The 65,840-nt window shown below is 42.3% G+C and overlaps 1 protein-coding gene across 1 annotated transcript; it reads left to right on the top strand.

Annotated features, from left to right (window-relative positions):
• The first annotated feature begins 5,718 nt into the window (after positions 1-5,718).
• barhl2 (BarH-like homeobox 2) lies at positions 5,719-14,446 on the top strand. Its single transcript, XM_073062651.1, has 3 exons — positions 5,719-6,893; positions 8,425-8,650; positions 10,043-14,446. Exons 1-3 carry the CDS (start codon positions 6,386-6,388, stop codon positions 10,332-10,334), a joined length of 1,026 nt encoding a protein of 341 aa, XP_072918752.1. The 5' UTR covers positions 5,719-6,385; the 3' UTR covers positions 10,335-14,446.
• The last annotated feature ends 51,394 nt before the right edge of the window (positions 14,447-65,840 follow it).

Raw genomic sequence — 65,840 nt, 5'->3', positions numbered from 1 at the left:
GTTTGAGTAACGCAAGTCTGACACCTCAGAACAAGCTCAGGAGAGAATCAATATGCTGCGAACCTCTAATTTACTAACACTTCATCGACCATTGGCTCGGACTAATAACATGATACCTAAACTGATAGCATTCAATTTGTTCCAGCAACTGTACTAAACCTAAGAAAGCGATCGATTGAAGCTCAAAAGAGCCGATTCTATTAAGTGAATGTTAATTAACATGTTAGATTAGTTTCCCAGGCTTGACTGACACGTTGTGTGATTTCTTTGATTTTTTACCAAGCTGCGGGCCAATGCAGGAAAACACGTTTAATAGAAAATAAATTGGGTATAGATTACCTCTATTGATTGGCTTGCCGCGGAATACGTGGAAGATAATTGTGAATTTATTTCACAAAAGTGGACTTGACATTGCGTTAACTGATGCCTCATTACCTGCCTTGTTTGGCATGTGTGTCAGATTAGTTTTTATGTAAAATTATTAGAGAGGATGTTTGAAAGGACGCGCCTTCCCTTGGTCGCTTTGGAAGGCGCCTGAATATTTAAAAGAAAATATGACGGGATTGCCTGACTAAAAGTTTTCAGATTGTTTGCCAGTTTTTGGCGGCTGGTTCTCGCCGGCGTCCATCGTTGCAACAACTGGCGTGTTTCAGCCCCGTTCGGCCAACTGGTAAACGAGGGCCGTGAGTACATTCCAGTCGCTAGTTCCAGTCCCCTCCCCAAAAAAAAATCACAGTGGGGTCAGTTCGAAGAATGCAAAATTCACAAAGCCTCCAATTAATAGTATGAGATTACTTGCATTTGCCAAAGATGACACAGATATATTCTTGATCACTGCTGTCACATTGAAACTGTATATAGGTCGGTGAACTGTGACTGTGCATCTGCTCTTCCCCGGAGCTCGGATCTGTTACAGAATTAGCCCAATAAATTTGTGAACGTTTATTTTAGCGGGTTTACCGCAATTAATAATACTGAGATTTGTTAAAATTCTGTGTGTTTACCGAAGGCTGTTTGAATTAATATTCAACAATTAATTTGGCGAAAACTAGACTTTGCACAAACCTGGCCATGGAAGAAAAACTTTGAAATGGGATTTTCACAAACAAATACAACAGATCTTATAAACCCACTCGGCTTTTGGACATTGCGGATACATTACATCCATTATTTTACTTGAAATATACAGTTCAAAAAATAAAGGTTACAGATCCCTCTTTTTTTTTATTAAGAAGGCGATTATCGCAGAGATTAGATGAGCAAAATAATCTGTTTAGTTTGAATCAGGATCTTTACCAGCCCTCGGAGTTGGGGTGTTTATTGTGAACATGGCATCGGTTAGCGCCACCTAGCAGTCACAGAAGAAATCGCTATCCATCACGATAATTAGGAATAAGCAGGGTATTATTTTGTTTTTTAACGCTCACGATATACATCTCTCTCTAGGAAATAAAAGCACCTTTACCTGTAGACACGGTCGGTTTTTTTTTGCTGTAAAACAATAACAGATAATAACAGTTGTTATTAGTCTGCCTCTACTAGGTTGAAGATACAGGTGCCACGTTAGAAATACAGGCGCTTTGCGCGCCAGGATGTTGTCTTCCAGCTGCTGAAGACAATATATAGAATGCCTCACGAGCCAATGGTTTACCGCTCTAAATAAATATATTAGAGGACACCAGGTTAAAATTACTCCGCGCAGTTTACTTTAACTTAAGAACAATAATACACATGTATGTTTTATTAAACATCAAGGTGATTTTCCCTAACGTAAGAAAATGCAATTGCCTAGAATGTCGGAAATAATAAACAGTACTCAGTATGGACTTCTGATTGAATGGTGTCTGAGTCACATATGCTATTGATAAACACAGAAACAGTCTGACCTCACTAATACGCCACCGTTGGATAATATTGTTTAATAAATAATTAAGCTGTCTCAAACTTTTTTAAGAAGCTTGTGCGACTCCCGCAGAAAGAGTGGCGCATACGCTCCATTTTGTGGTATGCGTTCTGTATATTACATATTTGAATATTGTTCTAATAATTGAACATAGAAACGCTTAGTTATTAGCGAACTATCAGATTTCCACTACTGTTTTCATTTTAAAGAGATATTAAATGCGAACATGTGGTATGCCTTAAATAACATTTAAACTAATATAGATAACAAAGTCATAAATATTTCAGTTTGTTTCTGCAATCAAATTAATTTCTTCACTTTTCCATTCTCTAAGTAAAACAACTATATATATAATTTTGAACTGTTATTTCTGACAAAAGCTATTCGAGTTTTGATATTTGTTACATGGAGAATGTCTTATATTGGACTCTGAAAGGAGCCATCGTGCTGATATAGAGCTTCTATCCTGTAAGTAATAGTGTGTAAGGAAAAGAGACATATGCGTCAATACACCGCCATTGATGATCTCCCCAACCATTTTAGAAGACATAACGTGAATAGTTTGGTAATGTATCAACCAATTTGCGTACAGTAAGCTCCCCCAAACGTCATTTTGGTATTCAGAAGATAAATTTGTCTTGTAGAGCTGCTGAGAACAATTCGGAGTAGGTCCCTTACTCACGGTCGTGGAGCCCTTTTCGTTCTTATCCGAAGGAGCATAAGGGGGATCTCAACTTAACCTCTCTTCCAAAAGACAGCACCTCCGCCAGCGCACCCCCTCCCCTCCCCCAATCGGCTCTACACTGGCACCTCAGCCCGGCTTTTCGTGCAAGTCTCTGGAATGGGACTTAAACTTTCTAATTCAGAAGCGAGTGTGCAATCTACCGAGTTTCGGCTGAAATTAACAGCATTTACTTCCTACTACAATTTTAATAATCCAGACTGCTGCAGGCTTGTCTTCAGAGCATTTTTACAAGAAGTTTAAGTATTCACGGGCGTTAGAGAACCCAAGCGCTGATTGCTTCCCACAAAAGCCCCATTTGATAAATGGCGTTCCTATCGAACGCTTATCAATTTTTGATGCAAGTTCACACTTTCCGCTTACTTTCTCTGATGTTAGACAATATAAAGTTTAACAGTTTACCAGTTCGGTGTATCCCGTGAATTCCCGATAATTTTGAATGAGATCATACGACAGAGTTAACACTTTATGCGAAAAACATCCAATACCCAATTGCTAATTTGTATACCCTTGAACTAAGAATCTCAATATTGCATTAACTGCATTAATACTGAATACAGCTAGTGTAGTGAGCGGCAAATGAGAAGTTTGCGGGCATGTACTGGTTCACCCAATGAATTTCGCCTAGTTGTTTTTTTTAGTCTTCAGAATGTGTGCTCACACTCAATTCAGCTAGGAACAAACTCAATCCTACGGGCGCTGTTCAGTTTCCCGAGCACTTAGATGCAAAAAAAATATATAAACACCTCTATTAATTATTGATGTAGAATGTTTAAACAATGATTCCCCTTTCATGCCTATGAATATTCCAGCCGTAAAACTCTTCGATTTAGCCGTATCCGCCTTGCTTTTGCAATTAATTCATACTAGAAATGCAGATGTTCATTGCACCATACAAAATCATCAGTCGTGGAATAGTGCTACCTCTGAAACCAGATCGTTTATTTACAATACTGCACAAGTGTTAGCAAACAGAATGGTCATAATGCATGTATGCACTATATATATATATCTTGTTTCAAATATCATCATTTTGAATAAGGCCTATTCAGGTATGTAACACGATAGCCAACAGGATCGACCTGACCTGGGGATCGGCCTAGCACGGTCTTCTTTTTTTCAAACAGTGCTAGTGTGGCGGATATACTGAAGCAGGAGCGCCGGCGGCCGCACAACGCAGGACCAAGTGTCGGACTGCAACAGATCCCTCTCATTATGCAAGTGCCCACAGAAAGAAGAAATGAAAGACTGACTGAGGTACGCTACAATTTAAGAAAAAAAGCTATATATAAAAATTCACCTCCTATGAGTCCGTCGTTTAAATATTTTGTACTGTTAATTGAATTTTCCTCAATTTAACCAACGCGTCTATATTTCGGATAAATGAATGCCTGAACCATAGTTCAAGTAAAATCCATAAGAGTAATGTTTGTGCAACTGGAAACATCGTAACTGTTTAGAATTACATAGAAACTCTTAACTCTCTTGTGGTAGTTTATAATGAGTTGCCACACATTATCTCTATCTCTCCCATATATATGCATATATTAAATATGGATTATCACCGCGGCTTGTCTATGAAGTATGGGAATATTTTCCCGCGATTTTTTTAACATTGCCAAGATTCGGCAAACAGATAAAGACAATTAAAAAAAATGAATGTTACCTTGGTCGGGAAATCCTTAAAATGAAAAACTGAAGTAAAATCCAAGTCCTGAAAGTTTGGATCATTCATTAGCACCTTATAATTACTCTGCTAATTAAGCCGACACTGTACTTAATCATGAGTAATATGCCGTCATGTCACTGGCTCTTCCCATTATTCTGACATTCAACAAGAGTCGGGTTTCAGGCCGCACTGAAATTAACACAAGTTGATACACTCTATAACACCGGTAACATAATTTGAAGTCCCACGGCGAATCCGCAAATATATATATATATACTGTTTATTACATTCACGCAAACAATACCGGAGGACCTCTTGACGGAACCGCGCTATTGTGTTTCATAAACAATTAACTTCATCGGAGATCATTAAAGACCATATGAAATCAAATATAATATTATAGGTATTATACAACACGCATAGATCATTATTGGGGGAAATTACACACGAAATTAAAGCAAATGCACCATGTTGTAGAATTATTTTGGTACATTTGGTACTTAAATATTCTACAAACAAGGTATTATGTTTTAGACATAACATTTGGATAAATGGGGAAAGGGTCAGAGCGAAGAGAATGATGTAAAATCTTCAGGGATTTCAAGTTGAAGAATAATTACTAGAGACGATTGTTTCACTTACTGTGATTTCATGCAATGTGTGCACAAGATTGCTACATTCTCCGCTGATCATTCAGTGCTTAGGTCAGGGGGCAATACAAAACAAAAATAATATTTGTTTAGGAAAGCGAGTTGTTTCTCGGGCACTCAGACTTTAAACAATATTTACTTTACATTGGCGTTAAACTGGTTGAATTGGTTCTGATTGGGGTAAATGAACGTAGATTAAAGCGATGATTTGCCGAGGTGGTGGAATATGCAAAATACTCGATAATTTTGTCAGGATACGTTGTGCTACATATAAAGTTTGTTAAGATGGCCGATTCACATTCTATATTTGAAATTAGGCTGTTTAATATATCAAGGAGACGGCGAGAAAGAATAGTTTCAATTGTGAACCTGAACCCATTGTTCATCTGGTTACATTTGTGATATTTTTCCTCATTATTTGAGATGTACTAGGCCATGGTAATAATGGATGATTAGACCACTGAATCGCAGTATTTAAAATATATATATATGTACAACACATTTTAAATGAAAGGTTTATTTTGGCGAGTCTAGCTTTGAATGCACCAGACGCTGGAGGTTGGCTAAAAGAGCATCTCGGCTCGATCGCCTGTTCTAAATGGACAAGATAAAATACGGCCCGTCTGATTGGCTTGTTGCTTGTAACGTCAGCCTGTTGGGCATTAGCAGACCAATGGTTGGGAAGAGTAATAAAATATGCGCTGTATTATAATAAGAAAAAAAATATGACACTCTGCAATGGCAGTGACGTCAGGTTAGGAAGTGATTGCCGTCCAGCGCTACCGATTTCTTGCAAAAGAGAGTGGTGTCTGGGAGTTATTCCTGCTTCATCCGTTCCACACCTCAACTTTGAACAAAGTTGAATAACAAGACCAAGCATCGTGGATTACCCCAGTTTTTAAAAAAAATTCCTGATGTATTAATTTTAAAAGTGTGGGTTTTCTAAGGAATAATATTTATAGCCTTAGCGTTGTGCAGCAAAGTTTATAGCACGTGTGAGTTTACAATTTCATTTTTGAAAGAAATCTCTGATTCTCCAGAAGGCAGCAAAAAAGGCAAGGGTTAGTCCACTCTTTCTCTCCCTCTCTCTCTCTCTCTCTCTTTCTCTCTCTCTCTCTCTCTCTCTCCCTAACTCTATCTTTCCCCCCCTTTCTCTCTCTCACACACACACATACACACACACGCACATACACACACACACACGCGCACACACACACATACACACACACACACACACACACACACACACACACACACACACACATACACGCACATACACACACATACACGCACAGACACATACATACATACACACATATACACAAATTACCGACGCTCCTGTTTTTGAACAGTCTAATCGTAAACTAAATTAAAGTACTGGCTGTGATGAAGATGCGTTCTTAAAATTGTAACGAACCGCGATGGAAGGACCAAACGGGTCTCACTTTGGGATAGACACTATTTTGGCCAACAGTTCCGGCAGCCCGGTGCTGATCAACGGTGATTATCGTCACAGCGACAGCAGGACTTCAGATTTTCGAAATCAGGCCACCCCGTCTCCCAGCTCGGAGGTAGACACGGCGGGCACGGCTCCCCTTTCACCCATCTCCATGGAGCACCAGGAACAGCATCTCGGGCCGGAGAAGCTTCACCAACATCAGCAGCAAAGTTTGCAGCCGCCGCAACCGCAGCAGCAACTCGCCGCCGGCGGCTCTGGTCCCAGGACTTCCACCTCTTCGTTTTTAATCAAAGACATCTTGGGCGATAGCAAACCGCTAGCAGCCTGTGCCCCTTACAGCACCAGCGTCTCCTCGCCCCATACTCCGAAACCAGAGGCAGAGTCCTTTCGGCAGAAGGTAGATTCCGAAGAGACGAAGAACAAACTCGACAAACGAGATGACACAGCAAGTGATAACATCAAATGTAACGGTGAGTCCGCCTTGCTTATCATTTCTTTAGGTGTATTTATATTACACATAAATGCCGCTTGCGTTTTTTTTGGTTATGTGTAACTCACAGCTTTTCAAGCGCTACAGACATATGTAACCTTACAGGCTGACAGCTTTAGGCGGCGTGGGGGGTTTGTCAGAGATTTCAGGGCACTGAACACACATACAGGCACACACAAACAATTCTTCGTTTGAACAACGCTGGGATGCTTTAAGAGGTTACCTTTGTGGCTAATTTGTTTCGTTCAGGGGTCCTTTAAACACTCGGTTTTGACTAGTGGCGTGTCACTGTCATCTTTGTTTATTCCGCCCCGTTCTTGCCGATAAACTGATATGAGTAAATAAACTCTGCTTAATATCCCACGTCTTTTCAAAACATTTCCGAATGGGCGCTTATGTAATTTGGGTGCCTGCAGTGGCCGGCTGCATTAAATCCATTGCTCCTGTTGAGGGAAATGTTACGGTGGGTTGCGGAGAAAGCTAGGCCTTAATACTTTATTTAAGCTGCACGCCGATTTTCATCTATTTTCGCTTTTTTTTGTCGGATGTAGGAATTATATAACGAGGAAATAAATTTCACCTCAATTAATCACTCATTGTCCTATTTAAACGGTACTAAATTACACGAAATCGCCAAGGTAATCTATGTTGGAATGCCAAAAAAAAAAGCTGATGATATTGTTGGCAATATAATTGTCCACTCTCTCTGCGGTAAGTAGCTGCCTGTCATTTTATAATAATTAGTATTTGAAACAGAAATGCGCGATCAATAGAATGATTTTCTTCACGTACATAATCTGCTTTAATATAAGATGATCGCTTGCCAAATATTTCTCATGATACATTATCACTACCAGCCATCTTTGTTGTTGTAAATTAAAAATACTGATCATTTTTATATAATTCATTCAGTGATTACTATTAGCATAATAGGGGGAAAAACAGATGTAGAGTCTGGTCTGGCGATTTTTATGCCCACACCTCCCCAGTGGGTCAATTAGAGAGATTATTGTTGTTCCTGCAGGGAAGATCATGCGGCGCTGCAAAAACTGGGACAAATAGAGATGGATTGACATATCGATCTTGATCTTTCAGCATTTCAGCAAAAACTCAAAGTTGACAAATAGTATCCGGAATTCTGAACACACTGACGCCTGGGCGTATATATCTACTGAAAGATCTGTAATGCACCAAATCACTTTCAAGATGATCTCCCGTTACTATTAAAGGTCCTTGCTTTGGCGAGCATTTGCGTTGATTTTGCCTTTTTTTTTATAGGGCACTGGACTTTTGAATAATTAATAGTTATAAATTCAGCATAAAATATGTTCCATGAATTGGAGCTGCATTAAAGAAACTGAAATGGTTATTTTATACATGCAAATGATATGCTAAATTGTTCAGGAAATTGAACTTTTTTCGCATAGGGTTACAGGATGTTTCACTAACAAATATTTGTGTGGTGCCCCTGGGCATTTGGATTCATACGTTGCCGTTGTATGTCATGTTAGGAACAAAAGAAGAAGGCGACCGTGAAATAACGAGTAGCCGGGAAAGTCCTCCCGTGCGGGCGAAGAAACCTCGGAAAGCAAGGACGGCCTTCTCGGACCACCAGCTCAACCAACTTGAGCGCAGTTTCGAGCGCCAGAAATACCTGAGCGTCCAGGACCGCATGGACTTGGCAGCGGCGCTCAACCTGACAGACACCCAGGTCAAAACCTGGTATCAGAACAGGAGGTACGTAGGGGCTGCCGGCCCAATGCACCACACCGCCGGCGTCTCTGGCCACGGGAACTGGGCGCCACGTAATCTGCATAAATTCAGTCAAAATAGCCGCTGTGTGGCCGTATAATAAATTTATTTAACAAATAGCACACACCCTCCAATTCCGCTGTAATAACATTTCAAAATTATGGCTAAGCCGCCGCTTTCGAAACCGGAGAACTGGTAACTCCGGAGCGGCAGGGCATTAGTTGGCTGTAATGCCAAAAAAACCCACACTAAAACCGTGACCCCCGAAGGAGAATTTATTTTCTTCAGAGAGCGGGAGGGATATATTCCCATATGACAGGCCCAAGAATCCAACTTGCTCCGAATTACCACCAAATTTTGGAAGCCCAATTAGACGTAGCCATCAATAAAGTCAAAATGTACTCCTTGGAGTGGAATATTTGTTACCCTGTTTTAAAATGTTTAAATATAGTTCCTTAAAACAAACTGTGGGCTTCATTTAGCTGCCGTGTAAAAACCCAACTGCAACGCCTGATTACTGTAATATGTCGTTAAACAATAGACTAATTTGAAATATTTTCCAATTGAACTTTAATCTTTGGGCGGCCGAACAAGACAAAGACGCCTTTCCCCCGCCGGAGGTAGATATTGTTTCAGTTACAACAAAACAACAACTTCATATGTTTTTTTGGCGACCCTTGGCCGCTAAAACAGATGCGAAACGTTGCGATCACAGCAGCGATAACTAAGTGCGGTTGGAAATGGCCTTCCAAGTACCATCCATACTACAGTTTTTCTGTCTGATTACATACAGTTTTCAACCATGCTAAATCTGTCAGCAAACATTAACGTCAACCGTTTCCAAATCTAAACGCGGTTTAATGCTTTACACCTTATAACCCTTTAACATGTTATTTCAGTTAGTCCCCCCCCCCCCGGTAATTATTCGGATGAAGCACGCAAACAAGCTGGGAACATTTAACTGAAGCTATCTTCCAGGCATGCATTTTTGCCATGCAATCCCCCTCACCCTTACTGATTTGCTATTAGCACTCATTATCCTAACCTGGTTTGCAATAGAATGCAGAACCGCTCAAAATACATATAATATTTAGAATAGTTTATGTACTGAGAATTTTTTTTCATTGATAAGCACTTATTAGGACTATTTGCTTTAATGGTTATATAAAATATTTAAATTTTAATTATATAATTGATATATGTCCTTCAATTCAGTCGAAGAAGTACAGCTTAAAATCCAAAATAAATTCCGTTGCTGAATGTTCCGGATTTCACGTTGTCTCTTGTAACACCGTTCCCTTCAGTTCACTTAGGGGTTGTTTGCTATGTGATTATGAAGCCTTAATTTTTCCCCTCTCTTTTCCTTCTCTAATTCAGGACGAAGTGGAAAAGACAGACTGCTGTAGGGCTGGAGCTGCTGGCCGAGGCCGGAAATTATTCCGCTTTGCAGAGAATGTTCCCGTCTCCCTATTTCTACCATCCAAGTTTGCTAACTAACATGGACACAACGGCGGCGGCGGCTATGTACATGTACCGGACTCCACCGCCTCATCCCGGACTGCAGCGGCCGCTGGTCCCGCGAGTTCTCATCCACGGGCTCGGCCCGGCAGGACAACCAGCACTCAACCCCCTGCCCAACCCTATCTCCGGTACACCACACCCCCGGTGAGAAATAGAGAGGGGGGCGAAAGGAGAGGAGGTGGAAAAAAGGAAACCACACACACACACACGCACACGCACACAGATCGTGAAAAGCCGAAAAATGGACATAAACGGACTCTGCTGTAAAGTAAGAGAAGAAAGGGTCGAGGGTAACGGACTTGGAACTTTGCACTGATTTCTCGTGACCTTTTTATCTGAACGTGGCATGCACCAGAATAGTGACAAGTGTACATTTTGAGGACGGCGTAATTTACGCGTATTTATTATATGTCGTCAGAGAAATCCGGGTTGAAACTATATAAACATTACTAAAGTACAAACAGATTTTTTTCTTCATTTTCATTCAGTCTTTTCAATCAAATAAATACTTAGATCAAGTAAACTACTGTTTGATTTAGTAGTTTGGTTTCTGTTTATCTTAAAGATGATTGTGAAACAAAATAATTTAAATGGAGCAATTCTTTGATAGTGCAGTATAACCTGTAATCATTCTTTATGGGAATAGTGTTGCGACTGGAAGGGCATAATTGGGCTGGGTAGTGAGATGTGATTAAACGGAGCGAGCCAAATGGAAGGAAGCCAGCGAGGTGCCGTGCCTAAATGAAAGTGGACTCTGCGGTAAGCTGGTTATGAATCACCCACTCGCCGAACTAAAGCGGGAGTTGACATTTTGACAAACAAATAAAAAGTTCCAACAGTAGACAGGTTTCTTCGCGGCATAGATGAGTTCTACGAAGTTTTTCTTTTCATTTTGAGAGGGAATAGTGACGTACCGAAATTAAATCTCGGCGCTTCTTTAAATGTTTAACCTAATTATAATTGGTCCAGAAATTTAAAATGTATGGATCTGTCCATCTATCCAACTATCTGTCTATCTATCTATCCAACCATTTATCTACCTATCTATCAAATCCCCCCATCTCTCTCTCTATCTATCTTTCTATCTATCTATCTAGAAGTTTACAATAGTAGCTAGTGAATATTGTATGGTTTGCTCACATTTTGTTTTGAATTGTTAACAGCGCATCATAATGGATGGTTTTGTCAGGCTGACTAGCCTGCCTGGGAAACGGGAATTTGTCCCAGCCTGGCAGCTGTTGTGGGGAAGCATAACGCTTGAAAGCACCGGCTTCGCCAGACAGCAGGCGTAAGGCTGCTCAGCGTGAGCGATTGGAGCAAAAAAAAAACCGCAGGGCCAACATCTTCAATGCGAGAGCTCGCAGCCAAAGCGCAGCCATAATCTCACCTACAACCCCTCCTTACCTAGTGTGATCTGAAGAGGGCTATGCGGTAATGACAACCAAACGCTTCTATTACCTTCTACTAAGCTCATCAAAACAAATTCTGATCTTGCTCTAATGCACGGTGTCAAATCTCTGACCGCTTTACACTAAATTACAAGGACGAAACAGTTGGGCAATGCAACTATTAACGCAGCCAGCCAAACTTTTTCAAATAATAGCTGGCGCGCGTCTAGCGCGATAATAGTAATTGATTTTAAAATGTTGTTGATTATATATTACAGCTAACAATGATAAGCATTAGAAGAAGGGAAATCGTGTATTGTAAGTGCGACTTATCAAAAAAAAATAGCGCCATCCTCCTGGAATTTACTTAATAATACACTGCTGATATATAATTTATCAAAGCGCATGGGCGCTTTCTGAGTAGACTCGCAAACAACAATCTCATCGGGTGGACTTCTAACAGTTTTAAAACCAGCGCGCTGTCCAAGCTCACAAAGCAATAGCATCCTCAAGCTGGGATGTCTGTAATTATAAAGAAATAATGAAGTTACATAAGCATTAATACACGTTTGGAATAAAAAGGAAAATGATCATTACCCCTAGAGGTTTCTGGTCGCATGGTGCTTCCATGTGAATAGATTCCAGAATGCGGGAGCCCCGGGGCACATTTGTTTTGGCTTCCGTAATTGGGGAATCATTTACTGATCTCTCTACTAATAAACTCGCGTTAAAAACAAATTGACCTCAGCGACTGTCTAATGAAAGGGAATAAGTGGCACGGAGACGCCCATCTCATTTGCCCCTCACTCACTCTACCCTTGCAGTCCCCTCGCCTCTGCTGGGGGCTGTTTGTTCAATCCCCAATCATTTATTTTCTGTAATTAGAATTGACGTACGCGGATTTTTTTTTCATTAGTTTGAGGTTTATTTTGTGGGCTGCAATCACTTCAGACGAATTGTTACAATTTGTTGAACCACCCCCGCGACATAAATAACAGGACGAAAGTTTTGTCAAATTGAGCTAAACATAATATAGGATTTGTAGGTATAGAGAACGCGAGAGCTCAGTGTAACAGCTCCGAACGAAATTTTCCTATTAGCCAAACGTAGAACCGGAGTTCCAAATTTTCCAGTTCAAAAACTTATATTAACTTCAACTTTCACTAGTTGTTTTACTCAATATTGATGACTGAAATAACGTATGCACAAACCTTTCTTGTACCATGTAAAGTGTACTGACTGCCTAGTCCCGGAACTTCTGGGGTTTAATCAAACTCAGCAGCATGAAAACAAGAAGTAGGAAGCTAAACGTTGCTGTTTAGCAATTTATGGAAGTTGGTAAATTTGTTTAAAAGTCATGGATTTAATTTCGCTAACAGTTTGAGAATGATAATTACGTCATCCCGACCAGGCCACGTCGAGTTCCAAATTTTGTACGTTCACGTCAGAGACAAACTTATTACACAGCAGCTTAAAATAAATACAAATTAACCTATCTTTTAATACTGCAAAATTTACATTTATAGTTGCTTTTACATTTCAGGTGGCGATTGTTTTACAAATTTTATCACCAACAAGAAACTTCAGTTTTTCTTCAGACTGTTAAATATTGTAATTCCGAATGATTATCAGTGTGAACTCGTTCTTTCGGGATTGACTTTGCGTGCAGAATATTTTAACTTAGGGGTAACGAATACTTTCCCACAATTTGGCGTTCTGATATAAGCATAGTTTAGATTTTCTAACCACCTACCGCAAAGTTAACAGAAGTTACTTGCAAACACAGATATATGGTTATGGCTACATTTTGGTAGGCCTCCCGTTAGGTCTTTGTTGAATGTGTTCTAATCCTGTTGTTAGACAGCCTCAGAATAACGCTCTGCCTGACCGACACGATTTTTAGTTTACACTGTGTAACCCTCTCTGAGGAGAGAGAAAACCGCCAAAGGAAAAAAGCACGCTCTGAATTTCCCACCACCCTCACATAAAACAATTTTAACGTCATAACGTCAACTGTAAGGTTGAATATTAATTAATAATAGTTTGGTTTAGATTTTGATGTTTGTGACGTGCAATGTAAATTGTTCTATTCCAGTTCCATATTCAGAATTCCCTCCAGGTGTTCATCCTGAAAATACTGAAACGCTATGGAAATGTTCAATCAGCAAAAGTAGATTCCGAGCGGTTTAATTTTTAATAACAACGCTTTACTCGATAGTTTGTGTAAACTAACAAGGTTTAAACTGGTGTTTATATTTTTGTTTTCAGATTAGCGGTGCGAGGATACCGCGCTATTTTGTCAGCAAGTTAAAAACAAGATTAAAGTTTCTACAGAAAATACGTAAAGTTCTTATTGTCTATAGCTTCTGCAGTGTGTGTGTAAGAATCAATGTAAAGATATACAGAAATATAATGTTCGCACACCAGAGTTTCGAAACATTACATAATATAGTGTTTTAAGGTTGCTAAATGGAAACAAACGGGAATACACTATAGAACACGGCAATTCAAATTAAAACACTTGTATTGTCTAAGGTTAAGAGCTATAATTTAGACCCGGTTGCAACTTTTAATTGTACGTTTTTCTTCAAAATCTTCATTTCTTGTCTGTTAATCTCACTTCTAACAGCTGTAAAACAAAGTTATTACTACTTTTTTAAACACATGAATGTTATTTCAAACGCCCGCCTTTCCAGACTGTTTTACCTTCAAACTGTTACACGGAAGCCACGCCTAAAACTGCAAAGCGATCCCAATCCTCACAATTAATCTAAAAGAAATATTTTAAGATATTCAAAATGTACAGCCATCTGAAGCATGAGAATTAAGTTCTGATGTTTGCATTTTAATAAAATGTAAAGAAGTTGCGATTTTTTTTGCTTCAAAGCGAATTTTTGATTTGATAATTTAAGTATTCTGACAAAGTCTTACTTTAGACTGGTTATCCCTAAGGAAGACGTATAATGGGGTTAAAAAACATATATGCCCTCTTTCTGTGTTCTGATACTGCCTTGTATTCAGAGGCCGCTCTGATATTGGTTATTGAAAGCACTCTAATACTCGAATCAACATTTATTGGATTTATTTAAATTGATTCGAATATATTCATGTGTATTAGAAGCTGTAACAGCCTTTAAAACAACGTTTTAAGTTTAATGTATATTGAATTTTCACTCTGTTATCACCACTTTCGTTTTTGTCTTCTTCAACGATTAATCATAGCGCGCCATGTTCTACTAAACCCGATTTACGTTTGTAAAACTGCTCTTATTTTGCCCTCTTTTCACTCTTGGGACAGCCACCAGTAAAGCCACAAACTAAAGATCCGATCATTTAAACCGAGGTGCGTCGAAATTTCTTCTCTCAGATGGCAGTGAATCGCTGAACTGCTCGTCCCTCAGGGCGCTGGAAGATAAATTTAAAGTGAAGATAGACAAATATTTGGGAAGGCCGAGGAATTGAGGGTGATGTGGAACTGGCGTGGTAAAGAACTTGAGGCCAGCGTAGATCAGGATTGATCACATTCTGTGACGGGCAGGCTTGAAGGGGCTGCTGGCCTTCCGTTTTTGTTGTGTTCTTTTGAGTCTGGAGCTAGTGGCTGGTTTGACTGAAATTCGCACAATGATGAAATTTAATCTTATTTAGCATAAAACTTGGTTACAATAATACTTATGTTTTAGTTCATTTGCCTGCCGCGGCACTCTGAATTCAACTATACAGAAGTGGAGATGCTGATCATAATTCTGTATCGTAGCAATAGGCAGATTGTTTTTTTTTTCTCATTCATTTTGGAGTTCCCTCTCTGGCCAACCTTTCGTTATGGAATTAGGACGTCCGCGTATTATTGTACTAAACCTGCTTGTTGAGCGGAAGCGCACGAAAGGAATGTTCTATGGTGGTCCATGTACTGTACTTGTGCTATTCTGCGTATAGGCAAGCATGTAGATACAACTTCTAGTGTAGACGTAAAACATTTAAAATGTTTCTGCGTGACCCAGTCTTTGGAAATAAATACACTTTCTTTTAATGTGTTATTTAAAAAAATATATACACGTGACCTAACTTATAACAGGCAAGTATTTGGGGCCGAACGTTGTGACAGCGCATATCCCTGGACAATTCTGGAATACAGACTTGGAAATACAACTCGATAAAGAGCGTGCAGTCACTGCCCCAGTCGAATTGTTACAGGCTATCCTGAAAGGGCGGCGTATTTCTGGTTCTACTTGGTTACCCCGTTCGGCTTTCTCTGCTCGTGTGCAGAAATGAAGTACACCCGGTGTCGTACACACGGCAGTGATGAAGCTTGAGATATTACTCCTCGGGTTTATCCATTTGACATCACGCATGTTTGCTGGAAGTTACCGAGAGGAATCCGCGGTGTTACTTATTCTGAGAACGCAGGAAGGGTGGGTTTAGTACTGGGCGGTCCACGGGAGAGACAGGGGAGGAACTGAGCGGAGTCCAGGTGAACAATGAGTACGAGGTAGGAGGAGTCATGCGAATAATGGGAACCCGGAAGGGGCGGTGGGGGGGGGGGGGAGGGGCGTGGAAAGGATTGGGGGAGAGATTAAGGAGATAAGGGGGAACGGATAATGGACGGTGGGAGAGGCGAGAAGGAGTGAAGAGAGTCGAAATGTGGTGGGAAGATGGAAAACGGAGGGGAAAGGTGCTGAGATGAAGTTAGGAACAACACAAGGGGAAGGGGAGACACGAGGAGTGAAGGGAGGCGCTGGAAAACACAGCGTAGAGGAGAGGGGCACGGGGAGGGGCGTAGGGGGTATAGAAGGTTACGTAGGGAGTGTAGAAGGCGGCGGATGGGGCTTAAAGTTGAGAAGAAGAGACGGAGGGTGTGGCTCGGACGGGGAGAGAGTGTACGGATGGGAAGGGATAGAGTGGGGGGGGGAAGGAGGTCGGCTGATACGGGAGGAGCGTGGGGGTGGTGGAAGTGGGAGGTGTGAATGGAAAGGGGAAAGTGAATGAGGAATGGTGGCGGGACAATGATGAAAGGAGGGAGGTGGGAACTGGAGGCTTGAAAGTGAGATGGAGGAGTGGCACAGTAGTGTAGTGTCTAGCACGACGCTTTACAGCACCAGCGATCAACGATCGGAGTTCAATGCCCGTCACTGCCCGAAGGGAGTTTGTACGTTCTCCCTGTAACTGTGTGAGTTTCCTCCGGGTGCTCCGGTTTCCTCCCACATTTCAGAACATCAGGGTATGGTTAGTTAGTTGTTGGCATGCTATGTTGGCACCGGAAACCTTGTACACGCTCGGACGGTGTTAGTCGTTGGCACAAATGACACATTTCTCTGTGTGTTTCCATGATTTGATATCCTCGTGACCAATAAAGCTATCCTCCAAAAAGGGACAGTTAGCATGAATGAGAAGGGAAGATGAAGGGGAAGTGGAGGTGTTGGGGAGAGTGCCGGGAAGGAGAAAGGAGGCAGAGCAAGAATGAGGAAGGCAGACAAGGGTGGGGGGGGGGGGGGATGGAGGGAAGGGTAAATAGGGGTGAACATGAGAATGGGAGAGGGAAGGACAGGAAAGGAGATCAGGAGGGGAAGCAAAAGCAGAGTTATGAAAGGGAAGTGATGTTTGCTAAATCATTGCTGTGAAGTTGTAACTAACATGATATAAAAGGACAATGCACATTGATCAACTTTTTGGGCCCCACACATTGATGGAATTACAAAAATGGTTCACTAGTAGCTCTACTTCATTAGGAGTTTGAGAAGATTTGCCCCACAATCTTCAAAGGTCAAAGTTTAAAGTAAATTTATTGTCAAAGTACATTTATGTCACCATATACAACACTGAGATTCATTTTCTTGTGGGCATACTCAATAAATCTATAGACTAAAAACAATAACAGAGGCAATGAAAGACTGCCCAACTAGGGCGTTCAACCAGAATACAGAAGGCAAAAAACTGTGCAAATGCAAAAAAGAAGGAATAATGAATAAACAAACAAACAAACAAACAAATAAATATATAAGCAATAAATATCAGAACAAGAGATGAAGAATTCTTGAATGTGAGTCCATTGGCTGTGGGAACATTTCAATGACGGGGCAAGTGAAGTTAGAAACATAGTTGAGTGAAGTTATCCCCTTTGGTTCAAGAGCCTGATGGTTGAGGGGTGGTAACTGTTCCTGAACTTGGTGGTGTGAGTCCTGAGGCCCCTGTACCATCTTCCTGATGGCAGCAGCAAGAAAAGGGCATGTCCTGGGTGGTGGGATCCCTGATGATGGATGCTGTTTTCATGGAGATACACTCAATGGTTGTAAGGGCTTGGATGCGGCCTCCAATGCACAGGATCATAAGAAACTGCTGAGGGTTTTAGGCCCTGTTGGTTCCAGTATGAGCACAAACCTCATCAGCATCGATGACACCTTCAGGAGATGGTGCCTCAAGAAGTGCCATCCATCACTAAGGACCCTCGCCATCTGGGACATGTCCTCTTTTCATTAGTACCATCAGGAAGGAGGTAAAGAAGCCTAAAGACCCACACTCAATTTAGGAACAGCTTTTTCCCCTCCACCACTAGATTTCTGAATGGTCCACAAGCCCAAGTGCACTACCTTGTTATTTGTTTCTTTTCACTATTTATTTATTTATTTATTTTGTAATTTATATTATTTTTATGTCTATTTTTACTGCTGCTGCACAACAGTAGATTCAGTGTCATATGTCAGTGATAATAAATCTGATTTTGATATTGATTCAATCCTGATGATGTGATGCCTCTGGACTTTCAAAAGGCCTTCAAAGTTGTAGAAGAGGTGCCAAACAAAATAGAGTGTATGATGTTGGAGCGTGGCACTGATGAAGTTTAAGGATTAGATACAGAGAGAAAATGGAGAGTAACAATGATGGAGTGGAATGTATGGACAGTGGAACTCTGCAGGGATTGGTGCTGAGGCCTTAGCTCCATGGTACATCTGTAGAAATTTGAGAGAGTCTTTGGTGACCTACTAAGTTTCCTCAAATTTCTAATGAAATATAACTGCTGCTGTGCGTTGTTTGTAATTGTATTAATATGCTTGGCCCTAGATAAATCTTCAGACATGTTGACACCCAGGAAGTTGAATTTTAGTCTTTCCATTACTGATCTCTTGATGAGGACTAGTGTGTGTTCCCTCCATTTCCCCTTCCTGAAATCCACAATCAATTTCTTGGGGTTACAGATGTTGAATGCAAATTTGTTGTTGCATCACCACTCCACCAGTTGATTTATCTCACTCCTGTACGCCTCTTCACTACCATCTGTAATTCTGCCAACAATAGTTGTGTCACCAGCAAATTTATAGCTATCGTTTGAGCTGTGCCTAGCCACACAGTCGTGGGTATAGAGAGAATAGAACAGCATCCTTGAGGTGTGTCAGTATTAAGCGTCAGCAAGGGGCGAAGTTATGTCTGTACTGCTCTGAATGTGGTCTTCCAATATGGAAGTCAAGGAACTGGTAGCAGAGGGAGATGCAAGAGGCCAGGATTTGGTGTTTGCTGATTAGTACTGAGGTACTGAGGATATGATGGTGTTGAAAGTTGAACAGTAATCAATAACCAGCAGCCAGACGTAGGTATTACTATTTTCCAGGTGATCCAAGGCTGAGGGGAGAGCCTGTGAGATTGCATGCACTGTAGACCTATTGCAGTGATAGGCAAATTGCAGCAGGGCCAGGTCCTGGCTTAGGCAAGAGTCAGTATTGGCCATAACTATTCTCACAAAGCACTTTATCACAGTAGATGTGTATGCAACTGGGCAATAGTCATTGAAGCAGCTCATCCTGTTCTTGGCCATTAGTATCATTGTTATCCTTTTCAAGCAGGTGTGAACTTCTGACTGCAGCAGTGAGAGTTTCAATGCCTCACATCATGTTACACAAGTGATCAGTCACCTCTTGTCCTCCAAACAGCAAACCCCTACCTTGCTCAGCTTTTCCTCATGAGACATGCTCAGCATCTTGGCAAACTTGCTTAGCACCCTCTCTGAAGCTTCCACACGCTTTCTATGATAAGAAGACCAGAAATGCACACAATACTCCAAGTGCTGAGTATATTCAGAATTTGATCAAATTTTAGTTTGGGAAACAAGGAATTTAGAATTAGTGAGGTAATTGGCATTGAAGTAAAATACCTGGCATGATTTCAGTGAACAGGAGAGCAAGCCCAAAATGGCCTACCGTTCCTTTTATTAATGTGATGGAGAGGGAAGTGGAGTAGTGTGAAAAGGGAGGGGGAATAGAGTAATGGAAGGGAGACAGAGAGAGCATGATATACAATAGGTGGAAAAGAACAGGATGGGGAGGATGGATGAGAGAAAAATAGGGAAGTTTTGAGGTGTAATGGGTTGGTCCATAAGACTATAAGACATAGGAGCAGAATTAGGCCATTCAGCCCATTGAGTCAGCCCTGTTATTTGATAATGGCTGATTTATTTTCCCTCACAACCCAATTCTCCTGCCTTCTCCTTGTATCCTTTGACACCCTTACTAATCAAGAACCTAGCAATTTTCACTTTAAATATAACCAATGTCTTGACTTCCACAGCCACCTGTGGCAATGAATTCCAAGGATTCACCACCATCTGGCTAAAGAAATTCCTCCTCATCTCGGTTCCAAAAGGATGCCCCTCTATTTTGAGTACATGCCCTCTGGTCCTAGACTTTTCCACTATTGGAAACAACTTCTCCTCTTCTACTCTGTCTAGGCCTTTCAATATTGAGTAGGCTTCATTGAGAATCCCCTATGCCCTTTCTAAACTGCAGTGAGTACAAGCCCAAAGTCATCAAATGCTCCTCATCTTTTCTCTCCCTGGATCAGTAGTGTAAACTTCCTCTGGATCCTCTCTAACGCCAGCACATCCTTTTTTAGATATAGGCCCCAGATTGTTCACAATACTCCAAATGTGGTCTGACCAATGCCTTACAAAGTCTCGGCATTACATTTTTGCTTTTATATTCTAGTTCTCTTGAAATGAATGCTAATATTGCGTATACCTGAGAAGGAGATCTGAAAGGGACAATAGGGGAGATAGATAAGAGAGGGAAGGGAAGAAAGGTGATAGATGATGGAAGGGAGTTGGGGAGGTGAGATTCAAGAGGAGGGTTAAGTGATGGGATGTGGAAGGTGAATTGGGGAGAGTGAAGGAGGAAAGGTAAGGTAAGCAACACAAATTGGGGAGGGGAGTGGAAGGAAGGGTAAAATGTGGGGGGAGGATGAGGAGTGAATGTGGAGGGGTAAAAGAGTGGAGGTAAGATTGGAAGTGAGGTGGGATACAAAGATGGAGTGTGCAGGTTGGGTAGCAATGAGGCAAGATGGTGAGGGTGAGATTGGAGGGAAGAAATGTGAGTGATGAGTTAGATGGGAAGGGTGAGGAATGAGCGATGTTATGTGGGAGGGGCAATGTGGGAAACGAGGAATGGGGAAGATGGAAGGGATGTGTTCTTCTGGAAATGTGGAATGGAAGTAGAACATTCTGAAAACACTCAGCAGGTCAGGGAGCAGACTGTATGTGTGGAAAGAGAAACAGCTCATGTTTCAGGTCAAAGATCCTTCATCTTTGGAGGGATATTGGGAAATAAGAGGTTGAGGGAAGGGAGGGTTTTGAAGTAAGAGGAGATGGAGGAATGAAATGGGACGGTGGGAAGACAGAAGCCTTGCAGCTTAGGGAAGCAGAGTGGACAGCAGGTTTGTGGATGGAGAGGCAGTTGTTGAGGAGAAGGTTTGTGAGTGGCAGTGATCACTCCTCAGAATTTCACAGTGATGAGCTGCCTCACTGTTGATCTCTGGTTCCCAGTGTGGCGTTTGCACATTCTCTCCTTGACCATATCAATTTCCTCCCAGTGCCCTAGTTTCTCTCCACTTCCTAACAATGTGTAGGAGACTGACGGTGGCTTATTGAAGTGTATAATATCGTGAGGGGCACAGATAGGGTGAACGTACATAGTGTTTTCTCCCTGGGGGGGGGGGGGACTAAAGACTAGAGGCCATAGGGTTAAAGTGAGAGATGAAAGATCTAAAAGGGGCTTAAATGGCAATTTCTTCATATAGAGTATGTTGGGTATATGGAATGAGTTGCCAGTGGAAGTGTTTGAGGCAACATAATAACGACATTTAAAAGGTTTTGGAGCAATACACACAAGATGCTGGAAATCCAGAGCGACATACACAAAAGGTGTTTGGATAAGTACCAGGTTAGTACTGTTGGGATCGTCCATTGTATCTGATGCTCCCATTGCTGTACCCTCTACTTTGGTGAGACCTGACATAGTTTGGAGGATTGTTTTGTCGAGCACCTCCACCAAAAGCTGAATTTTCCAGTGGCCAATCATTTTAATTTCTATCTCCATTCATATTCTGACACGTTGATCCATGGCCTCCTCTTTTGCTATGATGAAGCCACTTTCAGGGTGGAGGAGCAACACCTCATATTCTGTCTAGGTAGCCTCCAACGATGGCATGAACACTGATTTCTCCTGATATTTTCTTTCCCACTCCTTCCCTCTTTCTCTATTCTCCATTCTTGCCTCTTACCTCTTTTCCTCAATTGCCTATCACCTCCCCCGATGCCCTTCCTTCTTCCCTTTTGCCCATGGTGCACTCTCCCCTTCTATCAGATTCCTTCCACCCCAGACCTTTACCTTTCCCACCTACCTGGCTTCACCTATTAACTTTTAGCTAGTCCTCCTTCCCCTGCCTGCTCCTTTTTATTCTGACATCTTCCCCCTTCCTTTTCAGTCCTGAAGAAGGATCTCAGCCTGAAATGTCAACTATTTATCCATTTCCATAGATGCCGCCTGACCTGCTGAGTTCCTCCAGCATTTTGTGCGTGTTGCTCTGGACTTCCAGCATCTGCAGAATCCCTTGTGTTTATGATTTGGATTAAGTACTCTGATGGGGGGGGGGGGGGGAAGGGGAGGTTAGAGAGCTATGGGTCAAATACTGGCAAATGGCACTGGCTTGGTGGGCATCATGGTTGGCATGGATGAGATGGGCCAAAGGAATTTGTTGCTGTCATTCCTCCCCTCACCTTGTGGTATGTTGGGCAACAACCTTGCTGTTTCTTTGGCATTTGTCTGTGTTATGAGGCTGCGTGACACTCAGCCCAGCATGGATGGAAATGTGCAAGGAGCCAGCCGGATTTGAACTCAGGACCACTCACCTCGAAATCCAGTGCTGAGGCCACTGCCCCACCTGCTCATGTGTTACTCAATGCAAATTGGTAGGTAAATTGGCCACCATGAATTGCCAGTGGCAGAATTGGTGAGAACAAAATTGATGAAGTTGTTACAGCAGATGAATTGGGGATTCTTTGAGAGCTAGCATAGACTCGATGGCCCAAGCGACCTCCTTTCCTGTCATTGGCCAATGTGAGTATATGAGGAGTTGGTAAGAGAGAGGAATCAGATTTAATAGCACTGGTATATGTAGTGAAGTTTGTTATTTTGCAGAAACCCTACTGTGCAATGAATAATAATAAGCGGCATGATAGGGTAGTGGTTAGTACAACACTTTACAGTTCCGTCGAACTGGGTTTAATTCCCGCCGCAGCCTGTAAGGAGTTTGTACTTTCTCCCCGTTACTGCGTGTGTTTCCTCCAGTTCCACAATTCAAAAATGTACCGGTTGGTAGGTCTTTGTAAATTGTCCCGTGATTAGGCTAGGATTAAATCGGGGGTTACTGGGCAGCGTAGCTCGAAGGGCGGGAAGGGTCTATTCTGCGCTGTAATAACTAAATACATAATAAAACCATTAATCGCAATATATAAAAGCGAAATAAAAAACAAGAAAAATAGTGAGGTACAGCAAAGAATTTGGGAGGAGGGACAATTAATAGGAGATGGTGGATTGTGGAAGGAGAGGGAATGGTATTGGTGGAAGAGATGGGTGTGGGGTGGGAAGAGGCTCAGAGAGTTGTTAGGGAGGGAGAGGGGCAGTATTTCAGAGGCGGGTCTCCCAAGTCCGACTGCCCCCCCCCCCCTTTCCCCAGCGTGGCTGGGGTACAACTGTGCGCCTCCACGACCCGAAGCGCAGGCGCTGAAGCGAGGATGCCTGTTCCCTCATTTACATGACACATATTAACCGCAACACGGAGATTCCCAGAGAATTGACTCGTTCCTCAGCTTGCATGAGCCCACGTAGGGCGCTTTAATTGCCACATTTTCAACCGAACCTCGGCGATACAATGGGATGGCTTAGTCATTACCTTAATGAGCTAACACCTCTTCTTCAGCACACTCATTATCACGCCTCATGTTCCACTTTAAAAGACAGTGACTTCTGTAAAATAAATGGGAAGCTCGAAAGTTTAATATGAAAAGGGAGACCTGGGTTCTACACTACAAAATGCGGAGAGTGCATTACATTTACAGAAAATAGGCAAGTTAGTGAGCGAAGGTAGGATGTATCGCTGTTGATCAGGAGCCGCGCGACAGCGAGGAAACGCTCGCTGTTAAAACCTTACATTACTTGACCCACAGTGCTGCCTGCCTGTCAGGGTGATGAATTTTGGGTGCTGGGTTCTGAGCGGCTTTAACTGTACTGTTGATGGGCTTCGAAAGGGATTGCAACAGGGGCTGTCCACATTTAAAGCGGGAATTGAGGTTTTTATGTGGGAAAAAAAAGGGAAAAGAGGTGACCGGGCATTTATTCTGCCCCCCCTCGAAACGTTGCACCGGCCAGCCAGTAGGAACAGTTGTTGGCTCCGATCTGAGGAGTCGCTTCACCCTCAAGTTTGGAGCTAAATTCGATTATTGTCGACCTCGGCAATCCATTCTCAAACAGTTAACACAAAGAATCATGCAATTTAACCGGCTTTTATGCCGTTGTATAAGTACTTCGACCTATTTCAATAGTGAAGCTCCCGTTATTGTAACTTTGACATGTTTGCAAATATCCATCGACTTATGGATCCTGTTGCAAATGTATTAAGCTTGGATGTTCAATATGAAACTGAATTCTGAGTCATTAAAACAAACGACACTCGCTTTCTCTCCTCTTAGATAATGAAGTGTGCTATAATGATTTCATTTGACCATTTCAAATGACATGAATCAACATATTGACCAGGGGTTTTAACCATTCACTGAGCGCCAGAAATCTGATTTTCACCCCACGGTGTTTGAAAGGCAAAATGAACAAAAATCGAATTGATTTTGAATAACTATACCACATGCTATATTAACAAACACTTGCCAGTGAATGACAAATTTACATGCACATGATGTCAGCCGGCAATATTTTGCAGCCTTAATTGGTTTGGCTTGCGGCGTTCTGTGTCAAAATGGAGCGCGCTGCCTCCCTCGAGTTTCTCTGCAACAGTTTTATTCCACCCGTGTCTGCATCCTCTTTAATGTAGTGTCCATCCAGGAAGTTAGTTAATTATTGATGTCAACATTGAAGCAATAACACTAAACAAATAAGCGAAAGCGAGTGAGATATTTACATGGGGATCGGCTGTGTAAATAATACAATTAGTGTTAATATTGCAATAACCTGTTTATTCAAGATTCAAGATTGTTTAATGTCATTTCCAGTACGCAAGTGTAAAGGAGAACGAAATAATTGTTGCTCGGGATCCGATGCAGCCCAAAACAAACACAATCAGATGGGGAACACAATAATAAACAACACAATAAATATAAATATGTAAAATAGCGTATATGCATAAGGCGTCTGACAGGAAATGATGAAGTAGTGGTGGCGTGAGTTATTGGATAGAGGTGTTGATCAGCCTTACTGTTTGGGGATAGTAACTATGCAGCCTCCTCCCTGATGGAAGTGGGGCAAACTGTCCATGAGCAGGGTGGGTGAGATCTTTCACAATGTGACTGGCCCTTTTCTGATGTTGGGTAGGCTGGTGCCCAGCACATCAAGCAGCATCAATGGAGATTTTGATACAGGGTCTTGACCTGAATGGTTGACCATACCTTTTCCGCAGGTGCTTCCTGAACTTTGAGCTCTTCCAGAAGGATTCTTTTGCGCTGGATTCCAGCATCTGCTGTCTCTTATATTTACAAGTTTAAATAAAAACTCTTAATAGATTTGTACAAGCATGAAGAACCGACTTGGACATACTTGCTGCTATTAACGTGAATGGCTAATGGTCATGGAAGTATCTAATTAGCATTTAGATTATTCATTATTAATTATTTTTGCTTTGCTCCTTCTTGGGAGTGGGAGAATGGGGTAAAATGAATCTACAATAACAAGGGGTGGTCAGTTCTGGAGTACTGACTTTATTTATTTCTAGAGCACGGTTAAGAATCTTTTCGGCCCCATGAGCCAGTGTTGTCCAATTACATCCCTGTGACCAATTAACCCATTAACTTGTACATCTTTGGAATGTGGGAGGAAATGCACATGATCATGGTGAGAACGTACAAACGTACAAACGTACAAACTCCTTACGCAGAGAGCAGTGGGAGTTGAACTGGGTCACTGGCACTGCAGAGTGTTATGCTAACTGCTAAGGTACCATAGTTTGAAAACTATATTTCAATTGTTCCCGTTATATCTCAAAATGCAATTTTATTTTACAACAGAGCTTTACCTTTGCACCTGAATCAGCAGGGAATCTGATGACTACTCCACTCTGGAAAGTAAGGGGGGGATGGGGTTGGGTTTAAACTCCCAGTAAATTACTGAAATTGCATGAGGGTTCTTGGGCAATTTCAGTAATAGTTCATTACCAGTTGGTAACCAACAAGGGGGGTTGCTTGTGTTGGTAGCAGAGATGGGGGAGAAACACTGGGATGCCGTATTCTTGGGCTGATCATTAAGTTCCGCTTCTTGTCATCAGGTGGATGATATGTGCTGATAATGACGACGTGTGTCTCACTCCCCAGTATTTGGAAATATTTAATTGTTAAATATAAGCACAGAGGGCAGCGCATCAAATGCTACCGTATGCTTGGAAGACCAAGTATCAAAACCTGATTATAATTATAAATTGTCAATGGCCGCGCTGAAATCTCTCTGAATCTACTTCAAGCAAACGATTATTCTTTGCAGCAGGTCATTACATTAGTAGTTGCGGGACGTGAGTGACAGCAGCACTTTGGAAGGTAGGCTAACAAGTTTTAATTCATTGGTGGCACATAGGTAGCACTGCTAAGGCCAGAATGCTTTGCTAGTGGATGATAGCCTTTGGGACTCTTTTACAATCCTATCTTGAGCTGCAGTGAACTGTGTGGAGATGGCACCCCAACAATGCTTACTGAAGATAACTTCCTACATCTGGCTCCAAACTAGGATGGTGTGTTACCTAAAGCAGTAGTCTACTCTAGATGGAGATGAGAGGTTTGTGAGATGCTGTTGAAGAAACTGCAGCCATTTGCCACATCTAATCCTTTGCTTAAATAAATAAATGCACACACTGTATATATCTAGTGTGTCTAAGACTTTTGCATAGTACTGTATATTATGCTTTTCCAGTTATCAAATTACATTTAATACTACTGAGCTAATACTAAGCTAAAAACTCTTATATCTGTTTCCCGACCACCTTCCTATTTTAACCAATATCCAGTACTGTACAAAAGTCTTAGGCACCCTTGCTGTATATGCTGTATACACAGTACTGTATTTATATTTATTTTGTTTTTTTTTGTTATTGTGTTCTTATATTATTGTGTTTCTTTTTGTGTTGCATCAGATCTGGAGTTACAATTGCTACATTCTCCTTGTGTACATGGCATTAAACAGTCTTAAGCTTCACCTCCAGTAGCTTAATGACACTGCAGCTGTTGGTTGCAAAAAGCCCTGTTGAATTGGTTCCTGACGAGACCAAATACTGGGAAAGAGTTCCACACTGTAGACATTGCAAGGTACTTTCAGGGAAGTTTTCTTTATATCAAATGATGAATGTTGAGCTTTGTCAGTCTCAGTAATTCCTTAGAAAATGTTTGCAGTGCTTTTTGCATACATTGTGATTCTATCACAGAAAATAGTGCATCATCAATGGTTTCAGGCCAGTTGTAATTGAACCATTGCTGGCGAAAGCATAGTACTTAGTATTGACCCTACCAATAATAGACCTCTTTAAAAAATCAATTATAAGACCATATGATATACAGTACTCTGCAAATGCATTAGATACATATATATATATATATATAGAGCAAGGGTGCCTAAGACTTTTGCACAGTACTGTATATTGGTTAAAATAAGAAGGTGGTGGTGAAACAGAAATAAGAGTACTTAGCTTTGAATTCGCTCATCAGTAGTAGTGTGTTATTTGGTAACTGGGAAGATATAATATACAGTACTGTGCAAAAATCTCAGGCACCCTAGCTATATACATGTGCCTAAGACTTTTGCACAGTACTGTAGGAGCAGAATTATACCAGACACACAAATTAATCTGTTTCACCATTCAGTCATGGCTAATTTTATTTTTTTTTAAGACCAATTTCTCCTATTTCCTCCCTGAAACCCTTAAACTCCCTTTCCAATCAAGAACCTATCAATCTCTGCCTTACATACATCTAATGATTTGACTTCCACAGCCATTCTTTGGCTGAAGAAATTCTTCCTCGTCTCACTTTTAAAGTGTGATGTCCTTTTAATTCTGAGGCTGGGCCCTCGAATCCTAGGCTCTCATACTAATGTAAACATCTTCTCCACACCCACTCTACCAGGCCTTTTAGTATCTGGTAGGTTTCAATGAGATTCCCTCCCCCTTCTGAATTCCATCAAGTATAGGCTCAGGGACAACAAATGCTCCTCAAAGGTTAATTATTGTCTACTAGATTTGTATAGTATACTATACCATACCATACTATGTTGATTCTTTCAAAGGCAGAGGTGGTGGGGTATGCTTTACGATCAACTGCTTGTGTACAAACATGACGATGCTGTCCCAGTCCTGCTCACCTCACATGGAACATCTCGTGATCAAGTGACATCCATTTTATCTGCCACGGGAGTTTTCAGCCATCAACTTGGTAGCAGTGTACATCCCACCTCAGGCTCATGTCAAACAGGCTCTAGATGAACTGAACAACATAATAAACAGGCATGAAAGAGTGCATCCTGATGCCTTTCCCATCTTTCTGGGGGTTGTTAACCAGGCCAGCTTGAAATAATTATCATCAACATATCACTTACAGAACCAGAGGAGCTAACACATGGACCACTGTTCTACTATCAAGAATGCCTACCGTGCTATCCCACCCTCACATTTTGGAAAGCCTGATCACCTGGCTGTATTTCCACTTCCTGAGTGTAGGCAGAGACTGAAGACTGCAGCACCAGTAGTGAGGACCAAGAAGGCATGGACAAAGGAGGTGCTGGAGTGCTTACAGGACTGCTCAGGGTTGGTGGGCTGGGCTGTATTCAGGGATTCATCTTTGAGTCTGAATGAGAACACCACTGCTGTTACTGACCTCATTAAAACCTGTGTGGATGATTGTGTGCCTACGAGCACATACTGTACGTACACAAGCCATGGATAAACCGGGAAATTCTGATGAGGTCTAGATCTGTGTCGTTCAAGTCTGGTGATTCAGGACTACACAAGAAGGCTGGTACAACTTGTGGAGGGCTACCTCAAGAGCAAAAGGTTAGAGGTGGAATTGGATGCACGAATGCTCTGGCACGGTTTGCAGGCCATTAGTTCTGGCAATGCAAAACCTAACATCATGAATAGCTGTGATGCTTTTCTCCCAGCCGAGCTCAACGCCTTTTATGCTCGCTTTGAAAGGGAGGATAAAACTACAGCTGTGGGGATCCCTGCTCCACGTAATGACCCTGCAATCTTTGTCTTGGAGGCCAACATCTTTCAAGACAGGCCCCAATGTGGTATCAAGTAGGGCTCTGAAAACCTGTGCCAACAACTGGCGGTGTGTTCAAAGACATTTTCAATCTCTCATTACGATGGTAGGAAGTTCCCACCTGCATCAAAAGGGCAACAATCGCACCAGTACCCAAGAAGAGCGGGGTGAGCCGCCTGAACGGAAATCCTGAAGTAGCACACACATCTACGATGATGAAGTGCTTTCAGAAGTTGGTCGTGCCCAAATTCAACTCTTGCCTAAGCAAGGACTTGGACCTGCTGCTATTTGCCTATCACCATAATAGGCCTACTGTGGATGCAGTCTCACTGGCTCTCCACTCGGCCCTGGATCAGCTGGGCAATAGTGATACCTAGGTCAGCCTGCTGTTTATTGATCATAGCTCCGTGTTCAACAAACACCATCATACCCTCAGTACTAATCAACAAACTTTAAATCCTGGACCTCTGTACCTCCCTCTGAAACTGGATCCTTGACTTCCTCCCCAGAAGACCACAGTCTGTGCAATTCGAATTAATATCACCACCTCGCTAATAATCAAGAATTACCTCAAGGATGTGTGCTTAGCCCACTGCTCTACTCTCTCTACACCCACGACTGTGGGCTAGGCACAGCTCAAATGCCAGCTATAATATTACTGATGACACACCTATTGTTGGCAGAATTTCAGATGGAGACAAGAAGCATACAGGAGTGAGATATATCAGCTAATTGAGCGGTGCTACAGCAACAACATGGTAAGACCAAAGAACATGATTATGGACTTTCAGAAAGAGTAAGATGAGGGAACACACACCAGTCCTCACAGAAGGGTCAGAAGTGGGAAGAGTGAGCAATTTCAAGTTGCTGGGTGTCAACAACTCTGAGGGTCTATCCTGGCCCAACATATCGATGCAGTTGCAAAGAAGGCACAACAGCAGTTTTATTTCATCAGGAGTTGGAGGAGAATTGGTATGCCACCAAAGACATTCGCAAATTTCTACAGGTTTACTGTGGAGAGCATTCTAACTGGCTGCATTACCATCTAGTATGGGGGTGGGGGAAGCGGGTGGATGGGTGCACTGCACAGGATCAATATAAGCTGCAGAAAGTTGTAAACAACCAGCTCCATTATGGGCACCAGGCTCCCCAGCATTCGGGACATCTTCAAGGCAGCATCCACCATTAAGTTCCCCCCTCACACAGGACATGCCCTCTTCTCACTGCTACCATCAGGAGGAGGTACAGAAGCCTGAAGACACACACTCAATGATTCAGGAACAGCTTCTTCCCCTCTGACATCTGATTTATGAATAGACATTGAACCCATGGACACTACCTCACTATCTCGCTACTTTATTTTTGCACTGTTTATCCTCTAAGTCTAGGCTTAACCTGCATAACCTGTGATAAGTCAACCCCTACTTCCTGGACTTAGCTTTTCGGGAACTTCACTGGATTCTTTCCAGTGTAACCATAACCCTCCGTAAATAAAGAGACTAAAACTGAACAGTACTACAAGCCTAGACTCATCAACTGTTGGAGTGAGACCTCCTTACCTTTATAATCCATTTCATTTGCTTGTTAATTACTTGCTATTGCTGTATGCAAACCTTTCTACGTAAGAAGATACCTAGACTTTTCCATGCAATTGCATTCTGTATTCTTTTTCCATTTAAGAGTTTGCATTCTTTCTATCGCTTCCCCATAAAATAAACCGCACGCCAAATTTTTTGTCACTGGCTTACTACATCCCTTGACACATCCTACCCTCCTCATCTTATTCTGGCTTCTGTCCACTTCCATTTCAGTCCTGATGAAGGGCCTCGACACAAAACACAGTCTGTTTATTCCTCTCCAAAGATGCTGCCGGATTTACACACTCAAAATGCTGGCGGAATTCAGCAGGTCAGTCAAACCTAAAGATTTGCGGCGTTCGCAGAATCTCTTGTCCTCCCCATCTTCTCATTCTGGCTTTTGCCTCCTTCCTGATGAAGACTCCTGCCCTGAACACCAACCGTTTATTCCTCTCCATGGATGCTCCCTGACCTGCTGAGTTCCTCCAGCATTTTCCGTGTTGTTTATGATTTGCTGCCCTCATCAAAACTTCTTTCCTCTGTAGGATCAGTAAATCTGGCTATGGTAGACATCACCCTTTCGTCTAAGTCATTTCGACTATAAGACTGCAAGACATGGGAGCTGAATTAGGCCATTTGGCCCATCGAGTCTGCTCCACCATTCAATCATGGCTGATCCTTTTTTCCCCTCCTCAGCCCCACTCCTCGGTCTTCTCCCCGTAACCTTTGATGCCTTGGCCAATCAAAAACCTATCAATCTCCACCTTAAAAACACCCAGCCACCTGGCCTCCACAGCTGTCTGTGGTAACGCATTCTACAAATTCACTACCCTCTGGCTAATGAAATTTCTCTGCATCTCTGTTTTAAATGGATATTCTTCTATCCTGAGGCTGTGCCCTCTTGTCCTTGGCTCCCCCACCAAGGGAAATATCCTTTCCACATCTACTCTGTCTTGGCCTTTCAACATTCAAAAGATTTCAACGAGATCCCCCCCCTCATCCATCAAAATTCCAACGAGTACTGGCCCAGAGCCATCAGATATTCCTCATATGATAAGCCTTTCATTCCCAGAATCATCCTCGTAAACCTCCTCTGAACACTTTATATAGATTGTGAATAGTAGTAGCCACAACACTGATCACTGTGGCACTTCACCTATGACATTTTGCTAACCTGACGATGTCATATTTATCCCCTGTAATGATAAAAAACAAATAGAAATTTCTTGAAATACTCCACAGGCTAGGTTGCATATGTGAAAAAAGAAATAAGAGGCTCTTTGACAGGTCTCCAATGTAAAATATTATCTCTGTTTCTCTTCCCACAGGTGCAGCCCGAATTGCTGGGTATTTCCAGTCTTTTCTGTTCTTATCTTGGCTTTTCAGCAGTTCTTGGTATTTACATTTACCCTTGTGTTTTCAATAAAAAACTCTCTCTTTGCCAATGTCTTGTCCTGCAATGAAAGGGGATCTTACCCTTTACAGTACTGTGCAAAAGTCTTAGGCACATATATATAAATAGTTAAGGTGCTTAAGAATTTTGCACAATATTGTATATCTTTTCTTTCCAGTTACCAAATAACACTTAATACTACTGAGCTAAGTACTCTTATTCCTGTTTCCCAACCACATTCCTGTTTTAACCAATATACAGTATTGTGCAAAAGTCTTAGTCACTCTAGCTATATATGTGCCCATGACTTCTGCACAGTATTTAAATTCCTATCAGAGGAACTGTCCTAGGGTCAACATGTAAACACCATCACAAAGAAGGCACAACAATGCCTCTACTTTCTTAGAAGTTTGTGTAGATGCGACGTGTCACCAAAAACTTTGACAAACTTCCGTAGGTGCACAGTGGAGAGTATCCTAACTGATTGAAACACCAATGCCCAGGAATGGAAAGGTCTACTGAAAGTGATGGATAGAACCCAGTCCATCACAGGCAATGTCCTCCCCACCATTGAGCACATTTACAAGGATCGCTGCCACAGAAAAGCATCATCCATCATCAAGAGCCTCCACCATCTAGGCCATGGGTTAATGGTAGGGATCCATACGATAAAAAATGTTGGGATCCCCTGATCTAGGCCATATTCTCTTCTCTCTAACACCATCACATAACACCTGGGAGAACAAGAGCCTTAGTTACTACACCACCAGGTTCAGGAGCAGTTACTACCTTTCAACCATCAGGCTCCTGAACCAACATGAATAACCTCACTCACCACAACTTTGAACTGTTCCACATTCAAGGACTCTACAACTCATGCTATCGGTATTATTTGTTTTTTATTTGCACAACTTATCTTATTTTGTACATTGGCTGTTTGTCAGTCTTTGTTGATGTACAGTTTTCATGAATTCTATTGTATTTCTTTATTTTCCTGTAAATGCCTGCAAGAAAGTAAGTCCCAAGGTAGTACATGTGACATATTTGCTTACTCATTGCCTGTTACGCCTGCAGGCATTTGGGGCAGCAATGAAGGTCCTCCATCTCTGTCTGTCCACATTCCAAAAACAAATTTTGGTCTTGTGCAGGGCTTCCTTCACCATGCCAGTAGCTTTCATGTGAGTTTTCACGACTGTCAACCATACAAGTCCCGGAGGGAGACTGAGGAATACTATTGCACACAGGTGTAGAAGCATTCTTCATTTTTTTTTTGTAATGGTTTTGTTTGACCAGTCAGGATTGTTAACCCTGAGCTGAATCCCCAAACCTGGAAGACCGGTGGACCACTTTTAGTCTGACCTATATCCTTTGGCCTGTTTGGCATGGTTGACCCTACCAAGAGCAAAGGCATAAGGCCCTGACTCCAGTCAGTGTAGCTCTCCAGGTTATTGAGGCAAGCAAGCTTCTAAACCATGACAAGGTTGTGGTCATCTTGGAGGTGTGACATATACGTACTTCGATAATAAATTTACCTTGTCTTTGAGTTACTTTGAAATGATAAGTGAATATCTGAATATATCTACATTTTGTTCATCTTCCTTGACATATCTTTGAATGTTTTTCAATTTCTGAATCTAGTCAAGACTTTCAAACATTGTGGGGACCATTTTTGAACTATTTTCAAACCTTTGATTTGCTGTTAAAGTACAGATGTTGGCTAATAACATATTTAACTATATGATAAGGATTTTTTTCCTTTTTTCTTTCTTTACCAAACAGCTTCCATCTTGGTAGAGGGCTTAGATTCTTTTTTTGTATAATAAAATTATCACATTTTAATATCACGATTTTATTTAATTTACATGAATATAGGGGAATGAGATTGCAAGTGTGATTCAAATATAATGTATTTGGTATTATTTTATCTTTTTTTGACTGATATATCGTCTTGTACTCTGTATTCTTCTATGTAGAAATTAATAAAAATATTGAAAGAGACATATCTTTGAAGAATTCTTTTTGTCAAACCCTATTTGTTTTTCATAAAACCATCTTGAGAAGGCTTGAATGTATGGTACTGTGCAAAAGTCTTAGGTTTATATATATAGCAAAGGTGCCTGACATTTGCACAGTCCTGTAGTAATTTTATGTATTGCACTATACCGCTAGCACAGAAAAGACAAATTTCATGACATATGTGAGTGATGATAAAGCTGATTCTGATATGGGTCACTGTTGTGGACTAGGAGTGGGAAGGGGACAGGGAGAGGGGAATCATGGTTGAGAAAAGGGGAGCGGGGAGGGGAGGAAGTGGGAAGCACAGGAGAGATATTCTTTAATGATCAATAAAACAATTAGACCATGAGAAAAAGGACCAGAATTAGGGCATTCAGCCCATCACATGCTCTTCCATTTCAATATGGCTGATCTTGGATTCAACTTGTTTGGAATCAAATCACCTTGCCTGATGTCTCAGGGCAGGGTGTGTCTGCACCTGCACCACACCTCGCCACTCCTTCTCTGCCATTTAACCCATACCCTTCCTGTGACACTGCACCCTTGCCACTCCCAAAATCCTTTACTCCCACCAGATGTACAAACTCATTCTCTGGTCCACCACCAGCTGTGGTCTGTACACACCAGCTGTGTGGTGAAAAAGGCACAACAGCGCCTTTTTCACCTCAGACGGTTGAGGAAGTTTGGTATGGGGCCCCCAAATCCTAAGAACTTTCTACAGGGGCACAATTGAGAGCATCCTGACTAGCTGCATCACTGCCTGGTATGGGAACTATACCTCCCTTAATCACAGGGCTCTGCAGAGAGTGGTGCGGACAGCCCAGCGCATCTGTAGTTGTGAACTTCCCATCATTCAGGACATTTACAAAGACAGGTGTGTAAAAAAGACCCGTAGGATCATTGGGGACCTGAGTCATTCCAACCACAATCTATTCCATCTGCTACCATCTGGGAAACAGTACCACAGCATAAAAGCCAGGACCAACAGGCTCCGGGTCAACTTCTTCCACCAGGCCATCAGACTGATTAATTCATGCTGATTTGAGTGTACTCTATGTTACATTGACTGTTCTATTTATTATAAGTTACTATGATTGCACATTGCGCATTTAGGCAGAGATGTAACGTAAAGATTGTTACTCATGTATGTGAAGAATGTCAATTCAATTCACATTGACAAATACAGTAGTGTGCAAAAATCTTAGGCACCTTAGTTATATATATGTGCCTTAGACTTTGGCAAAGTACTGTATTATAATGATATAAATACCTCACTATTAAATGGATTCAAGGATTTTCTCAGTGTTAGGTTCGAGACGAGAGATTGTACTGTAGATGCAGGAATCTGGAGCAACACACAAAATGCTGGAGGAACTTATCAGGTCAGGTGGCAATTTTTAGAGAGTCAGCACTTCAGGCTGAACCCCTTGATCAGTCCAGGTGATGGATCTCGACCTAAAGATTAGTTTTATTTTTCACATATGTATCGAAACATCGAGTGAAACACATCATTTGTATCAGTGAGGATTGTGTTGGGCAGTCCGCAGCAAGTGTCACCACACCTCTGGTGCCAACATAGCATGCCCACTACACACGAACTCTAACTGTACATCTTTGCAATGTGGGAGGAAATCCACACGGTCATGGGGAGAATATACAAATTCCTTACAGACAGTGATGGGAATTGAACTCCGATATGTGATCGCTAGCTGCTGTGCCACTGTGCTGAAATATCAACTGTCTATTTCCCTCCATAGATGCTGACTGGCTCACTGAGCTCTTGTGTATTTGTGTGTTGCTTCAAATGTTAGGTTATCTGGCCAATGTAATTAGATGTTTGATGAAAGGTTGTGGCGTGAAATGCCAACCATTTAATCTTCTCCATAGATGCTGCCCGACTTGCTGAGTTCCTCCAGCATTTTGTGTGTTTTGCTCTGGATTCCCAGCATCTGAAGAATCTCTTGTGCTTACGGTTTACAGCTTTCTGTGTCCATCCTTTCCTTGTCTAGGAACCTCCTATGTCCTTTAAAGAATGTAAGGAACTCTGTCAGATCATTGCAAAAGCATTTCCAATCTTTTGCAGTTGCTATTTTAATAAAATATTGGGGGGGGGGGGTTAGTTGTGGGGCAACTGCATGGATCAAAGTAAGCTGCAGAGAGTGGCAAACTTAGTCAGCTCCATCATGGCACCAGCCTCCCTAGTATCTAGGAGATCTTCAAGGACCGATGCCTTTAAAAGGCGGCTTTTATTTCTCTAATATTATGTGTTTAGTTGTACTGCTGCCACAAAGACAACAAATTTCATGACGTATGCCGATGATATTAAACCTAATTCTGATTCTGACTCCGGGAATACAGGTCATCGGGTTACTAACCCAATCAGCCTTCCTTCCATTAGTTTGCCTGGATCCTGTTCCGTTAGTGCCTCTTCATGTTCCTTCCCGTTTTTCCCGCTAGGTTCTTCCTTCTGTTTTCAGGATCTTCTTGTGCCTTCTACTTTGACACTCAGCATAACTGTTTGAGGAGCACTCTATCATTAAGTCAGGTAAGTGATGAGATGGGTGGTCTAATTGACTTGCCCACAGAGTCCTAAATATGCCACCAACGTCAGGTTGCAAGGTGAGTACAGTATGACTGCAAACTAAGATGCAGTAACTCCCTGAGCTTGATGGCAATTTAACAGGGAGCTGACTAATTTTTCACGGTGCAACTGTTGTGTCCCCATTGTTATTCTGCTCAGGCTGTCTCAAGAGTAATTCACTGATGAGGGGTTTGTCAACATGATGCGGCATTTATGGAATCGGGATTGGGACCCAGGAGAATGCTAAACTAACAACAGGAGTGTGGAATCAGGATTGAACTGAGTTGAATTGAGTTTATTCCTTACATCCTTCACATACATGAGGAGTGAAAATCTTTATGCTACATCTCCATCTGAATGTACAATTTGCAAATTACAGTAATTTGTAATAAATAGTATGTACAGTAAGATATACAACCCAACAGTCAATATAACTTAGAAATACGATTGTGTCAGCGTGAATTAATCAATCTGATGGCCTGGTGGAAGAAGCTGTCCCGGAGCCTGTTGGTCCTGGCTTTAAAGCTGTGGTACTGTTTCCCAGATGGTAGCAGTTGGAAGAGTTTGTGGTTGGGGTAACTCGGGTCCCTATTGATCCTTCGGGCCCTTTTTACATACCTGTCTTTGTAAATGTCCTGAATAGTGGGAAGATCACATCTACAGATGCGCTGGGCTGTCCGCACCACTCTCTGCAGAGTCCTGTGGTCAAGGGAAGTACAGTTCCCACACCAGGCAGTGATGCAGCCAGTCAGGATGCTCTTAATTGTGCCCCTGTAGAAAGCTCTTAGGATTTGGGGACTTGACCTGAACTTTTTCAACCGTCTGAGGTGAAAGAGATTCTGTTGTGCTTTTTTCACCACACAGCCAGTACGTACAGACCAAGTGAGAGATCTTTGGTGATGTGTATGTCAAGCAGCTTAAAGCTGTTCACCCTCTCAACCCCAGATCCATTGATATCTATAGGGGTTAGCCTGTCGCCATTCCTCCTGTAGTCCACAAGCAGTTCCTTTGTTTTTGCGACATTGAGGGAGAGGTTGTTTTCTTGACACCACTGTGTCAAGTGTCTTCTTCTCAGAGAAGAGATGACTTCTTCTCTGTAGGCTACCTCATTATTGTTCGAGTTAAGGCCAGTCAATGTAGTGTCTTCAGCAAATTTAATTAGCAGATTGGAGCTGTGGGTGGCGACACAGTCATGGGTATACAGAGAGGAAAGGAGGGGGCTTAGGACACAGCCCTGAGGGGCTCCTGTGTTGAGGGTCAGTGAGGCAGAGTTGAGGGAGCCCACTCTTACCACTTGTCAGATTGGGACCCAGGAGGATGTTAAACTAATAACAAGAGTGAGGAATTGGGATTGGGACCAAGGAAGACAGTAGATTAATAACAGGAGTGAGGCAACATAAAATTGCACCTACTCTATACGTTCATGCAAACAGATATACCTACCTTTTTGAAGTCCCAGAAACACCAACGGCTGACTACACGTCTCTGATTTCAATTTGCTATACTGAGCAAATCCTTTGGATGGTATTGCGATGGCGGTGGCAGGGTGTGCTCGAGGGGCCTATGGAGAGGAATAAACAGTCGACGTTTTGGGCCCAGACCCTTCGACAGGACTGGGAAGGAAGGGGGAACAGGCCAGAATATTAAGGTGGGGAGAGGGGGAGGGGAACAAGCTGGCAGGTGGTAGGTGAGGCCAGGTGAGGGGAAAAGTGGGGGTTGAAATAAGAAGCTGGGAGGGGATAGGTGGAAGAAGCAAACTGCTGAAGAAGAGCATAAGGCATAGGAGCAGAATTAGGCCACTCAGCCCATTGAGGTTGCTCTGCCATTCCTTCATGGCTAAGTTATTATCCCTCTCAAACCCATCCCTTTACCTTCTCCCCATAACCTTTGATGCCCTGATCAACTAAGAACCCCTAAACCTCTGCTTTAAATCTACTCAATGACGTCCTCTATAGCTGTCTGTGGCAATGAATTCCACAGATTCACTACCCTCTGGCTAAAGAAATTCCTTCCCATCTCTGTTCTAAATGGACATCCCTCTATTCTGAGGCTGTGCCCCCTGGTCCTACTACAGGAAATGTCTTCACCACATCCACGCAGTCTAGGCCTTTCAATATTTGATAGGTTCCTATGAGAATCCCCCCCTTTTTTCTAAACTCCTTCGAGTACAGGCCCAATGCCATCAACCGGTCTTATATGTTAGCCCTTTCATTCTTAAAATCATTCTCGTGAACCTCCTTTGGGCCATCTCCAATGTCATCACATTTTTTCTTAGATACGGGGCCCAAAACTGCACAAAATACTGCAAGTGTGGTTTGACAGATGTCCTATTGAGGAAATAACAAGCAGGATAGACGAAGGAGAATCAGTTGATGTTGTGTACTTGGATTGTCAGAAGGCCTTTGACAAGGTGCCACACATGAGGCTGCTTAACAAGCTACAAGCCCGTGGCATTACAGGAAAGGTTCTAATATGGATAAAGTAGTGGCTGATTGACGGGAGGCAAAGAGTGGAACAGATGGAGCCTTTTCCGGCTGGCTGCCGGTGACGAGTGGTGTTGCACAGGGGTCTGTGTTGGAATTGATTCTTTCTATGTTATATGTCAATGATTTGGATGATGGAATTGATGGCTTTGTTGCAAAGTTTGCAGATGATGAAGATAGGTGGAGAGGGAGGTAGTTTTGAGGAAGCAGAGAGGCTACAGATTAGGAGAATGGGCATAGAAATGGCAGATGGAATACAGTCCCAGGAGGTGTATGGTCATGCACTTCGGTAGAAGAAATGAAAGGGTTGACTGTTTTCTAAACAGAGAGAAAATTCAGAAATCAGAGGAGTCCTTATGCAAAATATAAAAGTAGGGATGTAATGTTGAGACTTAATAAAGCACTGGTGAGGCCTCAGTTGGAATATTGTGAGCAGTTTTGGGCCCCTTATCTTAGAAAGGATGTGTTGAAACTGGAGAGAGTTCAAAGGAGATTCATGAAAATGATTCCAGGATTGCATGGCTTGTCATATGAAGAGAATTTGATGGCTCTGGGTCTGTAGTCACTTGAATTCAGAAGAATGAGGGGTGATCTTATTGAAACCTATCGAATGGTGAAAGGCCTTGACAGAGTGGATGTGGAGAGGATGTTCCCTATGGTGGGAGAGTCTAAGACCAGAGGACAGAGCCTCAGAATAGAGGGTCATCCTTTTAGAATGGAGATAGGGAGGAATTTCTTTAGCCATTGAGTGGTGTATCAGTGGAATTCTTTGCCACAGGCAGCTGCGGAGGCCAAGTCTTTATGCATATTAAGGCTGAGGTTGATAGATTCTTGATTGGTCAGGGCATGAAGGGATAAGGGGAGAAGGCCGGAGAGTTTGACTGAGAGGAAAAATGGAACAGCGATGATGAAACGACAGAGCAGACTCGATGGGCCAAATGGCCTAATTCTGCTCCTATATCATATGGTCTTATGCTCTTATAAAGCCTTAGTATTACATCCTTGCTCTTATATTCTAGTCCTCTTAAAATGAATGCCAACATTGCATTTCCTTACAACCGACTCAACTTGCAAGTTAACTTATAGGGAATCCTGCTTAAGGACTCCCAGGTTCCTTTACACCGCTGATTCTTGTATTTTTGCCACATTTAGAAAATAATCTATGCCTTTTTCCTTCAACCAAAGCGCATGACCATACATTCCCTACACTATATTCCGTATGCCTCTTCTTTGCTTGTTCTCCTAATCTGTCTCAGTCCTTCTGCAGACTTCCTTCTTCCTCCACACTACCCGCCCCTCCACTTATCTTTGTATCATCCACAAACTTGGCCACAAAGCCATCAATTCCATTATCCGAATTGTTGACATAACGTATAACGTGAAAAGAAGCAGTCCTAATGCCTGCTCCAGCGGAACCCCACTAGTCACCGGCAGCCAACCAGAATAGGCCCCTTTTATTCTGACTCTTTGCCTCCTGCCAATCAGCTAATCTTCTACTCATGCTAATATCCTTCCTGTAATACCATGGACTCTTATCTTGTTAAGCAGCACCATGTCAAAGGCCTTCTGAAAATCCAAGTAAGCTACATCCACTGACTCTCCTTTGTCTATCCTGCCTGTTATTTCCTTAAATAATTCCAACAGATTTGTCAGGCAAGATTTCCCTTTAAGGAGACTTTGCTGATTTGGCATACTCTATCATGCACCTCCAAGTGCCCCGGAACCTCATCCTTAATAATGGACTCCAACATCTTCCCAAACACTGAAGTCGGGCTAACTGGCCTATAATTTCCCTTCTTTGCCTCTCTCCCATCCCAATTAGTGGAGTGATACTTGCAATTTTGCAGCCCTCTGCAACCATTCCAGAATCTTGTGATTTTTGAAAGAAAAAGGAATCTGATAGGAGAGTACAGTGGACGTGGGAGGAAGGGAAGGAGGAGGGATACCAGAGGGAGGTGATGGGCAGGTGAAGAGAAGAGAAGGGTGAGAGGAAAACCAGGATGGGGAATGAAAAACGAGAGAAGGGGGAGGGAGAGTAATTACTGAAAGTTAGAGAAATTGTTACTCATGCCACTATGTTGGAGGCTACTCATACAGCGTATGAGATGTCACTGCTCCAAGCTGAGGGTGGCCTCACTGTGACTGTCGAGAATGCTATGGACTGACATGTCTGAATGGGAAGTAGAATTAAAGGGGGTGGCAGACGAGTGAAGTGATTCAGGACGTTCCCTTGCTCACAGTGTAGGTGAATGTTCCAGGAGTCGATAAGAGTGAGGAATCTGCTGTAGACTGCATTACCGCTTCAGTTATCTGCCCTACTCTGACGGAGTTTGTGTTGTAAGGAAGTGAGCAGGCTTGGCAGTCACGATACCCAATCCATATGTTGCCAGCCATTGCGTATCGGGCAGCAGGACGAGATAATAAGATGATATTTTCTCGGGAATTACTTGTTGACATCCATTTGCTGCTTATCTCGGGTCCTTGTCAAAGCAGTGCAACGTCTGGAAGGCACACTACATTAAGCATCAGGATAAAATCTCCATACAGTCACAAACAGGAAGCACTGGTGTAAAAGGCACTGACAGAGCAGCAAATACGACCGTACTAATAAACCTTGGGACTCTGAGTTGGATTGTGTTCAGTAAATGTTCATTCATACTGACTGCCTAGCTCCAGAAGGCGACCGACTGAATCTATGGCTGAACCTTTGGCCCTCAACCATTCCTGTTTATCGCAGCAGTTCCGTAGGAATCTAATTCATTGGTACTTATGAGTCTATGGGTTCAACAGATATCTTCTCCCACATCACAGGTAAAGCCCTCCCTACCATTGAGTACATTTACATGGAGCACTGCCACAAAAAAGCTGCGTCCATCATCAAGGACTCCCACCATCCATGCCGTGCCCTCTTCTTGCTACTACCATCAGGCAGGAGAAAAAGAAGTCTTAGGTCCCACAACATCATGTTCAGAAACAGTTATTACCCTGCAACCATCAGGGTCCCCAACTGGCATGGATAGTTTCAATTACCACTACTCTGAACTGATTCTGCAACCTACAGACTTACTTACTCTTTACAACACATGTTCTCAGTATTACTTTTGTCACCTGCAGTCCGGAATATAGTATCTTTTGTATATATACTTTGATATAAAATTTTCTTTGAATTTTGACTTTTACATTAGCTGGTTTCCCTTTTATGTTCCACAGAAGGTGCTGACCCTTCAACATCAATCCTTTTTATCTTTTTTAAGTATCTCCGTTTGTCCCTGGGCTGTGGCCATTGCGGCCATGGTGGTCAGCCCCCCAACCCCCACAAGATGGCAAGATGCTGGAGGTGGATGATTTGCTGCTGATGTCAGTGGGAGGTGGTTAGGCTTCCTGCTGTAGTGAACGGCATTGCCTTGCAGTGCCTTCCTCACCTGTTGGCCCTATCCTGACAATTGTCCATGAGCAGCTGCGTGCTGCGCCAGGAGAGAGATGAAAGAGATTGGTTTTCTTTGTCATGTGCACATCAACGCATAGAAACATGTGAAATGTATCCTTTTGTGTCAAAGACCAATACAGTCAGAGGATTGTGCTGGGGGCAGCCCATACGTACTGGCACACTTCAAACGCCAGCAAAACTTCCCTGTATTTGGAATGTGGAGGAAACCAGCTTATCCGGAGGAAACCCATGCATTTACTGGGAGAATGTACAAACTCTTTACAGATTACAGTAGGGATCGAACCTCAATTGGTGATTGCTGGTGCTAACCGTGACGGTACCAAGCCATCCAGATGACCACAGCATTAAACGCTCAGCAAATCCCCACTTCTATCCTCACGATGGAAGGAAGACCATTGCTGGAGATGGTTGTACCCAGGACTCCGCACTGAGGGACTCACGTAATAACGTCAAACGCTGTGATAATTGGCTTCCAATTACCACAACCATTAAAGCTCAAGCTGCTACAGTGAGGGGGATAATTTTCAGGGGATTGGAAGAAAGTCATGTCCAAGGAAGGTTTTGTACACAGAGAATGTGTTAAGGATCTGGCTTGAACACTGGGTCAAAGGGGCTCTGCTGATAGCTCTGGACCACTACAGCCCTTAAATTCTACCTTCTTTCACCTGGCCATGTGGGCTTTGAACCAGCCCCTTCCCTAATTGGACTCTCACCAATTACCCACTTATCTCCTCAATAACACCCACCTGTTTCTGTTCTCGCTCATTACCCGGTCCATTTAAATCCTGCCTCGACTCACACTCTCTGCCTGTAAGTCCCAGTCCTGAATTGTTCTAGTCTGCTATAGCGACTACTGCTAGTGGAAATAGTTGAATTCTGTGTTTCTGGATTCTGCCTGTTTTGGAACCTGATACTTGCCTGAACCACCTGTAATCGTTTGCCCTCGCCGGACAGCCTTTCCCGGGTAAGACCTCTGCCTGCCATTCTGGCTTCGTGCCTGCCTCCTGGTGTTGAAAGACTGTTGCCCCTGTGGCTGCTATAAAATCCTGGTAATAGAACATTCATTGGTCTGTACTTGAGTACTACTGCAACAGGCCCCTCCTGACAGAATGGTAGGTGATGGAGCTGCTGCCATGGATGGTAGTAGAGGCAGGTACTCTTAGATAGGCACATGGATGATAGAAAAATGGATGGAAAGGGTTAGATTAATCTTAGAGTAGGTTAAAAGGTCGGCACAGTATTGTTGGCCGAAGGGTCTATGCTGTGCTTTGCTATTTTCAATCTTTCTTTGTGTTGGGATTGATTTCAGTTGAAAAGACTTTTTCCCCTCTCTTCTTGACTTCCCCAGAGCATATATTTACTGAGACTCCTGGATGGTTTACTTGATCAAATGTACTATTAAGTCAAGTGCAATCACTCTACTTTGTAACACTGGAATTTGGAGCTCTCTTCCATTTGTGGATGAAGGCTGGGATAGGATCTGGAGCCTAATTATCCTGGTCAAACCCAAACTGAGAATCAGGAAGAATCAGCACTAGTGTAAATGACTGAGGCCTGGTTCCTCCCCAACTCAAATACTTATACTTCACTTTATTGTCACCAAACAATTGATACTAGAGCATACAATCATCACAGTGATATTTGTTTCTGCATTTCACGCTCCCTAAAGTACAAATCAAAGTAAATATGATAAAAATTTAAATTATAAATCATAATTAGAAAATAGAAAAGGGAAAGTAAGGTAGTGCAAGTCAGGTCTGGATATTTGGAAAGTACAGCCCAGATCCGGGTCAGAATCCGTTCAGCAGTCTTATCACAGTTGGAAAGAAGCTGTTCCCAAATCTGGCCATATGTATCTTCATGCTCCTGAACCTTCTCCGGGAGGGAAGAGGGACAAAAAGTGTGTTGGCTGGGTGGGTCGTGTCCTTGATTATCCTGACAGCACTGCTCTGACAGCGTGCAGTGTAAAGTGAGTCCAAGGATGGAAGATTGGTTTGTGTGATGTGCTGGGCTATGTTCACGATCCTCTGCAGCTTCTTCCGGTCTTGGACAGGACAACTTCCATACCAGGTTGTGATGCACCCTAGAAGAATGCTTTCTACGGTGCACCTATAAAAGTTAGTGAGGATTTTAAGGGACAGGCCAAATTTCTTCAGCTTTCTCAAAGTAAAGGCGCTGGTGGGCCTTCTTGGCAGTGTACTCTGCTTGGTTAGACCAAGTCAGGTCATTTGTGATATTCACCCCGAGGAACTTAAAGCTTTTGACCTGTTCCACCTGCGCACCACTGATGTAGATGAGGTTGTGTGGTCCACTACTCCTTCTGAAGTCAATAACCAATTCCTTTGTCTTGCTGACATTGAGGGATAGGTTATTGTCTTCACACCATGCCACCAGGTTCTTAATTTCCTCCCAAGCTTTTTCCACTGTTGCTTGAACTAAAGGACATAGGTTAAGGGTGAAAGGTGAAATGTTTAACAGGAACATGAGGGGGAATATATTCATTTAGAGGATGAGAAGAAGCTTTCAGTGAATGGAGGTGAATGGGAGGGGGTATGGAGGCCTATGGTCTGAATGCAGGTTGATGGGACCAGGCAGAATAATACCTCAACATGGACTAGATAGGCTGAAGGGCCTGGTTCTGTACTGTGTTCTATTACTGAGTCTATAGCTCCATCTGCAAGTTTGCAGATGACACCAGCGTAGTGGGCCAAATTTCAGTAATGATGAATTGGTGTACAGGAAGGAGACGGAGCCTGGTGACAGGGTGTCATGACAATAAGCCTTCCCTCAGTCTCAGCAAAGGCAAAGAGCTGGTCATTCCCCTCGGGGAGGGAGGAACAGAGCACTTGCTCCTATTTATATTAATGGTGCTGAGGTCAAGAGGGTTGAGAATTTCAAGTTCCCAGATGTGAACATCAAGAGCTGGTCATATTCCAACCACATAGATACTATGGCCAGCACCCCTGCTTCCTCAAGATGCTGAAGAAACCTGGCACACGCCATTGGGCACTTACCATTTTTTATAAATGCATGTCGAAGCATCCTATTTAGATGCTTCATGGCTTAGTGTAGCACCAGCACTGCCCGAGACTGCAGAGAGTTGTGGACACAGTTCAGTCCATCTGGAAACCAGCCTCCCCTCCAAAGATTCTGTCTACATTTCTTGCTGCCTTGGAAAAGCAGCCAATGTAACCAGAGACCCGACCCACCACAAACATTCTCCCTCACTTTCCATTCCCCCACACCCACCCAATCCAGCCACCTCCCTAAAAGCATGTACCACCAGGCTTCAGGACAGCTTCTATTTGTTACGAGACTTCTAAATGTTCCCTTTGTACAACAAAATAGCTCTGGATCTCACAACCTATCTTGTTATGACCTTGCACCTTGCTCCTCGTTATGGCCTTGCACACATTGCCTGCCCGCACTATACTTGCTCTTTTACTACCCCAGTGCACTGATATGAAATGATCTATATTTGCAAATAAAGTTTTAAGACCATAAGACATAGGAGCAGAATTAGGCCATTCGGATATTGAAGCCTACTCCACCATTACATCCTGGCTGATTTATTATCCTTCTCAACCCATTCTCACCAGAACCTTTGATGCCCTGTCTATCAAGAACCTACCAAACTTTGCTTTAAGTATACCCAATGACTTGTCTCCACAGCCACCTTTGGCAAAGAATAAAGAACTTCCTCCTTATCTCTGTTCTAAACGGACATTCCTCTATTCTGAATCTGCCCTCTGATCTTTGATTTCCCCCACTATAGGAAACATCTTCTCCACATCTACTCTAGGCCTTTCAATATTCAACAGGTTTCATTGAGATTCCCCTCATTCTTTTAAAAGAAGAGTTCTCTCTTTCTGTCTTACCTCAGTCCTGCTTTTTCACCTTTACCTCATTACAAGTGCCAGTGATAAATGAATTTACCAGTTTTGAACTGGAACTAATGTTACTGTTCTACATCTAAAAGTTGACATACTGAGAAGGCATGAAATAGGATCTAGTGCTTTCCCAGCATAGATGACGAGTAAACTGTTCTCAGGCTTCCAGCTGGGCACAGGTTTCGAAACATCAATTAAGGTTGATACCTGTACCCAGCTGGAAGCCTGAGAAGAGTTTATTTGAGGTACGTGGCCATGTCCACCTCCCCTCACTAAGCAAGTAAATAGGCATAACTTCAGAGGAGTGAACACCATCTAATACCAGATTAGTGATCTGAAATTATATCTGAGAAATTTAACAAAAGTCTAACTTCACCAGGAGCATTTTGTTTTGGAGATATTGGGATAAGTTCTTATTCATCATTTTAACAGACACTAAACGTAGCCTGATGTTTAATCGGGTAGTGAATTTTCATGTGACGTTGCTGTTAAGACCAGAAGATCTATGTATATCAAATTACAAAGGATGTTTCAGCATAGACCTGGCTGGTAGTGTACTGCTGATACTGGTATACCTAACTCACATCAGATCACTGACTTGTTGTATTTTGCATAATTTTAAAGCTTATTATGATACCTTGTTTGATTGTTAATTGGAATGACAATTGAATTGCATGAATAAACCTTATGTGAAATGTTTTACACTTAATTTTTTGAATTCCCCATCTCTAAACCTAAAATAATTTATTTAAAAAAATACGTTCCTTTAAGAGAGTTACGACTTGCCATCTAAATATGTTCCATGTTAGAAATAGAGTAACACACAAAATGCTGGAGGAGCTCAGCAGGTCAGGCAGCATCTTTGGAGGAGAATAAAGAGTTGCTATTTTGGGCCAAGACCCTTCATCAAGACTGGAAGGGAATCAGAATCAGGTTTAATATTACTGGCATATGTCGTGAAATTTGTTGTCTTTGCGGCAGCAGTACAATGCAATACAGGATAATAGAATAAAAACCGTGAATTACAGTATTGTATAAAATTAAATAAGTAGTGCAAAAATAGAAATAAAAAAGTAATGAGGTAATGCTCATGGGTTCAATGTATGTTCAGAAATTGGATGGCAGAGGGGAAGAAGCTGTTCCTGGATCACTGAGTGTGTGTGCCTTCAGGCTTCTATACCTCCCTCCTGATGCTAGCAATGAGAAAAAGGCATAGCCTAGGTGACAGGGTCCTTACTGATGGATGCTACCTTTTTGAGGCATCGCTCCTTGAAGGTGTCCTGGGTAGTATGGAGGAAGGGGGAAGAAGTCAGAAATAGAAAGGGAGGGAGGTGAAGGAGTACTAAGCTTGAAGGATATCGATGAAGCCAGGTGAAAGGTAGGTGGGTGGTGCAGGAGAGATGAAGTGGGAAGCTGGTAGCTTAAGGGGTGGAAAAGGTAGGGTGGGGCTGAGGAAAGAGTCTGAAAGGATGGGAGAAAGAGAGGGAGGTGACAGGCAGGTGAGGAGAGGTAAGAGGGGAACCAAGCTCGGGAGTGGAAAATAGAGAAGGGAGATGGGGGGTGGGGGGGAGGAAGAAATTACCAGAAGTCAGAGAAATTGAAGTGCTGCTCCTCCAGTCTGAGAGTGGCCCCATCATGGCAGTAGAGGACACCATGGACTGAAAGGTCAGAATAAGAGTGAGATAGGAATTAAATTGGAATAAAATTAAAATTAAGCAGTGTGAAGGTAATTGACAGAGGTTACCAGGTTTCACTGATGTAGAGGGGGCTGTACCGGAAGCAGCAGATATAGTAGGTCACACTGACAGACCTGCAGATGAAATGTTGCCTCACCTGGAAGGACTGTTTGGGGCCTTAAATGGAGAGGAGGGAGGTGTAGAAATTCCACTTGCAGAGGTAAGTGTCGGGAGAGAGATGACTTTTATTGGACATCCGTAAAACAATTGTCACATTAGGCTGATAACTTGTACCTTCAGAAGATCAACTAGTGTTTTGTAATTGAACCAATTTAAGGATACTGTTTTCTTCCATTAATTACAGAAGGTGTAAGTTAATTGTAACATGAGATTTGTACTCCGTGGAGATGCACCCTACAATCTAACACTAAGCAACTCTCCAAACCTGGCTGTTGGCAGACCCCTTTTCAAAGTACTAATTAGAACTGTGTAATGGATGAGATAAAGTACTGATCAGAATGCTTCATTCAAGCAAAAATGAGGGATTAGTTAATCTTTTCACAATAGACAAGACCTCTGGGGTTGTATTAAAGGGAAAATGTAGGTTTGAACACTAAATTCTGAATTCATTGACCAGAGTAATGTGTAAATGAAGTGTTTATTTGAAACTTGTCTTTCCCCGAATAAGTCACAGGAGTATTCTGTGGGATATGGTGGGTGTGTGTTGCCTAGTAGATCAATGTAATGAATACTGCAGCTCACTTTCCTTGCAAAAGATTTTATATAGGCCTCTGAACTGCCTATTTACTGAACTACTGTTGGGCAAAGGACTCCCAAGGCCAATACATTACAGAACAACAGATGAGTTAAGCATGGATTAAATCTATCCTATTGAGAAACTGGCTGATCATTAGCGATTCTTGAGGAATTCCCTGGTAATTAGAGATTACTACCTTGCATCTGTGGTGAGAGACCACGCATGAAATAAATAGATGGCTAGAAATCAATTAACTTGATGTTTAAATCCATTTTGGACCACTCCTCTTCAAAAGAATAAGGCAAAAACAATAATTAGTGTAATGGAATCATTAGTTCCGTACATCACAATAATATGAGCAGGGTGCTCCTGTGATCAGGAGCTATTGTGAATATATTTTTGAATGATAATTAGATGCTTGGAACTGTCTGATGTTTGGGTCCAGCAGGAAATGAAAGCCCTTTGATTGACTCGCGGGAGAGGACTCAGCTTCTCCCACAGCGCTTGCACAGCAGTTTCGCGGAGACTAAAAGCATGAGCTGTGGCAAATTGGATCATCGTACAAGTTTCAACTGGCCCCTTTGTGTACTGATTGTAAATTGGGAGCTGAAATTTCAGAGAAGGAAATATTAGCAGAGCTTGGTGACATTTTCCCCCATAGTTAGCTTGTGTAAATAGCTTTTTTTTCCTGTTGTTTAAATGAATAAATTGACTGCAGCTCTTTGCCATGTTTATGCAATTGCAGAGAAATATCCAAAGAGCTGTTGAAGCTCAGCACAAACACTCAGTGGCCACTTCGTTAGGTACACCTGTACGCCTGCAAATATGCAAATATTGCGAATAGTTGCAAATAATGCAAATATCTAATCAGCCAATCATGTGGAAGCAACTCAATGCATAGAAGCATGTAGATGTGGTCAAGAGCTCCAGTTGTTATTCAGACTAAACATCTGCTTGGAAACAATTGTGATCTAAGTGACTTTGACTGTAGATATGATTGCTGTTGCCATACGGGGTGGTTTAAGTATCTCAGAAACTGATCTCCTGGGATTTTCACGCACAACAGTCTCTAGAATTTAGAGAATGGTGCAAAAACATTCAGTGAGTGGCAATCAAGTCACAAAGAAGAGGAAGTTTGCAGATGCTGGAAATCTGAGTAACACACACACAAAATGCTGGAGGAACTCAGCAGGCCAGACAGCATCTATGGAAAAAAGTACAGTCGACGTTTCAGGCTGAAACCCTTCAGCAGGACTGGAGAAAAGAAGCTGAGGGATAGATTTGAAAGGTGGGGAGGGGGTGTGGAGACAGAAACGCCAAGTGATAGGTGGAACTTGGAGAGTGAGGGATGAAGCAAAGTGCTAGGAAACTGATTGGTGAAAGACAAGACCATGGAAGGAAGAAGAAAAGGGTAGGGGAGCACCAGAGGGAGGCGATGGGCAGGCAAGCAGATGACATGAGAGGGGGACAAGGGCATAGGAAATGGTAAGGGGGGAGGAGACATTACTGGAAGTCTGAGAAATCGATGTTCATGCCATCAGGTTGGAGGCTACCCAAATGGAATATAAAATGTTGTTCCTCCAACCTAAATGTGGCCATATCCCAACAGTGGAGAAGGCCATGGACATATCAGAATGAGAATGGGAAGTGGAATTAAAATGGGTCGGCACTAGGAAATCTCGCTTGATCTGGCAGACGGATGTTTGGCGAAGCGATCTCCCAATCTACCAGTTGGGACTCACCGATGCACAAGAGGCCACACCGAGAGATTTTTTCCATGGCTTCCTGTCTCTTTCACCAATCAATTTCCTAGTTCTTTGCTTCATCCCTCCCCCTCCAAGTTTCACCTATCGCTTGCAGTTTCTCTCTACCCTCCCTCCACCTTGCAAATCTACTTCTCAGTTTTTTTCCTCCAGTCCTTCTGAAGGGTTTCAGCCTGAAACGTCGACTGTACTTTTTTCCATAGATGCTGCCTGGCCTGCTGAGTTCCTCCAGCATTTTCAGTGAGTGGCAGTTCTGTGGGTGAATATGCCTTATTAACAAGAGAGGTCAGAGGAGAATGGCCAGACTGGTTCAAGCTGACAGGAAGGTTACAGTAACTCAAATAACCTTACATTACACCAGTGGTGTGAGAAGAGCATCTCTGAAAGCACGTTGAACCTTGAAGTGGATGGGTTACAACTGCAGAAGACCATGAATGTACACCCAGTGGCCACTTTATTAGGTACAGGATGTAGGTCTTACTCAACATTCAATCTGTTGTGTACAGTACACTGTGACATCTAACAAAGAGTGGAGTTCTAGCTGGAAATCGATACTTTGGGAAAGTCTGGTTATTTCTACTTAAAAACCAATTTCTGCATTTGTGCTCATCTTTGACAAAATTTCTACTTAGTAGAGTGCTGGCAAAAGTACAATGTAATTTTTAATTGTGATAGATCTGAATAGAAGACGATGGATAGACCGCTCAGCAAGACTTGCACTCAGTGGCCATTTTATTAGGTACTGAGTGTATGACAGATAGACACACAGACATTATTGATTCTGAGGGAAATTGGGTTTCGTTACAGTTACACCAACCTAGAATAGAATAGAGTAGAAATATAGCAAAATAAAACCAGAAATAATTAAATAATAATTAAATTATGCCAAGTGGAAATAAGTCCAGGACCAGCCTATTGGCTCAGGGTGTCTGACACTCCGAGGGAGGAGTTGTAAAGTTTGATGGCCACAGGTAGGAATGACTTCCTATGATGCTCAGTGTTGCATCTCGGTGGAATGAGTCTCTGGCTGAATGTACTCCTGTGCCTAACCAGTACATTATGGAGTGGATGGGAGACATTGTCCAAGATGGCATGCTACTTGGACAGCATCCTTCTTGGACAGCATCATGCTCTTCAGCTGCTGTAGCCCATTCACTTCAAGATTCGGCGTGTTGTGGAACCAGAGATGCTCTTCTGCACATCACTTTTGTAACACATGGTTATTTGAGTCACTGTCACCTTCCTGTCAGCTTGAATCGGTCTGGCCATTCTCCTCTGACCTCTCTCAGAAACAAGGCACTTTCACCTGCCACTCACTAAATATTTTTTGTAGTTTTGCGCACCATTCTCTGTAAACCCTTGAGACTGTTGTGCATGAAAATCCACAGAGATCGACAGTTTCTGAGGCATTCAAACCAGCCCGTCTGACATCAGCAACAGTTCCATGGTCAAAGCAATTTAGATCACATTTCTTCCCCATTCTCATATTTGGTCCAAACAACAACTGATGATCTTCACTATGTCGGCATGCTTCTACGCTTTGAGTTGCTGCCACATAATTAGCCGATTGGATATTTGCATTAACGAGCAGGAGTATGGCTTTACCTAATAAAGCGGGCATGCCATGATATCCAACGTTGAGTGAAGGCCAAACACGAGGAAATCTTTCCTTTCGGTTAGTCCTGACGAAGGGTCTCGGCCCGAAACGTCGACATCGCTTCTCCCTATAGATGTTGAGTGAAGGCCAGCTGGCAGTCAATACTTCGGAAACTCATTTTTTTCTACTGAGAAAATATCTGCATTTGTATTCACCTCTGGCACAATGTGGAAAGTAATAATGTACATTACAATTTTTAATTGTACAAGAGCCAAATAGGAGACCATAAATAGACTGCTGAATGAGGCTTATTTGTCCCATTACATGTCACTAAGATGTGAAAAATGAGCTGTGAGCAGTTAGCGGACACCTTTCGGGCGCATGTATAGACCTGTAGTGTGTCGTATAAAATGGAATTAATATTTGTTCTGTATTAGGTGAGCAAGTACATATTGTAAAAGCAACCAAGAGGGGCAGTAAGTATTGATTGCTAGAGCAACATACACAAAATGCTGGAGGAACTCAGCAGGTCAGGCAGCGTCTATAGAAATGAATAAAGAGTCAATGTTTTCGTCCAAAACCCTTCATCAGGACTGGAAGGGAAGCGTGAAGAAGGCAGAATAAGGTGGTGGGAGGAGCAGAGGAGTACAAGCTTAAAGTTGATAGGTAGAGCCAGGTGGGTGGGGGGAGGGATGATGAAGTAAGAAGCTGGGAGGTGATAGGTGGGAATGGTAATTGGCTGGAGAAGAAGGGATCTGATTGGAGGGTTGTCTGAATTGTGGAAGTCTTTACCGTATTGGCTGTAGCAGCGCTCAGAGCTGAGTGACAGGCCACAGGGGAAGCTGCAGGAGGAGGCAGTCACATTAGCAGCTTTACCCTCAAACTCCCAGCTTGAGAAGAAAAAATCCAATAGGAGAGGAGAGTGCACCATGGGAGAAAAGGAAGGGGGAGGGGTATCGGGGGGAGGTGATAGGCAGGTGAGGAGAAGAGAAAAGGGTAAGATGGGGGTGGGGGGTGGGAAATTGAAGTAGACAGGAGAGGGAGGGGGAAAATTACTGAAAGTTGGAGTAATTGATGTTCATGCCATCAGGTTGGAGGCTACCCAGGTGGAATATGCAGTGTTGATTGCTCCTGCATCACCAGCATTTTTTTTTACCTTGTCAAGGACAGAGCTTGTGGCCGACTACAAAGTCTACTGAATGGTACCAGTGCTTTTGATTGTGTGCCATTGTTCCAACGAAGATCCTACATGTCAACTAGTTTGTGAAACCCTCTTCAACAAGGATCAGCTTTATTCACCAATGCACATTTACATGCATTAGGAATAGGCTGGGGTGTGTTGGTGTGACATGTAACACAAGCAACAAAATTCAACAGTTTATAGGGAATAAAGAATTATATAAATAATGCACCATCAATAACTCTCGGAGACGGGAGGCGAACGACAGGCTTTTATTAGCTGCAAGAGAACATTATTAGCAGCAAGAGACCACCACACAACATCCTGGAGACTGAGGGAGGAGCAGTGCCTCCAATCGCCTTTATACTGGGGTCCGTGGGAGGAGCCACAGGAGCAGTCAGCAGAGGGGCGTGTCCAGACAGGTATATGTAGTTCACCACAATAAAATAAACTTAAAGTATGGATGTGGAATAAAATACCATAAATACATAAATACCAACATGTATTTACAACGTGCTGGTATTTGTGTAATGATTTTTTATGGATAATGGAGGCTTGGAGTAGATAGACAAAGTCTAGGAGACCCAAATGGTTGGAAGAAGCACTAGCCTCATTTCTGGAGTGTTTTGAAAGTGTGAATGTTAATGCACAAGCCACTGTCAGATTATGAATGTTCAACTTCTGCAACCTGTATATGTGCACAATTTCCTATAGTTCCATTAAGCTCACCATCTGGGACACGTCCACGTCTTTTTACTGAAGAGATGATATAGGAGCCTAAAGGCCTTCAATCCATGTTTCAGGAACAGCATCTTCCTTTCTGTCATCAGATTTTCAAATGGCCCATGAACACTAGTTCATTCACAAAATGCTGGTGGAACACAGCAGGCCAGGCAGCATCTATAAGGAGAAGCACTGTCAACATTTCGGGCCGACACCCTTCGTCAGGACTAACTGAAAGCTTACTATCTTTCCTTTCGGTTAGTCCTGACGAAGGGTCTCGGCCCGAAGTGTCGACAGCGCTTCTCCCTATAGATGCTGCCTGGCCTGCTGTGTTCCACCAGCATTTTGTGTGTGTTGTTTGAATTTTCAGCATCTGCAGATTTCCTCGTGTTAACACTAGTTCACTGTTTTTATACTTGCACTGTTTATTGAGTTTGTAATTTATAGTAGTTTTGTCTTTGCACTGTACTGCTGCCACAAAACAACAAATTGACGTGTGTACATGTACTTATAGCCATAGAGGAATACAACAGGATACAGCTGATCATGGTGCCCTCTTATCTAGTTCCAATCTCCTGCACTTGGCCCATATCCCTCTAAGCCAGCTTTTTTTATGCCATGGACCAATACTATTAAGCAAGGGGTCCGTGGACCCCTGCCCCTCCACATACCTGTCCAAGTGCTTCTTAAACAGTACTATTGTACCTGCCTCAACCACTTCTGGCAGCTTGTTTCACCTACTCACCTCCCTCTGCTCCCCAGGTCCCGTTAAAATATATCCCCTCCCATTATAGATTTATGCCCTCTCAATTTGGACTCTACTACCCTGGAAAAAAGAAAGCTATCATTCACCTTATCTGTGCCCCACATGATTTGATGAACTTCTACAAGGTCAGCCCCCATTCTACGATGCTCCAAGGAATAAAAGCCTATCCATGCCAACTTTTCCCTATCACTCACTCTCAAAACACCTCATTTCTTGTAATTTACAAACTTACTGATTAAGCTCTGTGCATTTGTTATTTATGTATATGATTTAGAAGTGAATAACTAGGGTTCAGCATCAAACTCTGAGGCTACTGGCCTCCATTTTGAGCAAGAGCCCTCAACTCCTACCCTCTGGTTCCTATCTTTGAGCCAATTCTGAATCCACAAATGGGCTGAAAAATGGCAAATGGAATTTGTGAGGTATTGCAATTTGGGAAGACAAGCCAGGGTAAGACTTGGAACAAAGGGAACTTGGAATATACTACACATTCATTCATAATTCCTTGAAGTGATAGCTGGGATGGTAAAGAGAGCTTTTGATGCATTGCCCTTCATAGATCAGGGTACTGAGCAGCACAGGAGTTGGGATGTAATGTTCAACTTGTATAAAATGTTGTTGGGGGCAAATTTAAAATATTGTGTCCAGTTCTGATCGTCTACCCACAGGACAGTTATCAATATACAACAAAGAGTGCAGAGAAATTTTACAAGGATGTTGGGTCTTGAGCACCTGAATTACAGGGAAAGGTCGAAGAGGTTAGGATTTTAATTCCCTGAACACAGGAGAATGAGGGGAGATCTTAGAGGTATACAAAATTTCGGGTGTAGATAGGGTGAATACTTGCGGGCTTTCCCCCCTCAGGCTGCATGAGACACGAACTAGACTTCATAGGTTTAGGGGAAAATATGTAAGGAGAATCTGAGGGGAAGTGTCTTCACTCAGTGTGGTATGAGTGAGGAATATGAAGAGGTGGATGTAGTAACCTTTGATAGGGGTTTGAGAGGATATGGTACGGGTGCAGGTAGATGGAATTAGGTGGTTAAGTTTCACTCCAAGTCACCTATTGCTACTGACATCATTTACCTATTTAATCTAAAGCATTATAAACATGACTTGTGAGCAGACATGATGGTCATATCTGCTGTTGTTTTGTTGGATAGTGTAGTCCACGAATGCATTATGATGAATTCTGAATTAGAACATGGAACTCTACAGTACATTACAGGCCCTTCATCCCACAGTGTTGTGCTGACTTTATAACCTGCTCTGAGATCAATCCTACCCTTCCCTCTCACATAGCCCTCCATTTATCTATCATCCAAATGCCCCTGATGTATTTGTGCACCCACTGCTCGCTGGATCATCTGCTTGTATATCATATGTTAAATATTCCATGGTGGAAATTGTAAAGAGCACTGTATATGAGAACCTTGTGACTTGAGCGCTACTCTGAAAAGGGTATTTCATTAAAATACTTCTGCAAAGCTGCAATGCAAATGTTAACAAGAACAAACTTGTGTCTACAAGTAATATTAATGACAACAAGTATTAAATGATTATAAATTTTAGCAAGCAGCTGTACGTAGTGTGCGCTAGCATTATGATTTTGTTACAGGAGTGTTTTTACCAAAGGTATGGAACAATTCTGAAGATATGGACTACTGATTGAGTTCAAATGCCACTATTTAAATGATTTTAATTCAATTAATTTGGAATTAAAAATATAAGGAATGAATATCATCAAACAACCAGTCGGCATACCAGCCCGCTTGATTGGTACCCTATCCACTAACCCAAAAATTTCCTCCTTCCTACCCTCACATGTACCATCAACAAGAAGCTGTCCAATTCTTGATGGGGGGGGGGGGGTATTTCATTGAAACATAACCAATACTGAAAGGCCTAGCTAGAGTGGATGTAGAGAGTATATTACCAGTAGTGGGAGGGTCTAGGACCAGAGGGCTCAACCTCAGTAGAAGAACATCCCTTTAGAACAGATCTGAGGAGAAATTTCTTTAGACAGTGGGAGGTGAATCTGTGGAATTAATTGCTACAGATGCTGTGAAGGCCAAGACACTGGATATAGTTAAAGTGAGATTGATAGATAATTAGTAAGGATATCAAAGGTTATGGAGAGAAGGCTGGAGAATGAGGTTGAGAGGGAAAATAAATCTGTCATAATAGAATGGTAGAGTGATCTTGATAGAATGAAGGGTCCTTCTGTTCCTTTTCCTTATGGTGTGTTCACAGCACCTCCTCGACATCCATGCTACCTAGAAGAACAAAAATTTGGGGGCATGAGAACTTTGCTAGCAGCAAATTTGCCTCCAAGTTCCACAGTTTGAAATATTGGATCTTTCTTCATTGCCACTAGGTCAGAATGGTTAAACTCTTACTAACACCATGACGACAATGGCTCCACCACAAGACTCAGCCAGTTCACGAAGATAAATCACAGACCACTTCACACAAGTCCACATGTCAACTATGAAGAAATTTCAACGTATTCCTCCTCTTAAGCATAGAGCTGGCAGCATAAGACCTTTTGGCTTCACAGCAGGTGGCTGAGAGAAGAGGCCACACACTTCTTTCTCATTAACTGAGTAATGGCAATTGTCAGAAGCCATTAAGTTTCCTTCCCTGTGTCACTACATATCCACTAAAACTTGGAGCCAGATACCTTGGACCTGGAGCTTTTTAAAAGTAGCTGGCACACTCTGATTTGTTCTCCCAAGGATAAATGTTGTAGCAATGTAAACTTTATAGAAAAATCTATCATTCAAAGAACCACTTTTATAGACTGTTTCCCGAGAAAATACAGATGCAAAAAATCCATTTAAGATTACCCCCATCTCTTTTGGCTCCACATATAGTTTACCATTCTGATCTTCTAAAGGAGCAATTTTGTCTTTTGCTAACCTTTTGTTCTTAATATATCTATAGAAGCCCCTAGGATCCTCCTTCACCTTTTCTGCTGGAGCAACTTCATTTCTTCTTTTTAGCTTTCCTGATTTCCTTTGTATGTGTTCTCTTGCATTTCTTATACTTCTCAAGAACCTCACCTGTTCCTATCTGCCTATACCTACTATGTACTTGCTGCTTTTTCTTAACCAGAGCCTCAGTATCTCTCAAAAACCAGGGTCCCCTAAACCTGTTATCCTGGCTTTTATTCTGACAGGAGCATACAAACTCTGTCCTCTCAAAGTTTTGCTTTTGAAGGCCTCCCACTTACCAAGTACCCTTTGCCAGAAAACAGCCTGTACCAGTCCAGACTTGCCAGACCCTTTCGGACACCATCAAAAATGGAGCTTTTTCCAAATATGAATTTCAACCTGAGGACTAGACCTATCCTTTCCCATTATTATCTTGAAACTGGTGGCATTATGATCACTTGATGCAAAGTGTTCACCTATCTCATTCCTCATTTCTACCCATAAAGTCTCACTCGATGAGCTCCCCAGTTTGATCTGACTCAGCACTGCGTGACATTTTCCCTGACTAGTAATGCCATCCCTCCCCCTTTAATGCCTCCCATTCTATCGCATCGAAAGCACCGGCAGCCTGGAATATCGAGCTACCAGTCCTGCCCCTCCTGCAACCAAGTCTCACTAATATCTACAATATTATTATTCCACACGCTGATCCATGCCCAAAGCACATCTGCCTTTCCTACAATATTCCTTGCATTGAAATATATGCAGCTGGAAGCATTAGAACCACCACATTCTACCTTTTGATTCCCAACTTTATAAGTAGGGTTACCAAGATCTGCCTCCTCAACTTCTTCACTGTTCTGGCACTCTGGTTCCCATTCCCATGCAACTCTAGTTTAAACCCCACCGTGCAGCACCAGCAAGCCATGCTGCTAGATATTTGTCACCCTCCAGTTCAGATACAAATGATCTCTTCTGTACAGGTCCCACCTTCCCTGGAAGAGAACCCAGTGATCCAAAACTCTGAAGCCCTCCGTCCTGCATCAACTCCTTAGCTATGTGTAATGACCTTACTCCGGCTAGCCTCAATAGCACGTGGCACAGGTAGCAATCCTGAGATCACAATCCTGGAAGTCCTGCCCTTTAACTTGGCATTTAACCCCCTGAACTCACTTTTCAGGACCTCGACACTCATTTCATTGGTACTGATGTGGACCACGACTTCTGGCTGCTCACCTTCCCACTTAAGAATGCTGTGGACTTGATACAAAATATCCCTGATCCTGGCACCTAGGAGGCAACGTACCATCTAGGAATCTCACTCTCTTCCACAGAGCCTCATTTCTGTTCCCCTAACAAATCCCCTATTATTACAGCTCTCTTCTTTCCACTTCCCTTCTGAGTCACAGAAGCAGACTCAGTGCCCAAAACCCGACCATTGTGGCTTTCCTCTGCTAGGTCATTCACCCCACACCCCCCAACAGTATCCAAACCTGGTTGTTGAGGTGAATGGCCAAAGGTGTACTCTGCACTGGCTGCCTATGTACTTTCCCTTGCTGACGGTCACCCAGTTACCTGTGCCACGCACCATGGGTGTAACTATCTCCCTCTGTGTCCTGCCTATCAACCCACCAGTCTCCCAAATGATCTGGAGTTCATCCAGTTCTAACTCCAAATGCTCATCATGGATGGTCAGAAACAGCAGCTGGATTCGTTTCTTGCAGGTGTAGTCGTCAGGGGCATTGGAGGTTTCTCTGCCTTCCCACATCCGACAGGAGCATTCCAGTATCCTGTCTGGCATCCCCACTGCACTAAGCGTGCACTGAGAAATAAAGAAAGAAAAGTTTTAACAAAAATCTACCTGCAGTACATCCTTCGCCTCTCCAAAGCTTCCACGAGCCAGAGCCTGAACTCTCTGCTCTAACACTGGCCCATTCACACAATGGCCACTCCACCTAATGAGCTTCATTTTATTGGTTCTTGCCAAATGCCTCATTATGTGCAATCCAATGTCTCCTTGGGAATTGTGGCAGGCAAAATGTGCCGACTGACCCGCTTCTTTGTGCTGCTTCTTTTAAACTTCCTCACCCTTTATGCAATCCGATGTTTCCACGGAAATGTGGCGCGTGAAAAAAAACACATATCGTAAAGTATTGGTCTTTGACACAAAATATTTCACTGTGTCTTGATGCACATGTGTGACAAATAAAGCTCATCAAATTTTTATTTGACTTTGTGGAAAAAATCAAAGTGATTATAAATATGTAAACTAATTAAAGGGCTACTTTAAAGGGTAAAATTTGATAAGATGGCAAAAAACAGAGTTGAAAGCAAGTTTAAAGAAGGAAAATTAAAACAAATACTCAAACTTATCCAGCACCTTCCCAAATCTTTCAGCTTATCCTAAAGCCTTTTACTTCTAATGAGCTACATCTGAAGGCAAAGTAAAATGTACGTTAATTATTCATGTGCATTAATAAAACAGACTTAAATACATTTTGCTTGTATGAACTAGATTGCCTGCACCAAATCAAATAGAATATCTTCAAGCTTAGCTCTGGGTATGTTCAGAGAGACATCGTCTGTTCTCCAAACATGTTTATCCCCATCATAGGACTATCTGGTAAAGGATTGTGTATATGAGGTTTGGGCTCAACTTTTAGTCTTTTCTCAGTTGCACAGCAGAATTCTTAATCTTCCAAACTAATCTCAGTTATGTTATTCCGCTATGAGGCATACACTCATTGGCTACGATTAGGTACACTTGTGCACCTGCTCGTTAATGCAAACAACCGATCAGCCAATCATGTGGCAGCAACTCAGTGCATAAATGCATGCAGATGCAGTCAAGAGGTTCAGTTGTTGTTCAGATCAAACATCAGAATGGGGAACAAGTGTGATCTAAGTGACTTTGACCGTGGAATGATCGTTGGTGCCAGAGGGTGGTTTGAGTATCTCGGAAACTGCTGATATCCTGGGACTTTCACACACAACAGTCTCTAGAGTTTATAGAGAATAGTCCAAAAAACAAAACAAACAACCAGTGAGTGGCAGTTCTGTGGGTGAAAAAGCCTCGTTAATGAGGGGTCAGAGGAGAATGGTCAGACTGGTTCAAGCTGACAGTAACTCAAATAGCCATGCATTGCAACAGTGCTGTGCAGAAGAGCATCTCTGAATGCACAACACGTTGAACCTTGAAATAGATGGGCTACAGCAGTAGGGGACTACAAACATCTACTCAGTGGCCACTTTATTAGGTACAGGATGTAACTAATAACGTGGTCATGGTGTGTTTCCTATAGAAATAATTGTTTTCCAGGAATAAAATGACCTAACAGAACTCTTACTTTTCAATACTGCTTCAGACTTTAGAGTTATGTATGTAGATTTAGCAATAAAATTACTGATATTACTACTGTTTGCAGTAGGAATTGAGTAGATGTCAGCGTTAAACAGGAGTCAGGCCCAATTAGTGTTCCCAACAGTGTTTAGCAGGCTCAATAATCGTGAGCTCTCGGGCGGGGGTATTAATTGCCTCTGCCACTAGTAATGGTCCTTTTGCACAATTGTACATACAACAAAATTATAAATTACAGAAAATTGCACTAGGTTCTTTCAAAGAAAAAGTATAATTGAGACTCTCCAAAGGGAATGGGAACAATCACTGGCTAATCATAGAGAAAATTTGATTTAAGAAATTAATAGCAGAAGGTTACAACTATAAGCCTTAGCAAACATGCCGGTGTAATGCAAAGGTCACAGAATCACTCAGTGAGAGGTGAGTCTGGACACAAATGTAATCTGCTTGTATGTTAAATTATTCAGTGGAGAAAACAGCATCATTAATTTGTGGTTTGGTTATTGTGCATTATGTTTTAATGGGGAAGTGCGCACAAAATGAGTTGACCTGAAGAGAGAAGACAAAATATGTTCTTTTACCTTAGCAGCAGCTTCCACACAAATTTCGCTGATCTGCTTCCACAGGTGGACTACCTTAGAGCGAACAGAACAGTCAAAACTTGGGCTCTTTTCAATAAGCCCAGTGCATCCTAAGTCAACAAGTGATTATTTTGCATTGAAGCCAAATATCAAATTCAAATATTAAAGCATTTGATGGCTCTGATCCTGTACTTAGAAGATTGAGGGGGGATCTCATTGAAATCTATTGAATATTGAAAGGCCTAGATAGAGTGGATTTGGGGAATATGTTTCCTATAGTAGGGGAATTTCGGACCAGTGGTTCAATGTCTCAATTTAATGTTAGAGAATATATGTAGTATTTAATCTGAAATCCATACTCTTGGCAGGTGTCCACAAAAGAGAGGGGGAAAAAAACAAAAAATGAACGACAGAAAGATGTTAAAATCCCAAAGTCCTCCACCCCCCCTCCCACACACAATCAGCAGCAAAGCATCAACCCTCCCCCTCCCCTCCTCCCACTTGTTCCAGTAGAAAGCTTCAGCACCCCCACCACCTACCAAGCCCCCAAACACCATGATCTATCGTCCATCCAAAACTCCTGCTCATCCCAACAACACCTCGACATTCAGCAGACACTCTATCTCACTAATGGGGGAGAGAGAGAGAGATGTCACTCCTGGCACAACCTTAGAGTAGAGGGAGATCCATTAGAACAAAAATGAGGAGGAATTTCTTTACCTCAAGTATAGTGTATCTGTGGAGTTTGTTGCCACAGGTAGCTGTGGAGGCCAAGTTAATGGGTGTATTATAGATTCTTGATAACTCAGTGCCTGGAAGGCTACAGGGAGAAGGCAGGAGAATGGGGTTAAGAGGGATAATAAGTCAGCCATGATCAAATGGTGGAGAAGACTCGATGGGCTGAATGGCCTAATTCTGCTGCTACGTCTTATGGTCTTATTATGTTTATCAGGTTCAATATTCAGGATGTTTATTATCATCAGTGCATTAGTGTTAAGAATAACAAAATATAAAAAAGAACGATCAGCATAAAAACACAACGAATATCCTATAAAACACAATGTACAATTAACTGTTTGAATATGGCCTTAGAAACGTAAGATTAGCTTACACAGAGAGATTGTATGTGCATAAAGTGACACTAGGGCGACACTGAGGTGGGTTAATGGGCGGAGGTGTTGATCAATGTGGTGGCTTGGGGGAAGCAACTGTTTTGGAGTCTGGTGGTCCTGGTGTTGGTACAGTGTAGCCTCTTCCCTGATGGTAGAAGAAACAAATAGGATGGGTGGGATCTTTCATAATATTGCTGGCCTTACTTCCACCCCCCCCCCATTGTTTGCACTATTTACTTAATTTAACCATTTAATATATATACTTACAGTAATTCTCAGTTTTCTTTTTCTCTCTATTATCAAGTATTGTGTTGTACTGCTGCTGCAAAGTTAACCACTTTCATGAGATATGCCGGTGATTGTGATTTCTCCAACACTTTTCTGTATATACTGTATATCCTCGATGGTAGGTAGGCTGGTGCAGGCGAGGCCTAATAAAATGACTCAGAACAATTCCATTCAGATGGAGCAAAATAGAATATATTATTGGTAAGGAGACAAACATCAGGTATAGCTAAAAAAGAAAGAAATCTTCCATGGAGTCTATTTGTTAATTGAAAACCTGTCCATCACTGCTTTCTCATTAGCATGAATAGGCATGTTTAATGGCACCGATGATGCTAAACTATAATTACCTAAATGTATAAAAAGACTTTCTCAATAATTCAAGCCTCGTAAGTTCTGGCTTTACAAAATGCAGAGACGATTCACATGTTGCTATTAGGGATGTTAATAAATTAGATCCAATTACCATATTTAAATTAGGTCAACTACAAAATAAATCCACCTCTAATTACCTCAGCTGTAAGTCCTATGTTTAGGAAACTGAAGAACACATTAAGCTAAAAGCAGTAATCTATTAATCAATTGTTAAATATTCTAGGAGTGGTTAATTATGAAATAGAACTCGTCTACAACTTGAACATCTCAGTTTTCGGTAATTGGGAGAGTGTGTGCCATTATATCACCTGGTATAAAATGAAAGCTGCCTAAGCATAAAAGTAGCTAGAAACATTATACCAGGGATTAAAGAGACTACCTGTAAATATTCCCTGCAACACACAAAAGATCTACACGCAGTGGCCACTTTATTAGGTACATCTGTACCCCTGCTTGTTAAAGCAAATGTCTTGTCAGCTAATTAATTTCTAGCAATTCAATGCATAAAAGCATGCAGGCATAGGCATAGTTGTTGTTCAGACCGAACATCAGAATGGGGAAGAAATGTGATCGAAGTGATTTTGACCATGGAGTGACTATTGGTGCCAGACAGGGTGGCTTGAGTATCTCAGAAACTGCTGGTCTCCTGGGATTTTTACACACAGTAGGTTTTAGAGTTTACAGAGAATGGCACAAAAAACAAAAAAAAAAACCCCAAAAATCCAGTAAACAGCAGGTCTGTGGGTGACAAGGCCTTGTTACTGAGAGAGGTCAGAGGAGAATGGCCAGACTGGTTCAAACTGACAGAAAGGTGACAGTAACTCAGGAAAAACACACATTACAACAGTGATGTGCAGAAGAGCATCTCTGAATGTGCAGCTTGTCAAACCTTGCGGTGGATGGGCTACAGCAGCAGAACAACACAAACATACAATCAGAGGCCACTTTATTTAATACAGGTGGTATCTAATAAAATTGCCTCTGAGTGCACAATTGCATGAAAGTAACTTAGTTATGTGCTGAACAGAGGGAATAAACTGCATAAGTACCATTGGAAGACATGTTGGAGTTAATTTTACCTCAGGTTGGAGGAAGTGGGAGAACAGCAGGTTTTCAGTCACAGTGGTGCATCTAAGTATATCATTATTGGCAATGTTCTTGCTTCTGCATCAGAAGGTTGTGAGTTGAAGTTTTTCTCCAGTGAATTGAACGCAAAGTCAATAGAAGGAGCGAGATAAGTCTACACTGCCAGAGCTGTCATTTGCCCCTCTGTTAGCCATGACTGATGCCACATAGGGATACCCTCGAGTTAATTATAGTTCCCTAGTGCGATAAATTGGACACTTGACCTGTCAATCTACCTCGCTGTGATCTTGCACCTTATTGATTACCTGCACTGCACTTTCTCTAAAGCTGTTACATTTTATTCTGCATTGTTAATGTTTTTCCTTGTTCTAATGCACTGTGTAATGATTTGATTTGTCTAAACTGTATGCAACAGTACAAGTGATAATGGTAAACTCATTCCAAATCCAACTCTCCAATATAGTATAGAACCGTACAGCATGGGAACAGGCCAACCATGATGCATAATGTCATGAGCCCTGCCATTATTGCACCTATATTTGTTAATTGTCACCTTATCTAGAGTTGTTAAGCCCTTGTGCTTTCAGTTTAATCTTATCAAGTTTATTGTGACTGGCACGGGTTTCCAGCGTACTGTACCTATTTAAAGCGGACTCCCAATTACTGCAGATTGAGGGGTCTTTGTGTGTTTCGAAAATGATTCAGCTTGTGGTGTCACTTGGTCAAGCCAATGTTCTGTTGGAATTTTTATAATTAACTCTTGTTTCTGTCTCAAGATGGGAGAATGCTGTTCTTCCATACTTCCATTCTTCTGTTAGTGCACACCGTGGCACAAAACTAAACCAATCCCTTTTTCTTCCACACATCCTGCATTTCTCCATTCCTTGCAAGCTCTCTGGCCTCTTGA

Source organism: Hemitrygon akajei, chromosome 12 (genome assembly GCF_048418815.1).
Source record: "Hemitrygon akajei chromosome 12, sHemAka1.3, whole genome shotgun sequence".
Taxonomy (NCBI): Eukaryota; Metazoa; Chordata; class Chondrichthyes; order Myliobatiformes; family Dasyatidae; genus Hemitrygon; species Hemitrygon akajei.
This window is presented reverse-complemented; position numbering and strand designations above follow the sequence as displayed.

What these genes read in the sequence shown, in the direction of transcription:
- barhl2 (XM_073062651.1), top strand. Translation starts at nt 6,386, where the DNA reads ATGGAAGGACCAAACGGGTCTCACTTTGGGATAGACACTATTTTGGCC. An exon ending in TGATAACATCAAATGTAACG is followed by an intron (nt 6,894 to 8,424) that starts GTGAGTCCGCCT and finishes ATGTCATGTTAG; the next exon opens with GAACAAAAGAAGAAGGCGAC. An exon ending in ACCTGGTATCAGAACAGGAG is followed by an intron (nt 8,651 to 10,042) that starts GTACGTAGGGGC and finishes TCTCTAATTCAG; the next exon opens with GACGAAGTGGAAAAGACAGA.